The 72089-nt window shown below is 33.9% G+C and overlaps 4 protein-coding genes and 1 long non-coding RNA gene across 9 annotated transcripts; 4 read left to right on the top strand and 1 right to left on the bottom strand.

Moving 5' to 3' along the window:
* Positions 1 to 6182: 6182 nt before the first annotated feature.
* LOC124831573 (vascular-related unknown protein 1-like) lies at positions 6183 to 7657 on the top strand. 2 transcript variants are annotated; one of them, XM_047305609.2, is made up of 3 exons: positions 6183 to 6582; positions 6732 to 6796; positions 7251 to 7382. In XM_047305609.2, exons 1-2 carry the CDS (start codon positions 6256 to 6258, stop codon positions 6777 to 6779), a joined length of 375 nt encoding a protein of 124 aa, XP_047161565.1. In that variant the 5' UTR covers positions 6183 to 6255; the 3' UTR covers positions 6780 to 6796; positions 7251 to 7382. The 2 variants fall into 2 exon arrangements, with proteins under 2 accessions (XP_047161565.1, XP_047161560.1); XM_047305604.2 differs by lacking the exon at positions 6732 to 6796 and having other exon boundaries at positions 7251 to 7657.
* Positions 7658 to 31924: 24267 nt separating this feature from the next.
* On the top strand, positions 31925 to 42525 carry LOC124831642 (uncharacterized). 3 transcript variants are annotated; one of them, XM_088092832.1, is made up of 5 exons: positions 31932 to 32205; positions 32795 to 34100; positions 34846 to 35115; positions 35990 to 36145; positions 42228 to 42525. In XM_088092832.1, the coding sequence occupies exons 1-5, from the start codon at positions 32198 to 32200 to the stop codon at positions 42345 to 42347; spliced, it is 1860 nt and encodes a 619-aa protein (XP_087948958.1). In that variant the 5' UTR covers positions 31932 to 32197; the 3' UTR covers positions 42348 to 42525. The 3 variants fall into 3 exon arrangements, with proteins under 3 accessions (XP_047161672.1, XP_087948958.1, XP_087948959.1); XM_047305716.2 differs by lacking the exon at positions 42228 to 42525 and having other exon boundaries at positions 31925 to 32205; positions 35980 to 36133; XM_088092833.1 differs by lacking the exon at positions 31932 to 32205 and having other exon boundaries at positions 32787 to 34100.
* Positions 37600 to 42329, bottom strand: LOC148196963 (uncharacterized). Of its 2 annotated transcripts, none has more exons than XR_015780241.1 (2): positions 42200 to 42329; positions 37600 to 41165 (listed from the first exon to the last, which is right to left on the bottom strand). It is a non-coding gene; the product is annotated as an uncharacterized LOC148196963 (long non-coding RNA). The 2 variants fall into 2 exon arrangements; XR_015780240.1 differs by having other exon boundaries at positions 37600 to 42076; positions 42200 to 42246.
* A 9914-nt stretch (positions 42526 to 52439) lies between the features above and the next one.
* Positions 52440 to 53195, top strand: LOC124831612 (uncharacterized). The gene has a single exon (XM_047305662.1). The coding sequence runs from the start codon at positions 52440 to 52442 to the stop codon at positions 53193 to 53195; it is 756 nt and encodes a 251-aa protein (XP_047161618.1).
* Positions 53196 to 59938: 6743 nt separating this feature from the next.
* On the top strand, positions 59939 to 63109 carry LOC124831667 (uncharacterized). The gene is made up of 6 exons (XM_088093193.1): positions 59939 to 60261; positions 60612 to 60676; positions 60754 to 60786; positions 60892 to 61816; positions 62088 to 62362; positions 62840 to 63109. The coding sequence occupies exons 1-5, from the start codon at positions 60199 to 60201 to the stop codon at positions 62289 to 62291; spliced, it is 1290 nt and encodes a 429-aa protein (XP_087949319.1). The 5' UTR covers positions 59939 to 60198; the 3' UTR covers positions 62292 to 62362; positions 62840 to 63109.
* The last annotated feature ends 8980 nt before the right edge of the window (positions 63110 to 72089 follow it).

The raw sequence follows: 72089 nt of genomic DNA, 5'->3' as shown, positions 1-72089 counted from the left end.
ACTCTAATACTAAGTAACATTTGACTCTCAATTTATAGATTGTGAATAGTTCTATTGATCAATATTTTAGTACAAATATTTTCAGTGTTACTTCTTACTTACTTACAAATATTCATCAATATTTTAGTTCTTCCCTTTTATCCTCATGAGATAAATAGCACATCTTTTTTTTTTTCTAAAACTACTTCTGACTTTTTCAAGTATGCTTTAACTAATACTTTTGGTTACTACAAAAAGAGTTGTTTATGATACAACTAGAATAACTCTCTCATGATAATATATAAGGCAAGATAATTAATTCAAAGCATGAAGGTTTTTATAAATAATAACGTTCCATTATTTAGTAAGGCATTTCTATGATCTAATTCTTGAACATTTTGACATGATGCATACACAATACATTTGATATTTCACATAAAATTATTGCTTTACTATAATTTTTGTAATTATTATAAAATTTTACCAAAAGAAAATAAATTACCAACATATTTAGAGAAGAAGAAGAAAGAGGATGAGGAGAATAAGCCAAAAGTGACTATAATGACAATGGACATGCAACAAGGAGAAGAGGAGAAGGATAAAGAAAAAATGAAAGAAAGGACAAAGAAGAGAAAGAGAAAAAAGAGAAAAGAACCCAATTATGAGTTTTACTAACAGATTTTATCGACGGTCAAAATTCATGAATAGTTAATAATGAATATTTATTAAATATATTACTAATATATATGTGGTGGTTGATAATTATTAAAGAATAATCCGTCGGTTAAATTTATCAACAAACATGTTATCGATAGATTTATGGTTGTGAGTAATCTTTACTAAATTTGAATTACCAACAAGTTTTTGCTATTACGATGTCCAACTATAATGCACAATTTTCTTATTGTGTAGTAACTAAAAAAATTATTTTATTGCACTAATTTTGCTTTAAAAATATTATTTTCATTAAAATTTGATGTAAAAAAGGTGATTGAAAATTCAATCTTAAAAAATGAAGTTATTTCAATTATGGTAAATTAGTTTAAATTTATTTATAATTAAAATAAAAATATATCTTTTTATTTATATTAAAAATTGAAAGGAGTAAAAGCTAAACTAAAATGTGTGGTTTTTTTATTGTATAGGAATTGAAAAGGGTAATTTGAAAATTTGAAATTGATATACCAACTGAATATTAAATTAAAAGAATTTTATAAAACTATATAATAAGTGAAAAAAACATTGAAAATAAATATATAATTAGTTGGTTTATAATAAATTAAAATTTAGTGATATTATATTTGAAAATTATCACTTCTAATATTTAAATTCCTATTTCAAAGCAATTATGAATGATGCAATTTAAATTTATTAAATACAATTTTATTACAATACACTACGACTTTTATTATAATGTTATATATATATATATATATATATATATATATATATATATATATATATATATATATATATAATAGGATAAAAATTATAAAACTCAAACACTAATCTACATAATTTGTAGCAAAACAGAAAATATTATTTTTATTTGTTTAATTTTCATATAAATTTATTTATTAATAAAAATTATACAATTCAAATATTATCTTATGGTTGACTTACTCCTACTAAAGATCTTATATATTCATTTAACTATACTTGTTATACGATAATGAGAGGCTAGATTGAATATAATAATACATAGGGTTTAAATATGTTTTTCGTCCCTTAAGTATCACACGATTTTGGTTTTAGTCCCTACTCGAAATTTTGATGGTTTTTAGTTCTCATAGTTTTGAAACTCTTATTATTAACCTTTAAAATTGGACGGCGTTAACTTTTAGTAGATGTGGCAAACGACGAGGCCACGTTTTATGCTAGTCGCCCTCTTAACTTTTAGTAGATGACAGGGGCCTCGACGCGAGCACGACCTTTTGTGACTTTGCCCAATTAAGAACCCTAATTGTTAATCTGATTTCAATCAACAACACATGTCAATCACTTAATCTCATAAATAAAAAGAAAACCAACGTAGCAGAGAGTGAAGAGGGCAGTTAGCATAAAACGTGGCTTCGTCGTTTGCCGCATCTACTAAAAGTTAACGTCGTTTAAGGACTAATAGTAAGAGTTTCAAAACTATGAGGACTAAAAACCATCAAAGTTTCGAGTATGGACTAAAACCAAAATCGTATGATACTTAAGGGACGAAAAACATATTTAACCCTAATACATACAGTGATATAAAACATGAAATCAAGCTTGAATGCTACATGAACATATGATTGGAGTACAGTATAGAGTTTATTGAAAAATGACCTAAAAGTAGTGCAACTTTTAGAGGACTCAGAATTGTGTTTGGCAATCAAATGTTCCTGACACGATGCTTTTTGTCATTTGATAGTCACATGCTCATTATCTATGTTCATTGTCACCATTAAAAGCTTACACTAAGGAAGTGGGAGGATACATATCCACCCTATAAACTTCATCTATGAAAGGTATTTTTGAAAAAGACTATGCAAGATAGTGCTCGTGTTTTGTCCTACACAAAATGGTCACAAAGATTTAATTTTTAGAAATTTTCCATGTGTCCTATATGGTCCATATGTCTGTTTTGGTCGAGCCCCTTTACACTGTTCTTCTCGGAGTGATTAATAGTTGTTATATTAGATTATATGTATTATTTTGTTTCTCTTTTGAAGATAAATAATGTAGGTTAAAAGGAATATAACTCTGTGCATTTATTTAATACATAAAAGTCATAATTTGTAGCATGTGATAAGTTTTATCTAATAATATAGAATTGTTCTATAAACATGTATTTAGAGTGTGATTGTTTTGTGAAACAGTTTCGTAACCTTTGATTGCGTGCATGATATGTCCTACAATTTGGGTAAGAGTACTTTCATGTTGCCAGAAAGCATCTTTGCCAGTAGCCAACCTTAGCTGTGCTAAGTACTACTTACGAAAGTCATGTCCTTTCGACTTTGGTATATGAATATTCTTGTCTCAACTAGCTACTATTTCACAAATACATTAGTTTCTACAAGTTTCATACTGAATTCAAACGTGATTTTGAATTCCATGCACAAATCAACTCCAAAAAACATTTAAAAATTCATTATCTTAATATTTTAAGTTATTAGAATTTCAAGTCTCTTTAGATGTTAGGTATATCGAAATAAGTATTTAGTCAAAGACTAAAGGTTAGTTTTTAGAATGACCTTTTCATTTTAACATATAATAAAGGTTATTGACTAACAATTTCTTCAGCTTAAAACTTAAAAATTATATAAAACCTAAAATCTCACCACTAAAACTCTCTCTCTCTCTCTCTCTCTCTTTATATATATATATATATATATATATATATATATATATATATATATATATATATATATATATATATATATATCAAGGGGGTAAAAAATGGTTATGTCAAGAATTTGGGAAATAAAAAAGATAGTTAGTATTTATCTTGGTTCTGAAAGGATTGGAGAAAACTCAAGAAAAGGTTGAGAGAGAATAGAATATTTAATTCATATATTGAATTGTAAAGAAATCAGATTGAGTTGGTGATTATATCACTGTTATCACCTGCAAGTAGTTACAATATCTATGTATTAATTTTCATTACAGTAAAAGTAAAGATTGTTAATATTTACAAAAACATAATTATTACATTATATACGTGATCTTATCATTATCAAGAAAATGTTGACATGAAATCTTGGTTTGGTGAGACCTTCTGAAAAGATAAATATCCAAAGATATATGAATGAAAATTTTATGAAATAATCCGATCGAAGTATATTCTTAGTTAAGAAATAACGATCATCCATCGAAATGTGATAAAGTTTATTTGAGATATAATATTTCTTCGCAAATATATTTCATACATGCATATTTGAATATCAAAGGCATAACTATATGTTATTATATCATACCCATATTGACAAAAAATTAGAAATATGTATCTACTGAAATAGGTTGTGAGGATGACCTATATGGTAAGAGTTACAATATTTATAATCTTATTAAAAAAAATTGTTATAGCGTCTATTTATATTTATTATAGCTGTTTGTATGTTTCTTCCCTTATTGAAAATATTTTTCTGGCATTAAAATAATTTTAAAGCAACTCACCAAATAAATGGAGGATAAGATTATAACCGTTTTAATTATTTGACAAAAACTATTCATAATTTGTTATATTAATCGTTAATCAATGTTTGTAGCTTAAGTCAATCAACTAAAACTCTCAGTTCATCATTCCATTCAATGATGAACCCTTGTTACCAAATCAAAGGAAGAAAGAAACTTGAAGTGAGCGCACAAAAAAGCTGAAATAAACTTCATTTTTTATTCAATCAGCACATAGGATTGAATCTTCTAAAGTTATTTCTGTCCGCTGATTAGTTTAACTTTTATGATAAAAAGATTACTAGATTTAATTTAAAACTTTATAGTCTTTATATAAGAGCTTACCTCATGCATGCAACTAGATATTTTCCCTTCCTCATCACATTTAAGAAAACTAGAAAGGAAAAAAAAATATAAAAGATAGATAGATTACAAATAAAGTGAAAAACCTACGTAAGAAAGTAAATTTTTTTAAAGTAATTACCTACTAGAAAAGTTTCTAGAGAAGAACACTTACTGTGTATAAGTTATTTATATAAAATATTGATTTCAATGTTTGTAGGTTTGTTTATTTATTATATATCACTTAACTTTTTCATTTATATGATTTTCGACTTGTATTTGTTCTATATATCTATCTTAATAAAATTAGATTAACTTAGTTTCGATAGCACTTTTTGATAATCTTTTAAGAGATAGATTAAGAAGATTTAGCACTTTCTGAAATATGAGTTGTATATATAAAATATTTGATATTATTTTAAGTAAAATTTTAAGACTCAATGTTGTTGTTTTTTCATGCTAGTCAACTTTTTCATTTATACATAATTAAGATTTTAACTGATACTTAAATTTCTTTCAAAAACAAATATTTTAACTAAAAAGAGAAGGAAAATATTATTTTATAAAATGATTTAACTTAATGATAACATCCACCAATGATTTAATTAAAATACATTGACTGAAAGAACATTCCCAAACTTTCAGGGTAACTAAATGGCTAATTCAAACTTCTAGTTTAAAAGTCCACCATTGCCAAAACTATGTTGGAGGCTTACTCTCTCTCTCTAACCACTTAGGTCAACATAAACGCTCTTCTTTCTCTCTCATGGTTTTAACTCCCCTAACTTCTATGACCCACTTAAAGATTCCATATATAGTGGCCATACATATAACTAATCATTTATAATACCACATATTCTTTAAATATTCTAGTTGTTGGTTGAAAGATAGTTTTGCTACACGCTACAAACTGTATTATATTATATTATTATATACTAAGAAATTCTTAATTAAGTTACAATGTTTTCTATAACCATTTAAGTTATAGTTTGTAATCACAAAGCACTTCTTTGTTTACAGAAAACTCTAGGAATAACAAATCATATGACTCACATTTGTTTAAGTATTTAATCGTTTAAACCCATGCATTAATTGATATTAGGTTTTTTTGTTCTGTGTTTTGTTTTTGTTTTCTCTCAACCGAACTAGTTGAAGATTAATCTTGTTCGTGGTAGGTGTGACTATATTTAAACTCAAAAAAATTCAGACACAATAAAAATAGAACATTTTATTTTTCATTAAATAGAGTATTCTCATAATATATAATGTGTTAATCATTACATTTGTTTCAATAAATTAAGAGACTTTAATTTAAGTCTCTTATTAATATTTTTTTTTAAATTCCTCAAAATTTATTTTTTTAATATTTTTATCATAAAAACCAATATATTTTTATTATATGGTAATATGGGTAAATACATAAAATAGAAAGTACTTTATCTTAATCCCTACCTGACACTCAACATTAAGTTGTCATACATAAAACAATTTCATAGATACATGAATAACAAAATTATTAAGCATATATATATATAACAACAAAAAGAAGAAAAGTTTGTTTAGTACTCAATTTAAAAGAAAATTTTATTGAATATTGAAAATAAAACCTAAAAATTACGTATATATAATTATTAGTGTTTATGACAAAATGTCCCACCAAAGGATTTCAAGTATATAAATGCATTCCTTTGGGGACTTGCCTCTTTAGAGCTGGCCACCAAACCCCACTAACTACACCTTCTCATCTTCAACTTCTTGGCTTTTTGAAAGGAAAAAGCCATAACAGCTTCAATGAGTTCCATAACCAAAGCTCCTCCTTCCTCCAACGATGTTCTTTCCTCCGAGGAGAGTGGTTGGACAACATACTTTGACGATTTCTTCAACAACCATGTCGACAACAAATGTTCCATGCCTTTGTCTGGTCTTTCTTCTTCCTCCCTTGTCTCTGATGCAGCTTCTTTGGTCGAGAAAAAAGTGGCCAGTGCCATACAAGTTGAAGAGTTTTCAGTGAATAAAAAATCCAAAAGAACGAGTTTCAAGAAGAGAAAAGATGCCATAACGGCTTTCATTGATGACGCTTTGGAAGATACTGCAACTTCCTCTCTCAATAGTACCAAGGTTTTTCACTAATTTTTCTTTTAACCTTTTTTTCCTTTTTCCTACAATTTTTTCTTTTTGTAGTTGAAGCCTTTTGAGTTTATAATTAATATTTAGTTCCATATATAGTTGTATAAATAAATCAATTATTTTTATCCGTGGTATTTTAGGTTTTGTATGCGAACCAGCAGATTGACAAGGCAAACAGACAGAAGTAGTATAAACCTTTTCTCAGGTTCAATCGAATTCACATAAATATACCCTATATATAAACTTTTTTTTCTATTTTTACTTTTATTGTAAAATAAAAAAGGAAAAATGCATATATAATAATTCCTTAAACAAAGTTAGCATTTGATATTTTACAGAATGGAATGGAATATTCCACCTTTATGTAGTGCATTAAAATGTATTACTTTCTAAACTACATGTTCCCTTTTTTTTTCATTTTTTTATCTTAAAATGCATCAAATATAAAACAGAAACTTTTATGCTATAGTCCATCTCTTTCAAACCTCTACCAAACTATAACACACATCCAAAAAGACTATGACATCAACGCAAAACCATTCTCATTCTTTCCTTACAATTTTCCCATTTCTGAAAGAAAATCTTCATCCTCCATTCTGTGGTGTATTCTTTCACGCATGCATCAACTAACAAGTCGCCAATTTGTGCTGTTCATGTAGGAGAAAGGTAATATCTCAGGGCAACAAAATGAGCAAAATGAAAAGAGCTCCAAAGGGAGGAACAGTGATTGCACAGAGTCAAAGAAGATAGGTCTTTGCTTAATTTGTTCCTTTGTCAATGGTAGAGAACTTTCTATGTTAATTACTTAGTAGTATTATGTTAATTAAAGTTCAATCATAATCATTTTTGGCTATAAAAAAATATCTTAATGTACATATACTTGTACACATTTCTCTCTCTTCACTCTCTTTCTCTCTCTCTTTTCTGCTAGAGCACATAGAAAATCATGCTGCTACATATAATGAATCGACCCTTTTTCTACTGTTCCCAAATTCCTATGCAGTGGTGATATAAGTAGTGAAATCACTGTTCACTGGTTACACTGAAACATACCAGAGTCTATATATGTATAGGACATATTCTGCTGCAAAAAACAGATGAAACATGAGACACATAAAGCATAGAATAAATACAATGGTGGGAACTGGGAAGATTTGAAGTGATGAGTAGTAATAAGTATAAGGAGCATCATTTGTGTCTGACACAGAGAATCCAGAATGATCAGCATACACTGGGATTGCTGTGTCTCCTTAAAAAACTCTTGCAAATTAATTAACACAACCTTGTTAAGGGAATTTTTGTAACTTTTAACTGATCAATTTAATGCATTCGTTAGTATCATCATCTTCCAAGTAAAGTACTGTCTTTATTGGTGGAAATGCATGCTTCACGAATCGTTGGTCCAAAAATAATGCTAAGAGAGATTAAAAAAACATATAAAATATGTTATGTTTTAAATGTTTACCAGAGGTGTAGTTGAATTGCTTGAATATTAATGACATGTATGAACTGCTGTAAAGTACCAGGTTTAGTTCTTTATCAATGAAAAATGTTCTGAACGAACATATATGAATACAACAAATAAATAGTACTATAGTGTTTTGTAATGGATTAATTAATGATTTCTACCTAACAAGAACAGCTGCAAAACATTCATATCAAGGAGGAGGGAAAGAAGAAAAAGCAAGATGACAACATCACCAAAACTTAACCTCAAAGGACCGACACACTAAATAGATTGGCCATGTTAGATAATTGAATTTTCATCCATGTCTTTTGGATCTTCTACATTATTTAGATAGTAAAGGGAAAGAAAACATATTTTCCAGCTAACAATCTTCAATGAATACTGTTATATATCATGTCATTATCATCCTTCATATGCTTTATGTTCTTCATTTTTCATATTCAAGGCCAATAATACATAATTTTGCAATTAAATTATATTCGCATTATTTACCATGGTTATGCAAAATGGAAAAAGAAACAATTGCAATATCATAGTTAGTATGAATTGTTTGCCTTAACAAAACACTTCCATCTCTAACCAAATAATTCTTTATTTCATTATTCTATCAAGAAATAGTAAGATGAGTATTACTTTGAAGGTATTGTTTATCAATTAGGTGGGTTTTGCTTTACAATCATTGTTGTTTAAGAAATCGTAAGCGTACACTTCTAAAGCCATGCAAGTAATTATCGTAAAGATGTATTACTTTAGAATATTGTTTATTAATTAGGTGTGTTGGTTGCTTTCAATCATTGCTGTTTAACAAATCCTAAACGTTCATTGCTTTATAAATCCATGAAAAGACATATTATATCAAATTCTTCTTTTCTTCTTTCACTTATCGAATATTTAAATTATTCTATCTCATAGTTAAACTTTTGTAGTTAAAATTTTATTGAAAAGGTAATTTATCTCTAAAATCTAATGCAAGCTTAAGTTTATGCTGAAAATAAGTTATATAATGTTAAATTAATTAATAAATTTCATATATATATATATATATATATATGTGTGTGTGTGTGTGTATGTAGTAACACGTCATTCTCAATTAAAAGGAAAATAAGATTAAAATTGTGTACTTAATAATAATATCCATCTTTGTTATAAGAAATAGAGAAACAAACAATATCTTCTATCAAATAATTATGGGTTTTCAAACTTGATAAAAATAAACACAAAAATGAGAGTATAAGGACAGTTCAATGACCATTACTTGAGTGGTCCAATCCATCACAAGTCATTCAAGAAAAGGTCTGATTTTAAATTTATCAAATAGTCAAATGCTATGATTAAATTAATAATGTTATATTCATAATTGATATATTTAATAATTTAAAAAATTTATTATAAAATGTTAAACCACAGATAAATAACTGTCTTCTATTTGGATAGCATGGACCAATTATTAAAGTGTTATATCTTATCAAAACAATTATTAGAGTTACGAAACTGTTATAACTAGAATACCAATCGAAATCAAAGTACATAAATATTAATTTTAATAAAAATATAAACATTAACTCTCCAGAAGATAGTATCCTACTTGGATATCATACAAAATTATGGATAAGAATATATTAAACAAAACAAAATTGCCATCTCAACGGTTGATTGGTTCACATATCTAATTGATAGTGATTTATAAAATATATAATACAGATCCCATCAAAGTAAAAGAATAAAGTAAGTTTGTACTAACCCTAGATATTAAATTGTAACTGGCAAATTTTCCACCGACACAAGATGAAACATCACAAATTTGAACTATGTTGTTTTTATGATCAGTGCAAAAGTAATGGTCCATAACAAAATTTCAGTTTCATGGAGCAAAGAGGGAAATTTGATAGAGATATATTATAGAAATAAACAAAAAAGCACATACAATACTTTCTTTGAGATTTCGGCAAGAAAATTTGACTATTTTAGTGAATTTTTCTTACAAATTATGCAATATTTAAAACCTTATTTAAGTTTATCAATGTAAATTAATTCATTTATTGAACTTATTAAAGATCACTCACACAGATTATATATGATAAAAAAAATCATAATACATAAGTAAGACGCGAATCTCGTATACTTAGAAGTAAAGTATTGAAAGTCTCTAAGTTTAGGTTTTAATATGTTTCTTTGTACTATATATAGGTATATATAGGTTGGATTTATATTTATAATTTTTTACATAAAATATAAATTTTATTTTATAATTGATTTTGTGAGATTAAATTAAACATAAATAAATTAAATTTATAAAATTAAGTTAAACATAAATTTACTTACTAAAATAATATCTAAATCGTTTACTTAAGTTCATGAGAGTACTTCACTTTCCAATATTTTATTTTACCTACAAGATATCATTTTTCCATAAAAAAAAGTATATTAAAAATCATATATCTATTAGACATGTAAGATTAAGTTAGATATTAATACACTTACTAAACAATTAACGTTTGGCCACTCTCTTAAATAATAAATAAGAGATCCATGCAAAAGACTTGGAGAATAAAGCATGAGAATTGGAAAGAAACAATATATATATATATATATATATATATATATATATATATATATAGAGAGAGAGAGAGAGAGAGAGAGAGAGATTTATATACACAAACTATAGCACGGTGGATCGGTAGGTAACATGGTGAGATACGAAGGTAATTATTTCAAACCAAGCAAGACGAAGTAGGAGCAATGGAAGGCAACACATTAAAGGCAATTGGCCAAACTATTCTGATTATGATGCATTTGTAACTAACTTTTTTAGGTGTGGGTAGCAAGTTTAGTAACTTTAAAAATGATTAGAAACTTTAAGGAAAATTTGGCATCATATGAGAGTATCATCATAGTCTTCCCTAGCCCTCTTTTATCTATGCCTAGCTTCCTCCATGGCTAAACTAAGCCTAGAGTGAGGCCAATATTAAAAATGTGCCATGCACCTAACACAATAATTTTCTTTTGGATTGATTTGAACATTTAAACGACTGGATAGACAAAAAATAAAATAATACATTATATTTTTTCTAATAATGAAATACTTATGAATATTTTCTATTTTGTTTCTAGAAAAATTAGTTAAATATACAATATGATTATATAGTACACAAAAAATAACAGCATCTCAATCTCTAAAAAAGGATAAAAGAAATAAATAAATACAATTTCTTCAAAAAGTAAAAATGTAAATTATTTTAAATAATTCAACTACAAAATAAATATACAACATTTTTTGTTGCATTAGGAAAAAATTTCATGATCCTGTTGTGCTGGAAAAAAATGATTGAAAACTCATAAAATTGTAATTTTAAATAGTTTCTGCATGTAGAATCAATTGAGTACTAGATCTTTTAAATTATTGGATCGGTCTTCTTCTATCTTTATCCTTAATTTCTTTAGTGTTTTATCTCTCTTGTTCATCTAAAACTGTTTGGATGATATCGATAGAAGATATTCTCATGTTTAAACCAAAAAAAAATATAATTATATAAATATTAAATGCAACATTAATGTGTTCAACTATTATAAATTTCCTATTTATACAAATCAAAGTGTTTATTTAGGGTGGCTTAATCACAATCTAATCATATTTTAATAATGATAATTAAATTGGTTTACCTTAATTTCATTATTGAATTAATTGATCTTAGAGCTGACAACAGATCAATCAGTTACATTCTTTATCTATCAATCTGCTGTTAGATAGAGGTATGTTCTTCGTATAGCTAGGTCTTTTAGTCCTGTGATTACCATACATTACAAAAATTGATTAAGTTGAATTTATAAAAATAAAAAATATTCCTACCGATCAACAATAGATTAAACTGGACTTTGACAACAGACAGTAATAAGAATGAAATTTGAAGAGGTTCATAGCAAAATTCCGACGTTTCGTTTTAAGTTATTGCAGACCTAAAAAGAAAACAAGTGATTACCTTAATTTTCTTTTTCTTTTTTAAACTAACTTAACTTAATTAGTTACATAGTTCCAGATCATCTACTTTGACACCTATAATAAAGTTAATTACGTACCTAATTTGCTTCGTCAAACCAATGTACTAGTCACATGTAATTATTGTCACGATGTGCTTTGCGACAAGAGATAACTAATTTTTTTTAAAATTAGGTGGAAATTGGAAAAAAGACCATTTAGTTTGAAAAATAGACAGGTCCTAAAACATATGAGATCATAAACGTACACCTAGCGCAACATCATGACATAACATTTCTTATTTGTATATTTCATTATAAATTAAAATTTTAAGTGAAATTATAGTACACAAGAAACTATAAAACTTATTTTATAATTAGTATAAAATTGAGTTAGGTATTAATAATATTAGAATCATTCAAAATTTATTTTTATTAAATTTATTGAAATTATTATGTCATTCTAATTTGACAACTATATCTAGTCTTTTTATTTTAAATGTTTACTATTTAGCATGGAAGATATGTTGAAAATTTAATATTGATTATAAATGAATGAGTTTAGTTGTGGTGTGTAAGTTGATTTTATGATATTGAATTAAATATAAATTTAATTATTTAAATATTATATATTTTTGGTGTGAGTTTAATTGAATTTTTTTATTGTATCTTAATTATGTTTAGGAAGTAGAAAACGCATAAATTTGGAAGATTTTGGAGTTCAGTGTGCGCTCTCACCGTAGAAAAGAAACCTCTCCTTTGCTTTCTTCAGTGCTGGTAACTTGTGGACTGGAATAACTCTTATATAACTTATGTAGATTCTTTTATTGTTATATGATATTTGTTTTTATATTTTTTTTAATATCAATATATATGTACGGTGGTGTATGATCATGATACCTTCTCTAATACTGGTAATGAGGTGTTTTCTGATGAGAAAAAATTGGCAGTCATATGTTGTCTGGTTTCAATGATTTTGATATAGGTGCTTTGGTTTAAAAAGGGTGATTAACATTTAGGTATGTATAATTTTCACTTTATAATCTTTTTAGAATATGGATCCAACGGTCAAATTGATTTGATTAGTCAGACGGTAAATCCTTTATAATGATTGAATATTAAGGTAAACAGGGATTAATTTGGAAAATCATTCTAAGACTAATCATGATTAGTCATGATTGTACTATAATTAATTTGATTCTAATCGAAAGCTTAATATAAAAACTATAAATAAAGGTAACACATAAGTGAGTATTAATTACACATTTATTATTTTTATTCTTGAAATTAAACTAAATTTGACATCGAAAAACTTGACAGGTACAACCCAAGTGACATTGATGAACAGGAACAAAACTTGAAGATAAGTGGAAAATCGTTCGTTGGAAAGAATACTCGACCCCATATACTGAAACATATTGACATCCATTGTGGGACGAGTGAGCAGTTATAGTAATCCTATGGTGACCACATGGAACATGACGAGCAACATCATTGTAGAAGTGTCTAACAATCAGCCAAATCCTATGGACATGATGAGGAACTTGCAGAAATAAATGGATTAGATGCAACATAAGTATTAGAAAAAATTGAGACGCCTTCGTGTTGAAAATAAGGCAATGCACCAAGGGTAGAGTGCTAAGAATCCTATCCCTTCCACACCAACTCTACCAGTACCTACGAAGCACGTGAGGAGCTCGATCGAACGACCTAGGAAGGCAACTCGGGAGCTAGTGAGGATCACTCGCCAGTCGCAACAATGTGTTAAGACAAAATCGTCGATATACACCTAAATGCTTTCATGTTTTGAAGTTTAACCAAATAACATTAAATGGTATAATAATCTTGAAAAACCATAGGAAGAAACATAAGACTTTAGAACCAAAATCCCCAACATAGAAAAACCTTAGGAAAACACTTAGGATTTTAGAAAACAGAAAACACAACTAAGTCAAAACACCTAGACGAAATACTAAATGACTGTTAAGTCAAAAGTTCTAAGAAAGTTGATGTTAAACACGTAAAGTTTATCATACTCAATGAGTATTCAGTTTAACTCTTGGGAAAACGAGACAATGTCGTTGATAAAAACACTCTAAAAGACTAAAACTTAAAACACTAAAGAAAACACAAACAATGTTAAACGTAATTGCTCTAAAAAGGAAAAATAATAAAAAGCGTTTACATAAGTCTAAATGATACCATGAGCTAAACTATTACTTTATCCAAACGATGAAGACTTTACTCAACGCTAGGTATCTTTAGAAGAAAAACTTAATTGTTACCTCAACGGTAGGAATTAAAAAAGTACTTTGTTGTTCTGAGCAAGCATTAAATGATCAATGATTAAAAGCACAAAACGTGATATGGGAAAAGACAAATCTAATGCATGCACAATGTACTTTGTTCTTTGCAGATGAGCTTCTTTATAAGCATCCACAAGCTTCAAATTAAAATATCATAAGTGAACGTTAGAGATAAAAGAGATATTCACAGAATATTCTTCACTTGAAGCGATGTCTAAAAGAAAGTACAACCTACTTCAAGCAAAGTACTAAAAAAACATGTATGCTCTGACAAGTTGATTTTAACCAACAATTATTGTACATGAAGAAAGAAAAGACACAATAATCAAAGCCCAGAGCTTAGTCTAATGGACACTTATCCAAATGCCTTTAAATAGAAGATCATTCAAATGAAGAATCAACGATAATATGCATCCTTTGAGAAGCATTCAAAAGAAAAGCACAGAAAGAGCTCAAGAAAAAAAAGGAATATCTGAGTAGAAAAAGAGAAGAAGAGAAAAGAAGAAAAGCAACATTCTCAAGCTTCATTGTAATATTGTTTACTGATTGTAAGAAAGAGAGAAAGAGAAAAGAGAGAAACATCTGCGAGTGTTTCGACTGCATTGTATTGAAAATTATAGTGGAACCATCTGCGGAAGAGATTAGACGTAACTCAGTTCGAGTAAACTAAAATAAAATCATTTGTGCATTTGTTACTTTTCTCTTGACTAAACGTTTCTCTTTTAAAACCTGCTGCTGCACCTTTATCTCTACATGAAAGAACATTCTTCACCAAACATTTATTATTTAACAAAGGAAGTTCTTACAAACACTGTAGTGTACACTTTGAATAGCACGTTAAGAGAAACTATCTTTTACTATCATTTACTAAGTTGACCGTTTAGGCACTTGTTTGACAAATCCAAAACTCGACTAACGTGTTATATCAGAAGGGTTGCAAAAAGAACTTTTCCATTAACACTATTCAACACCTCCCTTCCTCTAGTATTTTTTAGGTACTTCACAATGACTACAGGTGGATGCTTCCATTCATGGCAGGAATGATGGAGGTTCCTTTCCCACACAACTAGAGGATGCTCATCTTTGATAACTACAATGGCTCTACTGACCATGATGAGCATCTTAAAATATTCATGAACCAAATGACACTTTATACCATAAGTGATATTGTCTAGTATAAAGTCTTTTCCATCTCACTGAAAGGATAAGCCTTGGCCTTTTTTACCACTGAACTCCATAAACAATTTTTGTACCAACTGCTCGAAGTTTTAGAGCATAGTTTTCCACTAGCCGACCACATCACTTAACTTTAGTTACCTTGGCAAATGTTAGGCAACAAAAGGACGACAATAAAAGGACAACAACAAAAGGACGAGTCTCTCTTAGCATTTATAAAGCAGTTTGGTAAGGTTGCGAGGAAAATAGGAATCTCGGTCTAGAAGTGGCTATGCACTATATGATTACGGCCTTGTGGCCAGGACCATCAGTGGATAACTTGTGCATGCAACCTACAAAGAACTTAGACGAACATAGGCAAAGAGAAGTCGTGTTCATGTAGGTGGAATAAATGTGAGACTTTAGAAAAGAGATGTGATCAAAGGCCTCGTCAAGTGACAAAAAAGGTTTAAGAGAAACCACGTGAAAAATGACATTATTTAAGATCCAAAGAACTGGCTAAAGGGTTGCATTTCCACTAGTACACACCTTTGGACGTTCCTTGACTGAAAATTTTGGAAGAAGCACTCAGTGTGGATCTGATGCCCGCACCTAGGAGGAAACAAACCCCTCCAAATGCGGATGGAAACAAACATTGCTTATATGATCGCATTCTTGGACACACAACTAAAGAATGCACCTCCCTACATGACAAGATTAAAGAGTTGATTCGAGCAAGACATATGAAAAATTTTCTTAAAATTGAGTGGGTGGAGAGGAGTCCTCGCATGCATAGTCCAGCTCGAAGTCCTCGATGACGTTGAGGACTGACCGTTGTAGAGAATCATCCCGGCGAAGGACCAAGAGTCGTAGCATAGAGCGTTCACTAAGAGGTGTGATCAATATCATCTTTGAAGGGTTTACCGGAGGATGAGCTTTAGTAGTGACACATAAAAGGCAAATCTAGACACTTAAGGTTATGCATTTGGTTGAAAAAAGGATCAAAACCATGACTTCAATTATCTTCACTGACAAAAACTTGAAGACCCCTGATCGTGATCAAGATGATCCCATGGTTATAATGGTCAAGATCACAAATTATGGCATTTTCAAAGTACTAATTGACCATGGAAGCTTGATCAATATTCTTTACTGAAAAACATTCCAAAAGATGGACATATCCAAAGACCTCATTGTACCTTACAAGGAGAAGAAAGTACGTTTTTCTAGCAAACAACACTAGTGGAAAAATGACTTTTTATAACGTATAAAAATGATCTTTTATAACGTAGTTACTGGGACATAGTTCTAGGCGATATAGTAAGTCTGTGCATTTTATAACGTAGTAGAAATTTACGTTATAATATGTTCTAACATATTATAACGTAGTTTCTGAAGAACGTTATAATATGTGTAGTTTATTATGATAAATTTTCATTTGTTTGTTATAATAGAGTGGAAGGTATTATAACGTAGAAGTTTTTGTACGTTATAATATGTTATATATTATTACGTATATATTATTGTACGTTATAATATGTGATCAACGTACCATAACGTACATTGCTTAGTATATTATAATATATGTTTTTTTTTAAAAAAAATTGATTATTAAATTTGAGATCCAATGAAATCATAATATCATCTCATCCAATCAATTTATAATCAATAGAGCTTTAAATAAACAAATTTAATGAAACTAACAAAATAGAATTCATTTCAAATATTAAATAGTCTAATATTTAATACATCATTTATACATGAAACTATATATTAAATCCAAATATTACATTAATGTACATACACTATTTAATTGTAGCCAAGTTTCTACTAACACTTAAAATAAAAGAAGCCCAGTTCTTTCTAATGTCTTCAATGTTTGCAGCTTCCATGGGAGATGAATCATTAAAGATCTACAAATAAAATAATAGAGGTAAAACAATATTGTAATGAATAACTGGATAAGTATTTAGTTAGTATTTTAATACCTTATTCCATGATTCAGTAATGTTTGTACAAATAATGGTATGCATGTGTTTCATTACATAATACCCATACTCTTAGCTGCCCAATTGACGTCGACACTGCAAAATTAAATACAAATAATGAAGACTTATTCAAACCAAAGACACAAAAATATCAGATTATACTCTAGCTAGCCTTTGCACCATGTAGCTCTGTATATTTTGCTAAACCAAATTTCACAAAACCAACAACACAGTCAATTCCTCATAAAAATAACAATCACAAAACACAAAACAAAGGAAGGTCAACTTCTCTTACATTAGGTGTGATTATTTGCATCTTCTTCCTAGAAATAGATGGAATACCCCGCAACCTTGAATGAGCTTCCAAAGACCTATACAAAAGTTAGACATCCATTACATCATAACAATAATATAGGAAGGAATCAAAATAGAAAGGAAAACTTACGCCTCTAATATATTTTTGATGGACAATGTGTTAGCTTTCTTATATGCTTAAAAGATGTTATCATTTTTAAAAGGCATATTATTTTCTCTTGAGATTGTAAGTGTTTGCAAATGGATGTTAAAAGGCATCATTTTTAAATAAGTGGTTGAAGAGTATCTTTCCAGCCCGACAATGAAATCAAAGTGTTTCATAACTGGTTCAGAAATCAGTATTTGGAAGCTATAACTATTAGCTTCTAAATAAACATAAAAAAAATCACATCTTAGATGTGGAACCGTATAACCAAGCATAAGAATTTAGCATCAAGATCGAGAGTTAAAGACTCATGTTGAACATTACTCAGAACACCAAAATTCTCAGACAAAACATTCCTAGTAGCATGCTATTTCAAGATGAGAGCCATCTATAGAATTTTCTGCTTCTGTTATATGAGTTATTAGTTGTTCTTATTTTTTGTATTCTGTTATTTGAATTTGAAAGAATGTAGATCTAAAATAATAGAGTGAATTACAGGCTGAAAGATACACAAACCCTGAAGAAAACCCCTTCTTCCCTGAAAATTTCCCTGAAAACACCACTGCTCTGCTACTTTTTCTCTGCCACTTTCATATGCACAAGGACTAAAGTGAATAACACTTTCCAACACTTTCCAGCATCAATAATTCAGACAGAAAAGTTTTTTTAATTAAAAATAGTCTATGATTACACTGGTTTATTTGTAGAAATATAACCCTAAATCCAGAATTAAATTTGAAGCAGATTCTCGTGCACGAGACTTAAAACACGATATTTTTGTTCTTCAAGAATCAATGAAAACTAAAATAACAGGATAAAGAGAGGGGAAAAATGTTACAGAGAAGAATGTGAACTATAACTACCTTCAAAATTCTCCAATCATCGCTGTGGATTCGGCATTGAAGGCTCCCTCCTCCTCCTATCTCTCGTGCTAATGCCGCTAATTTCTCCACCAATCCAAACACAATCCCCACCCACCTAGGAGAAATTAGTGAAATTAATAGAAGAAAAACATAACAAATTAGGAAAAAACAAATAGTAGAATGTGAACTATGAATCATAAAACCTACTGGTCAGACTTTGGAGATTTCGGGGAAGAGGCAACGGAACCAGAAGTAGTCTTGCGGAGGAAGGAGTGTTCTCGGAGCCGAGAAGAACACAGGCGCGAAGGAGTGATGAGAAATGCGAGTGAGGAGTGCCAAGAAATGCGAGTGAGAGGGATGAGACGAAGAGCGGAAGAGAGGAATGAGAGTGAGAGGGAACGTGAAATGAAATCTAGCGAGAGGGATATGGGAAATGAGAGAGGAAGAGATATTATAACTGATTTCTAAAACTCTGTTATAATACATCAATAATAGGTTTTGAACTTATTTAAAAGTTTGTCATCATTTTTCATATTATAACTGATTTTTAAAACTACGTTATAATATGTCTTAAACTTATTTACAAGTTTGTCATCGTGTTTCATATTATAACTAATTTTCAAAACTACGTTATAATATGTCTTAAACTTATTTACAAGTTTGCCACCGTGTTTCATATTATAACTGATTTAAAAAACTACATTATAATATCTCCCTATTATGATGGATAATTTTTATTCGTCATAATAGGTTCATTATAAAAGATCATTTTTTCACTAGTGTAGGTAGATAATAGAGGATATCTTGACTTGTGAACGAGAATCAAATCTGGTCACATCAGATATCTCTTAGTCGAGGCCAACATATTTTATAATGTGTTAATTAGTCGATATGCATAACTACCTTTGAAGCTATAATGTCTACACCTTACTTAGTTATGAAGTTCCTTTCAAACAAGGGCACAATTTGCACTATATATGTTGATTAAAAGATTGTTTGGGAATGTTACACAACTGCACTTAAAATGACACCATACGTCCCTCCTTAAAAAGTTTGTTAGTCTCATATGGCCATACCAAACCTTGATCCTCAAACCCATATGAAAGACTGATTACAACCACAATGTGAAATCAAAGAGCTTATACTAGGTAAGCTTGACGGTCAAAACACCAAGTTGGGAAGTGAGTTAAATTTAGAACAGAGTGAGTTGGGGAAAAACTGATAATCAGAACTTAATTGCATGGACTATGGTTGATATGTTGGACATTCATTCGGGTGTAATATCTCACAAGTTGCCAATATTCAAATAAGCTAGATCGATCGCTCAGAAAATGAGCTAAGTGAAGAGGAAAGATGCCAAGCCACTAAGGCAAAGGTGAGAAAGTATACCACGTTGTTGGAAAAAGTTGTCATGGTTAAGAAGTCGAGCGATCAGTAGCGGATGTGCATAGACTTCACAGATCTAAACAAAACATGCCTCAAAGATGCATACCCACTTTCCAGTATCGTTCGGTTTGTAGATGACACATTAGTTCATCAAGTTCTCGGTGTTTTGGACGCATACTCTGAATACAATCAGATACCCATGTAAAATCATGATAAGAAAAAATTGTCTTCATTACCGAACACATCAATTACTTCAACGAAGCTATGTTGTTCGGTCTCAAGAATGCAAGGGCGACCTATCAATGACTCATGGACAAGATTTTTCGTAACCAAATAGGGAAATGCATTGAGGTATATGTCGACAACATGGTCATCAAGTGTAATCACTAAGCATGTGGAAGATCTCAAAGAGGTGTTTGGCTAGATATGACGATACAATATGTGGCTAAACCTTTCCAAGTGCACCTCTAGGATATGAGCAAGCAAATATTTAGGCTTTATGTTAACGACAAGGGGTATAGAGGCCAACCTAGATCAGTGCACTACCATCTTGAGCATTGGAAGCTCACATAACTTGAAATAAGTGTAATGGTTAGCCGGTAAACTGACCTCCCTTTCAAGATTTATTCTCGGCTAGTAGAGAAGATCAAACCGATCTTATAGATTGTGGAGATACAAGACTCAAAAAAATGGGACGAACAATGTGAAATAGCCTTCACCGAAGTTAAGAACATATTGGCCAACCCCACTATAATGACTAGACCAATCATTGGTCATGAACTGCATTTATACTTGGCAATAACAAAAGAAGTCATAAGCGCAATGCTAATTTAGGAGGGTTTCGTACAAAAACTTGTACATTTCATTAGTAAAGTCTTGTAGGACGATGATACTCGATATTAAGAGATTGAAAAGGTGGTGTTAACACTTTTAACAAAAGCAAGACGACTAAGGCCTTATTTTCAAAGCTATCAAGTAGTTGTTTGAACAAATCATCCTATTGCAAAAATCTTGAGAAAGCTAAATTTAACCTTCGCTTTGAACCGCATGGATTTGTCAAGGGTTAACACTTGGTGGAATTCGCTATAGAATTGCCAGGACAATGTGGCCCTTCAAATAAGCCATGGAAGTTATATGTTGATGCGTTGTCTGATAAGAAAGGTAAAGGAGTAGGAATAGTGTGAGAAGGGTCGAACGACATTACGATCGAGCATTACGTAGTGTTAAAATTTAGTATATCGAACAATCAAATAGGGTATAAGGCCTTGATAGTCGGGCTAGCCTTAGCTAAGGAAGTAAAAGCAACTAGGGTCGACTGTAAAACCGATTTTCAACTTGTTGTTAGATAAATAAATGAAACTTTTCAAGTTAAGGATGATCAGATTCATCAACACAACCATAGAACCACCTAATTGATAAAAGGCTTTGAAGTAGTCAACATAGAGCACATTCCTTGAATGGGGAACACTAGGGCCGACATATTGTTTAAGCTAGCCAATGGCAAAGTAAAAGGACAATTGAGCACAATGATAAAACAAGTGTTAATAAAGCCTACCATTGAATGCATGTTCGTATAGTTAACCGATGAGGAAAATTGGAAGGAGAAAATTAAAGATCTTATGAATGACCAAGATGAAGGTGTAAGACCTAGGAAAAGTATTTACATGAGATAAAATAGATAATAGATAGTAATATGTATTTAAATTATTATTAACATATTAAAATATTGTGGTAGATTGTATGGTTAGAAGCCTTGTGTTGGAGGATGAGTTCTAGGGTTTAAATATTACCTAATGTTTTGATTTATGTTTATTTCCTTAGTTATGTGTAGAAACGTGGATAGTAGTATTAAATCCTATAAAAATGGAATGGTAAGTAGGATAAAGAGATGTGGTAGTTTAGATGGTAGTAGCTTGTGATGATAGGAAGGTTATGGGTTCAATTTTTAGTGAGGAGATTTATGCAAGGTATTGTATGAGAACTTTTTGAAAGCACTTTGGAACCCTAATTTGATGAGTCGCGTGGAGAGTGGACTCTAAGACGTCACATGCTAATCAAAACTAGAAATTTAAAATGGGACAAGAGAAAGGTAAAATCGTGAGTAAAAGAGGAAGGAAAGTACAAGAAAAATCGTGAGTGATGGAGACAAAATCAAGATAAGGAGAGCTAACTAGTTTTTTTTTTCTTATGAGACATTTTTTTAGAATTTTATTTAGATAAAATTATATATTTGTGTTTAGATTGGATAATGGTAATCATTTTCTGGGTGATATTTTTTTTATGTGCATGTTAAAATGGAACGAAACATAAAATAATTTTTTTTATGTGCGTGGAGAGTGTCTATTTATTTGTTAAAGATAAATAATATATACGCATTCGTATGTTATTATGAAATTATTTTAGTGGTTGTTTTGTTTTGTTCAATTTGAATAATAATATGAATTTTGTACAGTAATTTTTAGTTTATTTGTGGTTTGTAGTTTTATTAAAAAATATTATAAAATAGTTAATGTATAAAGATAATTACGAATGATAAAATTTGGAAAAAATTTGTATATATTTAGTGTTTCAGTGTAAATATTTTCCGGTGTGTCTTTGTTGCTTCTAAATGTCTGGGGCGCTCTCTTCTCCTCCATTGTTGTCGTTCGCGCTCCTTCAGCTCGTACCGCTCGTCTGCTTTCGCCACGGGAGGGGGAGGTACCTGCGAAGATACTCCGACGCTCAAGTCAGATGTGAGTTATGGAGCTTCAGCTCTCAAGAAAGTTATTATATTATCATTGTAGAATATTATCTAGAGTTCCTCTGGCATAAGTGGAACGTAAAGGGAACGTACCTGGACTTTTGCCCTGTCATTGTATTTATAGGCCAATAAAAATAACCTTACCTAAAAATGTGGTTAGTTACTCATAAATATCTTAACCGCTTAAAATATCTAAGATATTTTATCCAATAAATATCTTACTATACATAATGTCCCCCAAGTCCGAGTTAACCGTTCTGTTTTATGTACGGGTAACTATAGGACTTATGAGTTTGAGGAGGCTGTATTCGTTGTGTTAGGGAGCGTGTTTCCGGTCGTTGCTCATTTGTGGACTGAACGGCGGGTTTTTATGGGTTTTCTCTTTGCCCTAGGTCAAGCAGTTGAACGTTTTAACACCTGAGGCCAAGGATGGCCGAGCGGTGAGGGCCGAGTGCTGGAATGCTTGTGGTCATGGATGGCCGAACGGTAGAGGCTGTGTGGCCGACCGTCAGTGAGGCCGAATGCTGGAAAGGTTGAGGCCATGGATGGCCGGGCGGTAGAGGCCGGGTGGCTGAATGTCAGTGAAGCTGAAGCGTCCAACATTGAGGCCCGAAGGGTTGAGGCCAAGCGGCCGAACGTCAGTGAGACCTAATAATCGAACGATTGAGGCAAAAGAGGACAAACGTCATTGAGGCCAAATGGCCGAACATCAGTGGGGCCGATTGGCCGAATGATTGAGCGCTCGTGGCCATGGATGGTCGAGCGGTTAAAACAAAAGGGCGAATACCTTTGAGGCCGAACGGCAGAATGCTTGAACGCTCGTGGCCGTGAAGGGTCGAGCGGATGAAACCAAAGGGCAAATACCTTTGAGGCCGAACGGCCGAATGCTTGAACGCTTGTGCCCATGAATGGTCGAGCGGTTGAAACCAAAGGGCGAATACCTTTGAGGCCGAACGACACAATACTTGAACGCTCGTGGGCATGGATGGTCGAGCGGTTAAAACCAAAGGGCGAATACCTTTGAGGCCGAACGACAGAATGCTTGAACGCTCGTGGCCGTGAATGGTCGAGCGGATGAAACCAAAGGGCGAATACCTTTGGGGCCGAACGGCCGAATGCTTGAACACTCGTGGCCATGAATGGTCGAGCGGTTGAAATCAAAGGGCGAATACCTTCGAGGCCGAACGACCGAACACTTAAAAATTTGATGTTCTGGTGTTCTAGGGCGAACATCTACCAGTGGGAGTGTAGCCCTTTATTCAATGCACCTGGGTGTTCTAAGGCGAACATCTACCAGGTCTAGGAGTGTTTCCCCCATTTTTAGTGCTTCAGCATGAACGACTTTCTGGTGTTCGCCTTTATATACAAGATATGCTTATCTGCACTGTAGAACGAGAAAAAGAGTAGCTAAACAAATTAATGCATTTACAGGATTTAGAAAATTAGCATAGAAAATAGATTGTTATATGGCCGATCGGTTTAGATAGTAAGATCGCTCAGTCGATCGAGATTTAATCCGAGCTGCCGAACGTCAGTGACGTCGAATGGCCGAAAATCATTGTGGTCGAACGACCGAAATCCTGAGCGCTCGTTGCCATGAATGGTCGGGCGATTGAACGTTAGTGAGGCCAAATGCTTGAATACTTGAAGCCAAGGATGACCAAGCGGTAGAGGCCGAGTGACCGAATGTCAGTGAGATGTAGTGGCCGAACGTCAGTGAGATCGAGTGGCCGAACGTCAGTGAGGCCGAATTGCCGAATATTGGAAAGCATGAGTCAACGGGTGGCCGAGCGATAGAGGTCGAAGGACCAAAAACATATGAGGCTGAACGGACGAGTGGTGGAAATCTTATGGTCAGGGATTGGCGAACGGTGGAGACCGAGTGGCCGAACGTCAGGGAGGACGAGTGGTTGAACGTTTTAACACCTGATGCCAAAGATGGTGGAGGCCGAGTGGCCGATTGTCAGTGAGGCCACGGAAAGCCGAACGATTGAGGCCGAAGGGGTTGAGGCCTAGCGGCCGAACGTCAGTGAGAGCGAAAAGCCGAACGGTTAAGGCCAAGCTGCCGAACGTCCATGAGACTGAGTGGCCACGCTTGAGGCTGAAAATTAACGAACGACAATGAGACCGATTGGTCGAACGGTTGAATGTTTGAACACGTGAGACCATCCATGGCCGAGCGCTAGAGACTGAACGTGAATGAGGCAGAATGCTGGAACGCTTGAGGGCACGGATGACCGAGCGGTAGAGGCCGAGTGGCCGAATGTCAGTGAGGCCGAATGCTGGACGCTTGAGGCCACGGAAATCCAAACGATTGAGGTCGAAGGACCGACAAAATGTGAGGCCGAACGGCCGAGTGCTTGAACGCATGTGGTCATGGATGGCCGAGCGGTTGAAGCCAAAGGGCGAATACCTCGAAGGGCCAAATACTTGAACACTTGAGGCCCCTAGGCCGAATGATTGAGGACGAACGACCGAACACGTACGAGGCCGAACGGTCGAGTGCTGGAACGCTTGTTGTCACTGATGGCCTAGTGGTAGAGGCCGAGTTGTCGAACGTCAGCGAGGCCGAACGTCAGCGAGGCCGAATGGCTGAACATCAATGGTGCCGAATTCTGGAACACGTGATGCCATGTATGGTCGAGCGGTACAGGCTGTGTGGCCGAACGTCAGTGAGACCGAATGCTGGATACTTGAGGCCACGGAAAGCCGAACGATTGATTCCCAGCGGTCGAACGTCAGTGAGACCAAATGGCCGAACGGTTGAGGCCGAACTGTTGAGGCCAAGTGGTCGAACGTCAGCGAGGCCGAATGGCCGAACATCAGTGGCGTCGAATAGCCGAATGTTGGAGCGCTCGTGGCCATGGATGGTCGCGAATGGCGAAAAGCTAGAGTTTGAGGCCGCAAAAGGCCGAACGATTGAGGACGAAGGACCGACAACATGTGAGGCCGAACGACCGAGTGCTGGGACGCTTGTGGTCAGGGATGACCGAGCGGTAGAGGCAGAGTGGCCGAATGAAGGAACGCTTGATGTTACGGATGTCGAACGACAATGAGACCGAATGGCCGAACGGTTGAGGCCAAGCTGCCGAATGGCCGAACTGTTGAGGCCAAGCTGCCGAATGGCCGAACGGTTGAGGCCAAGCGGTCGAACGTCAGTGAGGCCGAATGGCCGAACATCAGTGGGGCCGAATGGCCGAATGCTTGAGTGCTCGTGGCCATGGATGGTCGAGCGGTTAAAACAAAAGGGCGAATAGCTTTGAGGCCGAACGACAGAATGCTTGAACGCTCGTGGCCGTGAATGGTCGAGCGGATGAAACCAAAGGGCGAATACCTTTGAGGCCGAATTGCCGAATGCTTGAACGTTTGTGGCCATGAATGGTCGAGCGGTTGAAACCAAAGGGCGAATACCTTTGAGCCGAACGGTTGAATGTTTGAACACGTGAGACCATGCATGACCGAGCGCTATAGACCGAACGTCAATTATGCAGAATGCTGGAACGCTTGAGGCCACGGATGGCCGAGCGTCAATGAGGCCGAAAGGCCGTGAGGCTTAGTGGCTGAATGCGGGAGCGCTTGAGGCCACGGGTGGCCAAGCGGTAGAGGCCGAGTAGCTGCCAGGTTCCACGATAGGGAGACTGACTCTATGTTTGCGTGCTCTAGGTGTTCTTTCGGCGAACGTAACCTAGACTAAGGGATGATCCCCTAGATTTAATTTTTTGGGTGGCTCCGACCTTGCCAGTGGTGTGCGCGATTGGGTTAATTGTTGGCGAAGACGCAGACCTGGGCGCGGGGGATGACACGAAGAATGTACTGGACGGTGCTGGAGGGTGACGTGAGGCTGGATCGGATGAAAAACCTCCACAACAGAGAAGTAAACATCTGTTCAGAGATTCACTCGCCAACACTAAGTTGTCCATCATGTTGGTGATTAAGCCGTGGTGTCTGGAGTTTGACGTTTTGGGGAATAAAAGTTGGATTGGATGACGTGGAGGCAGAACCGAACGGCACGTGGATGCCGTGGGTACTGCGGAAGACGCGGAAGATGGGTCGGACAATGCGGCGGACCTGGAGGCGCCGAAAGGGTTTGTCTCTGGGTGACAACCGTCTTCTCCATAAGCAATGGGGATGCGACTGATAAGGGCATCCAGGGTATCTCCTTATGAGCTCTGTTTTGGTCACCGAGGAGGTACCAAGGTGACTTGAAATGCTGAGAAGCATCATGAACTTGCTGATGAAACTTCATGTAGAGATGATGACTTTTTTGCTGTAGTTTTTGCCTTGCTGTAGATTCTTGATGTTGATCCGAAATAATGATGTAGAGACCGAGCACTTGTCTTGACTCCTTGCGGTATCAATGGGATGACGCTCGGCCCCACGGTGGGCGCCAAAATGTTTCAGTGTAAATATTTTCCGGTGTGTCTTTGTTGCTTCTAAATGTCTGGGGCGCTCTCTTCTCCTCCATTGTTGTCGTTCGCGCTCCTTTAGCTCGTACCGCTCGTCTGCTTTCGCCACGGGATGGGGAGGTACCTGCGAAGATACTCCGACGCTTAAGTCAGATGTGAGTTATGGAGCTTCAGCTCTCAAGAAAGTTATTATATTATCACTGTAGAATATTATCTAGAGTTCCTCTGGCATAAGTGGAACGTAAAGGGAACGTACCTGGACTTTTGCCCTGTCATTGTATTTATAGGCCAATAAAAATAACCTTACCTAAAAATGTGGTTAGTTACTCATAAATATCTTAACCGCTTAAAATATCTAAGATATTTTATCCAATAAATATCTTACTATACATTTAGTTTATTATACATAAATTTAGAGTAAAATTTTTTATTATATGGTTAGATGATACATCACACATGTGAATCGGTTTGATTATATAATTAACATACAATGCAACATAATAATGTTTTAATGTATATTACAAATGAAGATTTATGTGCGTGTTAATTATTATTTTATTTTCAAAAAGATATTATGAAATTTGTGTATTCTAAAATTTAACAAGTTTGGAAGTTGGAGCTTTATTTTTCTATTATATATGCAATTAAGGATTTAAGGTTAATATAATATTTTTTTGTATAAATAATCACAATTTTGATTATTTTATTTGTGTTAAAAAATTGTAGTTTGACAATTAATATTTCATAATGATATCTAGGAGTTTGGATTTAGTAGGTTATATTGTGTTGAAGAAAAAATGTAGATTTGAGTGATTGAAATATATGTAGAGGGGTTTATGGAAATGAAATTTAAACGATGAAGCTTTGATGTAATCTATGTTGTAGATGGTTGTTCAAATGCACAACAGTGAGGAGCTTCATGATAATTTTGGAAATGCATTTTTTTTATTTCAGGATGTATTTTGGATAAATTTTAATTATTGAATATTTTTAAATGTTTTTTTTGTTATTTTAAATAAATGTTAGAGTAGAATATTTATCAGATAAAATAAATGAACGTTTTAATTTTATTTTATGATGTAATATTAATGCGTTTAGAATATGCATGAAAAATTTGTAAGTTTTTCGTAGCATCCTAAAGGGGTGTTACAGAACGCAAGAAAATAATCGCAGTGGATGCTTTCGAATTGCACAATTCGTCATCATCAGGGAAGACTTGTACAAAAAGGGGATTTTCTACATCCTTGCTAAAATGTCTCTCCAACAAAGAAGCCCATTATGCTTTGGACAAGTTGCACAATGGTGTTTGTCGCCTTCACATCGGATGGAGAACTCTGAAAGGTTGAGCCTTGTGAGTTGGATATTATTGGCTGACTCTAGAAGTCGATTTCAAAACTTTTTTTGAGAAGTGTAAGTGTCAAGAACATGGTAATGACGTTAGGATGCCCCAATCAGAGCTATATAGCATATCCTCCTCTTGTCGTTTATCCAATACGAAATGGACATTGTTAGACCTTTTGAGGTCAGTCGTGCTTAGAAGAATTTCATGTTGGTGGCTATAGATTATTTTTCGAAGTGGATACAGGCAAAAACTTTATCAACTATCACCACCTAAAAAGTGCAAGCATTTGTGTGAAAAAAAATATAGTATCCACTTTGGTCTCTCGCACACGATCATCACTCACAACGATCAACAATTTATTGACAAGAAGCTAGGGGATTTCTACAAAAACTTGAGCATAAAACACGTCACTAGTTATGTAGAGCACCCTCAGATAAATGGTCAAGTGGTTGAGCTCAAACAACACTTAGGAAAAGCAAAGAGAGCTTGCTGGATGAACTACCTGAAGTTTTATGGGTCTGTCGTTGTTCACCACACAGGACTAGGAGAGACTCCTTTCAAACAAACATATGACATAAATACAATGCTGCTAGTATAAGAGGGTGTACCCTTTCTCAAGAGACAAGGGCAAGACATGAACCTCAATTGTGAACACTTAAGAGTAGAGTTGTATTGTGCAGACAAATGAATACAGGTGGTAACCATTCGGGCAGAGGCGTGCAAGCGAATAATGGCGCACAAATATAATACTAAAGTCAGGATAAAAAGCTTCAAGGAATGAGATTTAATTTGGAGGAAACCTAATGATGCACATAAAAGAAACCTGCATATGTAACAATCCGATTTAGGATGTCATTATTTGATTAAGATAAATACAAGTCTGATATCATCACAATATAATGAAAAATTTAAAAACCTCATTATGTTGTCGTAAAATTAATTAAAACTCGTGGAAATAATAAACAATCTCAATATCGTATTAAAACTCTTTAACATAATTTATTAAAAGAAATAACGTTTGAAAACCCTAAAAATAATCCTCCATTCGTCTCTCGATCTATACAACATCAATATCATCAACAATTTCCTCAACAATATCCTCTATAACATCATGTACTCCCATATAACTACGATCATCGTAGGTGAAAACTAGTACGACAAGCTAACAACATCAACATCAAAACAATCATATAATAATACAATTATCTACTAATGTATAAACTCATAACATCAACCATTTCAAAAAACAAAATACATTGTTAATCCAAACTCTTATCCAGATAAATCATGTCACTACCACCAATCACTATCGCTATATGTCATCTTTTGTACTCCAGTAGACACAAACAGTTCACCAAAACCAGACCCAATGTAGGGCTTTTTCGTTCACCAAAATGGAACTCACACACCAATTCCACCAAAACAAGGCTTATGCACCAACACATAACTTTCATGTTTACCATAACAGGACCTGCTCACCAAAGCAAGGATTTTCTCATATCATGACTAAAAAGTACGTAAGACGACATACAATCCACTATCTTAAACACAATCAACACAACAACATGGTTTATCATACAATAATAAAAAAAATCAATTCAACCAACACTACAAACACTCCAATACACATATTACTAATCATAGTCGTCATATGGCTTCTTCCGTACTCCAACACACATGACCTGTTTACACAAACTGGGCCTATGCACCAACGTAGGACTTCTCCGTTCACCAAAACAGGCCCAACACACCAACGCGAGTCTTACTTGTTCACCAAAATAGGGTCAATGCACCAATGCAGGACTTGTTTGTTCATTAAAATAGAGTTTGCTCACAAAAGCAAAGTTGTTTTCTTTTCTTCCCTTTGCTAATAACACAAAAGTTGCAAAGAAAGTCAACCCTATGTACTTTACACTAACAATCTCAAATAAAAGAAACCTATACGTGTTGGGTTTATACATGTTATACATCAAGAATACTAACTGCTTACACTAACTTGTGAGGTAATGCCAAACTTATTTATGTGAATATATCTGTAACACTTTAACAACATCCTTAATTGTTGTATTTAAGCTCTTGATATGCATACCTGACATTAAACAATTACTTTATCATGGTCACATTGTTATCATTGTTTCCTTATCAAAGTAGGTAAAATGTTTGCAAACTTCACTAAACTCTTAGTTGAGTTAACCATCATAAAATGCTCATTAGATTTTAATTTTTTAATATATATATATATATATATATATATATATATATATATATATATATATGACTTACTAATGTATTAGTCAACTCATGATTATGATTCTCCCACATTACTTTATAGTCCTCCATCTTTTATTACGTATTCCCACCTTAAAACTTAAATGAACAATCACATTTTCTTATTCTAGAAATAATGAGGTAGAAATCTTTTTTTTTATCTCCCATATCATCTCTTCCACGTCCTAATAACATATATGTCTTGTTTTCCTAGTTGTTCATTCACTATATTAGACAACCCAATATCACAATTATAAATCTAAACTTTATTATCATGAACCCATTAAAACAAATCATCTTACATCCAAATTCATATATATATATATATATATATATATATATATATATATATATATATATATATATATATATATATATATTACAACATAAACATAAGTTTATTATCACATTTTTGAAATAAACAATAACATATTTACTTACTTCATCGATTAAAAAAACTTCAATATGTAATTCTCTTTAGATAATTCATCTTTCGTTGCCTCAAATTTCACAATATTAAACATTTTATCCATTTGAGATAACATATCAACTTTATATAATATTTTAGTCCAAAAATCACTTCATACAATATTTTAGTTCAAAATCATAAACGAAAATTCAACATTAATTCCAAAAAAATTGGCTTCCAGAGTGTAGAGTCTTCAAAATTGTATTTGGATTAAATAGTCCGAAACTTCAATTGTATATTATTCAATTCAAAATGTAAAAACAATATTTTAGATTATATACATTGAAATACTATATTCAATTTTTAGATTATACAATTTGAAAGAATACAATTATTTCACCTTTACTCATACACATGGTACTATCCATAGTATAATCCAAAAATAGTTTAACCAAAAAAAGCCTAGGTGTGCGAAAACTAAACCCTCGTTATGCTTACACAAATAACTATCCACCTTAGCTTCAATATATTGGTCTTCAAATGGTTATACCGAAATCTTGATCTCAAATTTGGAACAACTCCTTATAGATCCGGTTAGAAAGGAAATACTTCATAGAAGCCATGAACCCTAATCGTCATTTAAACAATAAAGGGTAAAGTGGGAATTTTAAAATTTACAGCGCGGTGCAAAAGGAAATACCCTTCAAAGATTCCCCAAGTTGGATCAAACTTTTCCGGTCTCTGAACAAACACATGCCGCCATACGCCGCTTAAGGCTCACCGTTCGAGGACGAGGATGTTGTGTGCACCGTTGCACCTTACTCTTCAGAAACCCTCGTCACCATGTCAAGGTTCATCACCTTTTACCTTTCAATAACGCTCTCTCTTTGAGTTTTCAACATTTATATGCTTTCATTTAACGTATAAAATTCATAATATTCTCAGTAGTGCCACCGCTTTATCTTATCTGTTTCCTTCGAAAGATATCAATGCTCATAGGCATGTTCTTGTTTGATGTTTCAGTTTGTTTTATTTTACTGTACTTCTTCATTCGTAGTGGTAACACCGTAACTTCAAAGTGGGGTATCTTTCTTTCAGTGGTGCTATAAGGCACCCTTCTTTTAATGCTTGTTTGCATGGATCTATATTGAAAGGTTCCAGAGAAACAGATAAACTCTGCTTTAGAAGTTTCCCATTTTTACTAAAGCTAATTTACTTCGAAATGTAATAATCTTCCTTTTCTTTTAGAATTTTAAAACCTGATGATTTCCGAGTTTTGATTGTTCACTTGCTTTATAGATACAATTGTTTTTGTGCAAAGCTGGTGGGCACGTCCAGTGAGAGGTTCAGAGAATTAATCTTGAATATAAGCATATGAATGGCTAAATTATTTTAATTAGTTTGATAATGTGAATGATATCTATGCAATGCAATGTGCAGATTTCTTGCTTGTCGAAATGTTAGACGGTTTACACGTGCTATTCACAAGACAACCTGCTTCGAAGTGTTTCATCCAATGGGGTCCCCTTACTCAAAATACAATTTTTTCTCGCACTATAGACATGTTCACTCAAGACAATCTGTTTTCGTGTTATTTAAATCGAAGGTTAATATATTTATGAGTAGCAAGGCTAGGAACTTGTATACCCTCCCTGCAAATAATGCAAAATACCATCATTGTCAAGTTGTTTGGAACAGGATGTGTTTCCATCAAGGGCCAGCTCTGCCACCAATAGGTCAAATTGCCCGTGTGATAAGTTTGGCTATGGTCAAATCAAATTTTGTTGTTCATGGTTTGATTGCCTTCATAATAGGAGAGCTTGCTTGGACACAAGGAAAATGGGCAGAAGCAGAATTCTTTCCAACAAGAGATTTGTTTTATGTGCATGCGCAAGATGGACGTGTATATTTAACCACAGCTCTCTTTGCGGCCATTGAGGTTTTCATCTTGTTTCTCAGGGCTGTCTATTTGGTGATTTTGTTCTCTCCTTGCATAGCTATGGCTCCTTTTGTTGACTCTTTTGGCACTCAGTTTAGAAAAACATGGATTCATGTTGTTCGTGTTACACTTGAAAAAGCTGGCCCCGCGTTCATCAAGTGGGGTCAATGGGCTGCAAGCAGACCTGACCTCTTTCCAAGGGATCTCTGTGATGAACTTGCAGAATTTCAAACGAAAGCACCGTCACATAAATTTAGCTATAGCAGAAAATGTATTGAAAATGCATTTGGCCGCAAATTATATCAAATATTTGAAAAGTTTGAGGAGGAACCAGTAGCTTCAGGTAGCATTGCTCAAGTTCATCGAGCTACACTAAGATACAAATTCCCTGGTCAGCAAATCAAGCCTGTTGATGTAGCAGTGAAGGTCCGACATCCAGGGGTTTCTGAAGCAATTAGGAGGGATTTTGTCCTTATTAATCTTGTTGCCAAAATTTCGTCTTTTGTACCAAATTTAAAGTGGCTGAGATTAGACGAAAGCATACAGCAATTTGCCGTCTTTATGATGTCTCAAGTTGATCTTTCAAGGGAAGCCGCCCATCTTAGTCGGTTTATCTATAATTTCCGGAGATGGAAAGATGTTTCATTCCCATTGCCTCTGTATCCCCTCGTGCACCCTTCTGTTTTGGTTGAAACCTTTGAACAGGGTGAAAGTGTTTTGAACTACGTTGACCATCTTGAAGGACACGAACATTTCAAAAGTGCCCTTGCTCATATTGGTACACATGCTCTTTTGAAGATGCTTTTGGTAAAATATTTGGAATTCCCCTTGCAATTTCTTTCTTTTTATTTTCCTCAATAACTTCATGACCAATTTTGTTTCAGATTTAGTTCTTTGTTGATAGTTCATGAAATTATAGAATGATACTATGTTTTAGTGCCTAACATTTATTCTAGTTGATTTTGGTATTGTCTGAGTTTGAGAATGTAAAATTTGAACGAGAGGGTGGTAATCAATAATTTGATATTTGATCTTTCCACTAGAGAGAAGAGCATTATGTCTTCAGGAACAGCTCCATCTATCAGTGACCACAATAGTGCTGGTAACCAATTACCACCATTTAGTTTTACTTTTAGATTACGTTGATCTGATAAGTATAATATGAATATGTTTTTCATCAAAATAAAAATAAATGAAGGGGAAGATCAAGATATAAAGGAAGCAAACATCGCTGCAACATTCTGAAATTCATTGTTGTAATATGCTTGGAATTTTTAAGACTATAAATGAAGTTGTCAAGGAATACATGATGGATTCTTTGAGGATTTTGCTAGAGAAGATTCTTGATCTTCATTTGAATGAATGTTTTGTTGACATTTTTTTTCTTTAAGGCATTTGGGTAAAGGCATTTGAGCATCACAGAGATCCATAATGATTCTCCATTTTCCTTACTGTTATATGTTGTATTTGATAATTTATTATCTTACAGATATAGATGATCATTTGAATGAAATTATGAATTGTCTTCACTTAGATACATCTCTTCTTTCAGATGGATAATTTTATCCATGCAGACATGCATCCTGGAAATATTCTTGTCCGAGAAGGAAAAAGTAAATTGTCACCTATATCACTCTTGAAGTCAAGGCCTCATGTAATTTTCCTTGATGTGGGCATGATTACTGAACTTTCGAAGAGGGAAAGAGAATATTTACTGGAATTCTTTAAGGCTGTTGCACTCCAAGATGGACGTGCAGCTGCAGAGTGCACACTTAGATTATCCAAACAACAAAATTGCCCAGACCCAAAATCTTTTGTTGAGGTAAGAATATTGATTTACATTAACATCTTGATAAATTGTTACCACATAACCTGATGAAGATTGGTTTGTTTTACATTTACATTTGTGACAAATTTTATACTTCATTTGCCATCCTATGTCTGAAACAAGGCCATTAGTTAACCTCTGATCACCAGTTGCATATTAAACCCTGTAGTTGATTGATGCTTTGAAGTTGTGGACATTTGTGTTTCCCAAAGGTCTAATAAGTAATTAGGCTCAGGAGTTATGAATATCATCAGAAAAAATAGCCTTGCTATATGTAACCTGTTTCCTTTTTGTGAGGATTGCATAATACTTGAGAAAAATACATGTTAATTGCACTCCTTGTATGAGTCTGCAAGTACGTCTCAAAAACATTTGTTTACACACTGTTTTATGCATAATCTTCAAGAATATGATGAAAGAGATTGTATTTTTTAAATAAGTCTATGTTAGGTTCCTAACTATTGAACCTAACTGAACTCACTCACAAACTCACAGAACAACCAGAAAATGAATGAAACAACAATATTATTGATCAAGAATGGGTCTGTACAAAGAATAGACTGGGAGCATAACCTCCCTCACAAGGTTCACTCTGAACCTGTTCTTTACATCAATGGTCAACAACCCTTCCTCTGTTAAACAAAGGCTATTTATACAACCTTTTCCTGCCCCCTCTCATAACTGTTAAGACAGTTATATTATTACACTTTTTCCCTCCTTCTGTAAACTAACCAGAGCCTATCAGTCTATGTATAGTCTATTATCTTGCATCTCCTTAATTGTTGTACAGTTGACTACTGATGTTTATACATACTTCAACAGAAGCCTTTACTTTTCGTTTCTGAATAAAATCTTTAGAATTTAACAGGAGGTGGATAGATCATTTAAACTTTGGAGGTCTCCCGAAGGTGAATCTATCCGCACAGCTGATCGCATGGAACAATTGCTTGAGCATGTTAGACGCTGTAAAGTTAATATAGATGGAAATGTTTGTGCTGTGATAGTGACCACATTGGTTCTGGAGGTAAGTTTGGTCTCTGAATCAACTATTCTACGAAGTATTCTTGACAACTTTATAAATGAAATGAATAACGAAAACCTGAGTAATGTAGATTTTGTGCAGCTTTTGGTATATGGTTCAAATTTATCTCACTTATTTTATAACTGATTATTTGATTTTCTGGAGCATATGGTGGAATATTTGTTTAGAAATACAAAACTTTTCATCATCAGGTGTAAACTATTATTTTGCGTGTCCATCTTTTTTGATGTTCTGTAGTGTCCATCTTTTTTGATGTTCCGTAGTGGAGATGGTCTGTTGATTATCTTTAAACATGAGATCGAAGCTTACTTTTTTGCCATTTTAGCATGACATGGTTAGAATGCTTTACGTTTCTTAGAATAATTTTTGCAAAAAATGAAAACTGAAACATAAAACCTAAAGAACTTGGCAACTATCTATGTAGGCTAGAGAACAAAAGCAGTTAGGTTTTCAATTTTGGGATATCGCCACAGCCATACCATATTCAGCCCCATGGATGAATGATGTCACTTGACTCTTAAAAATAAAGATTCATTAAAGACATTGGTAGTAATATAAATGAGAATGTTCAGATGGATGTGTGACCACAAGAAAATGCAGGATACCCAATGATTGAATTAAATACTTTTGTATCAGAGAAAGTCGTCAAGAGGGATCTCATGGCACATAATATCTTTGTAACTTTGGTAATTAATCCAATCAAATGACTTTGGGTTGGATAATCCATGTAGCTTACCTCCACTTCATCTGTTTAGATTGAAATTACTTTCATTTGATTCTCGTCTTTCATTGAAGCCTCTATAGGCTTGGTTTTTAATCTCAAGTGTTAACATGTAAACTTTCAAAAGTTTCTGTTTTGGGTGACACAACAAACCGACTTGACCATTGTTAGAATAATTATTAAATCTATGTATGTTAGAGTAATCATTAAGCCTAAAGTAAGAAGTGTGTTGGGAACCTCTTCCAACTGTACCTAGTTTTGTGCTTAGTACTCTAGGATAGTCTTTTAATCTTTCATCTTCCCATTATATCAGATGTCTATCATTATAAATAGAAGATCATAAGAGGGGACTTTTAAGCACCCAAAAAATCTATTTTTTCCTTGTTTTTAATCTTAAGTTGGTATTAGAGCGGGTCAATCCCACTCTACCTATCTCAAACATCTTCGGCACAATCTTCACCTCTGCTGCTTGGTGCCGGCCACCACCGGATTTGGAGCACCTTTTCGAGTGGTTGCCAACACCCTCGGTACCGGAAGCTAGATGTCCTCCACGTGTTACCATGTACTTAACCTAAGTTTGTTGCAGTTAGGTGCATGACACCCTCGTGCTGCCTTTCACTAGCCGAAACTCAGTCACGTTGCTGTCTCTAGTCTTGTTAGAACTCACTATCTCCGTTTTGGCTATAAAATTTCATTCTGACATGGTTCATAGTCATCCTTGTTAGAAGTCACCCTAGGGTTTTTGTTTGTCCTTGTTGTGTTTCTTCTCCCCTGGTCAGAGTTGTCTACTAGAATTGTGGTTTCATATTCTTGAAATCCCTCCATTACTTTGGAGAAGTTAAATGGAAACAATTATTTGTTTTGGTTTGCATCGGTTGAAATGTGGTTTGTTGGTCAAGGTCATCATGACCACCTTGAGCAAGGTGGAAGCCATGTGCTTCCTAGAAGCAAGTTGATTTCCAGTTGTATGCCCTATTGTGGCAATTTTTGTTTTCCCTTATAGCTTTTAAAACCTGTCACTCTCTTTAGAAGAAAGCTCAGAATATTTATTCAAATGATATCCTATATCTCTATGACTCTTAAAACAGGCTTGCATCCCTTAAATAGATTAAGAATTGTTGGAAGTCCCACTTCGACTAGAAATAAGACCAATTTAGAGTATATAAGTGAGGTGAAAACCTCACCTTATAAGCCGGTTTTGTGGGGTTGAGTTAAGCTTAAAGTCTACTTCTTAATAACATGGTATCAGAGCCAAGTTAGAGCCTATCCTAGCGATATTTGTTGTTTGTGAGCATGTTGTTCCACTTGCTATCGGGCTGTTATCGGATCACCCATTAATGTTTAGTCTCACGCTCAAGATGTATATACCTCGGCGTGAAGGGGGTGTGATGGAAGTCCCACATCGACTAGAGATAAGTCCAGTTTATAGTATATAAGTGGGGTGCAAACCTCACCTTATAAGTCGGTTTTGTGGGGTTGAGTTAGGCTTAAAGTCTTTCACAACCGAAACTCAATTTGTAGTTGAAGAACTAAAGATGTTCTTGGTAGTAGAGTCTTTGGGACAAAAAGGAACAAAAAGGACAAATTTGAGATTAGGGAAGGAGAAAAGGTAACTTGACTGACTCCCTTTGAGAAAATTTTAGAGTCATTTGCCAAGGTTATGACTTGATCGTTTTTTTTAAACAAAGAGATGAGAGCAAATAGGTATTACCATAGATGTGATTAGAAGCACCTTAGTCAATTATCCATGAATTTATTTTGACCTTCCATGGATTGAGAAATGCAAGTTGTTGATGTATTGGGAGTCGTAGATGATTGCAGAAAGCTATTAGATTTTAACCTCATACTCTTGATATTCTTCATCAGGAAATTTGGAGTCGGCAGTTTCAGCCTTAGAGACATTGGAGGTCTAGTTAGGAAAGCTATGCATGGCAAAGCAGTTTTCTTGGTGTGACCCATCCTTTTACAATTTTTTTTTATCTTTTTTATTTTTATTTTTTATCGACTAATGTTAGTTATTAGTATTTTGTTAGTAGGGGGAGTTGAAGTCACAACCTCTCTCACCCTTCCTTCCAAACCCATCAAGCCAACCTTATAACTCCCAAGTGTTAGTGGGGGAGTTGAACCCACAACCTCTCTCATCCTTTTATAGTATGTGTACGTCCTCAACCTCCATGTCCTCCTCTAGTATTTTGTCTTCCTCTTCCTCTTGTGGAAACCATTACAGAAGGTTCCACAGGTTCATGAACTTCCTTGCTTTGAGGCATTGGAACTCAAAGGAGTTGTATGGTCAGGCTTTAATGGTGTTTATGATCAACTGCTTGCATTTCTGCAATTATCAAATGCATGCTCTTAGTTTGAAAATTGATCTATCTTACTATTACAAGACTTGACCTATCTTTTGCGGTTAGAGTAGTTAGTTTATGCAAGCTCCATGTATTGGCCATTGGAATGTTATCATTTGCATTCTGAGGTAGCTAAAAAATGCTCCAAGGCAAGGTTTGTTATATGAAGATAAAGGAAGCATTCAGGTCTCTCGATATTGTGATGCTAATCAGTCAGGTTCTCTTATTGATAGATGCTCAACAACTGGAAATTGTGTTTTCCTTAGAGGAAATATTATCTCCTAGAAAAGTAAGAAACAAAATGTAGTGGCTTGATTGACGGTTGAAGCTGAATATAAGGCAATGACATCACTAACTTATGAACTTATATGGGTGAAACAATTCCTTCAAGAGCTTAACTTATGTAAAATCCAAACGATGGAGATATATTGTGATAATAAAGATGCTCTCCACATTACATCAAATCCAGTGTTTCAAAAGAGAACAAAACACAGAAATTGATTGTCAATTTATTTGGAAAAAAATAATGACAAAAGAAATATGCACAGAGTTTGTTTGATCAAATGACCAACTAGCATATGTATTGACCAAATCTTTAAGGGGATCTCAGATTGACCCAAGATTCTCATGACTTCTTGCAAGTCTTTCCTAATTGCTGCCGAATCTTGGCGCAACGCCTCTGTCTTGACCTTCATTCCATCCACAGCTAGTTCCACCGCTTCTATATGACCCTCCATTTTGTCCCTAATTTGGATCCGGTAGTTTCTTGCTTACTTCTTGATCCTTCATCCCCCACTTCGAAATGACAGGTCGGACCAATTTGTTAGGTTCTTGGGTTTGAAACCTAACTAAGAACACTACCAGTAGGTAGAAACTGTAATGAAAGAATGTGTTTTCTATTATTCACAGTAAAAGAACAAAACCTCCCTCTGCATGCTAAAATCCTGTCTTTACAACAAATTCACTCAATGCTCTCTACAGAGTTACGAGAGCTTTATTTATAGCAGCTCTGACTCCCTCTTTTACAACTGACACCCCCACATCCTAACACCTTGTTTAATCTTGAAGTGTCTTTTAAGGAAGCAGTCAAGGTTTGTTGTAGAGAAGTGGCTAATTCCATGACACGAGAATCCATTCTTTTTGAGAGTCTTTCTTCCATGTCTTTCATGACATGAGCAGAACACAGCCTCTGCCATTCCTAGCTAAGTACTGGACTGGCCAAGCTGATACCAATTGTTGTATAAAAACCAGTCTAGGGTAATAAAGAGTTACTGAAGAACAAGGAACAATAGAACCAAGAACGAGATGCGCACACCGAGGTACTGAAGTAAAAACAGAGGAGAAAGAAACTGTACGTGTATATTGAACACAAAGAATGTAGTTTTACAACAGTTATTTTCGTTTATATAGCATGTGCACTGACCGCTGAAAAGTCAATCACTGCTTAACCGACAACCCTCTAAAAAAACACTAATTTTATAGCAAATATTCTAATTGTTGGACATTTTGAGGTTGATTAGGCAGGGTCACTAAGTGATAGACCCTTCACTTCAAGTTATTGTATTCTTACTGGAGGTAATTTCATATCGTGGAAAAGTAAGAAACAATGCTGTGGTAAGAGCAAGTGTAAAAGCAAATTACATGATAATGGCATAAGTCACTTGCGAGCTTTTATGGCCAACGCAACTCCTCAAAGACCTTAAAGTTGAAGAAAATTCTCAAATGTACCTTGTATGTGACAACCACGCAGCATTACAAACCCATCTTTCATGAAAGGATGAAATGTATTGGGGCAGATTCTCATTTCATTAGAGAAAAGCAGTAGTTTGGAGTCATCAACACTATATTTGTCAACCCTAATGAAGAGTTGGTAGACACATTCACGAAGTCTCTGAGACGACCAAGGAAGTTTGAGCACATACCCTGTATACTCCAACTTGAAGAGGAGTGTTATGAGTATAGAAATAAAGCACAACCTCTGTTTATAATTTGGAATATCTTTAATGTTTTAAAATCAAGAATGTCTAGATTATAAATGTATAGTTAGGAAAATTTCTATTTATTATTAGAAGATACAACATCTCTATTTATTGTATTAATTTCATTTTCTCAATATACATAAAACACATGTACTGTCTGTGGAACACATGGTTTCAACTTAAATGTTGTTTTGACTTAATCCCTTTCTGTTATAGTTTAACACAGACTATGAACATAAAAGTAGAATTTGGTTAACAAGTTGCTTATATTTTTAATACGAGCATCATTTCCTTCAAATATATTTGAAAATATGGAGTTTGTAAAGATATGTGATATGATTTAGATATGTGGAGTTGGTTATAAACCTCTTATCATATCTTCGTGAGATCAGGGAGAACTTTTGAAACAAGTAATGACTTGAACCAATGCAATGCTTCAAGAATTTAGATGGTGGAAAAGATTAGTTGTTCAATAATGTCTAATGGATGAACAAATACGTAAAGCTGTTCAATTTGCAACTTTTCAGTTAATAGCCCTAAAAGCACATTATTTCTCTATTCAATGGATACTTATGACATCTGTAAAACAACTGAAAAAGGTTTTAGGAGTCTGAATGATGATGCAACATCTGTGGGGAGAGAAACACGTGGTTATAGATAATACTGCAAAATTACAAAGGGAGGATACACTTAATGCGAAAATGGTGAATGAAAGTGTATTGGAGCCTATGTGCTTTATTATTACAAATCTTCAGGCACTCTACAAGTTTATATAAACTCCCGAAGTTACTTACCATCTATGTCTGGAGATCGTTTTGCTGTTGAGCAAACCATCTTATGATTGATGATGATCTAAAGTAATGTGCATCTATATTGCATGTTAGATAGATGTTCAATGACAATGGTTAAAATTTAAACAATGTAGAGGACTGTGCATCTATATTATCTTGAAAGCTTAGAGCTCTAAGCTAAAACATGAATTATTTTTTACCTGCATCTTGTTCCTGTCTCCTCCTTAGGGTTGGCAGCGAAGACTTGATCCAGAATATGATGTGCTGAATGCTTTGCAAACACTGTTATTTAAAGCTGACTTGGCAGAGTCTCTATCCAATGCAATTGAGGGATTGGTGGCTCCGTGAATGGAAGGTGTTAATGGTAATTGCTTAGCTACAGCTGATCATCCTCCAATTTTTCAAAGGTTTTTCTTTTCCTTCCTGCTGTGGAGGTTCTTGAAATAATATCTGATTCTGATGTAATTCATGATGTAAAAAAAGAAAATTGGATAAATTAAATAAAATCACAATCAAATTCAAATCATGGATAAAACTCAATAGTGTAACCGGTTTCTATCAATTAGCAAATTGGTTTGTTTTCCAATTATAAAAGGTTACTGATCATACACTAATTTAATATTTAAACAGGTTTTGAAACTAATTCTTAAGTAAAACTGGTTTTGAACCGAGTTTTCTTTTCGCGATCTTCATTTTTAAAATTATATTTAATGTGGTTGAACTATTTTAAAAAAAAAAAAATCTCAGTTTTGTAGACTTATTTTGAATTAAAAAGGATTAACGTAATCCGACTTAAATCCAAATTCGGTTACATTTAAAAAAAAAAAAGAAAAAACTCTTACACCGGTAAGAGTTTTCTAAAACTGAGCTGGAAGCACTTTTTTCTCCTTAATGTTTTGGCTTTGCAGCTGTTGAAGTCCTCAAATTAAAGATCTGTTCATTAGGTGCTTTAAGATGAAATATAAAACACTCCACAAATATTTTCTCCTAAGAATATTCTCATGTTATATAAATAACTACAGATCTATTTTGTCAAATGTTCGAAATATTTTAATATCATTGGTTAAGGCAACTATACTAATACAATTTAATGGCGTCTAAATTCAAGTTATGTTACTACACTCAAATAAATATACTTTTTTTCACTGATAGTTGTCAAGGAAAGAAAGAGCGATGTTGCTGTAAGAAAAATAAGACAATCTGTACATGAGAAAATTAATGTATAAAACATTCACCAATTTTAATCTGACTTCCTAGACTAATCTTTGGTTAATCCATTGTTATTTGAATTCCTAAACATGTAATTTTTAGATGATTGAATTGTAAAAGTCCAAAATGCTTCAATCAAGCCTCTCAGAACACGAACAGAGAAGACATCAATCTCCATATGTAAAACCTAACGAGGACTTTTTGTCATCCACATTAAATGCCCAATCAGCATCACACATGGAGGTAATGGAGAAAAGAGTGGAGGAAGAAGTTGCACGTAGAGAGAGCATAGGAAGTAGTGCCTTTAAGATATGGAAGAATGCACTTGACTGTTGTCCAATGAGATTCCAATGAACTGAGACTATGTCGACAAGAAAAAGAAGCAGAAGCAATCTTGGAGAGTTTGTAGGTAGATGCCATAAGAGGCAGGATGAGCATCAATCATCTACGTTTTCGCAAAAGGTCACGAGAACCACTAAATGAGGGGAAGAATTAATAATTTATCTCTATGCCTAAGAAATAGTCAAGCGTCCAAGTTCTTTTTGAGAAAAATTGGCATTCAATTGATGAGTAAGTTGCTCAAAAAGATAAGTGCATGTTGTAACATCCCGCTCAAATGTCACAAACAAATCATTTTCATTGCAAGAAAATATAAAATTAAATTAAATCGTAAATAAAAGTAAAGTTTAATACCCAATTTTGTCCTCAGTTTGGTTCGGAAATCTCAATTTAGTCCCTCATTTTAAAAGTGTTTGAAATGAGTCTTCTCTTTTAAAATTTCGAGTCAAATTAGTCCCTTCCGTTAAATATAACCAAACGGCGTTAATAGGGTGATGATCTGGCATCAGTTACTGGTTACGTGTTATAATTTGCTTGTGTGCGTCCTGACGTGTTCTGAAGATAGGGTTTTATTAAAAATTTAGATTTTTTTAATTGGTCCTCAAAACTCTCGAATAATTCAAAACAACCAGAACCACTGTCTCAATCTCACAGAAATAGGTTTGATTATGTGCTTCAGCTTCCCATCCCATCCTTCTTTTGAGCTGGACGATTTCGCTACAGGGAAGGCAGAGATGACGGTAAGGGTTACCGAGAGTTTGAGTAAGTCGAAGCGGTTGTGGTTTGGGGTTTTGTGGTTGTCGTCTTTGTTGGATTTTGTGGTGGGAATTCAGGAGAAGACGGAAGGGTAATAAGGGGATTTTGGAGGGCTTCTGAATTTGGGGTTTAGGAATTTGAGTTCGTCTTCTCGTAGGAAGATCCAGAAACAAACCACAAAATCGCAGAAAGGATTTTATTCAGAAATGATTTTTTAATTGGGGAAGAAAGGATTTTATTCAGAAATTGGCTGCGGGCAACAATCCGGTCGAAGAGCTCACCCCCCTCGCAGAGCTCCATAACGAGGTGAACGACATTGTCGTCCTCACAGGCTTCGCGGAGTGGCACGATTCTGGGACTCTCGGGAAGGTGGCGCATGATGGCAACCTCGCGGCGGACATCCTCGACATCGACAGCCGTCCTGAGCTTCCGCTTGGAGATGCTTTTGCAAGCGAGCAGCTCGCGCGTGTCACGGTCGATGCAGAGGTAAGTCACGCCGAGCTCGCGGTCCACGAGGTAGCAGTCCTCGATGTTCTCCTTGGGCACGCCAGCGAGGACCGTGATCGGCGCCTTCTGTTTGACAGCCTCAGCCCCGGAACCGCGCTTGCCATGGTGGTCTGCATTGGAGAAGCTCGATTTGACATCCTCGCGGGCCACGGCGGCCGGGATCTGCAGCAGTTTCCCATGGTAGGAGGAGCGGAGATCGCGGCGAAGGGGAGGGTTTCAGAGGAGATGGTGGACGAGGCGTGCTATCGCTTCACATCATAATGCGGAAACCCTAACCCTAGAATGTGATTTTGAAAAAGAAGGTGTGATTGAAACGAAGGTGACGAAGACGAGACGAAGAAGAAGAGTAAGAGAGTGAGAATGAGTGTGAGTGAGTAGCGAGTGAGGTGAAGGTGGATGTGTGAGGGTGTTTTCGCCATTTCATATATAAATTTAAGGTTTAATACCACGTAAGCACGCAGACAGTTGTGTTTTGACACCTAATCACTAATTACTGCCAGATCATCATTCCATTAACTCCGTCTGCTTATATTTAACGGAAGGGACTAATTTGACTCGAAATTTTAAAAGAGAAGACTCATTTCAAACACTTTTAAAATGAGGGATTAAATTGAGATTTCCGAACCAAACTGAGGACAAAATTGGGTATTAAACCTAAAAGTAAACTGTCACAAACGAAAATTTGAAACAATCGTTTATGACCGAATTAAAAACAGTAAACTGTTCAACATATAATAAAAGTCAACAACATTCAAAATAACCTAAGAGAAATAAAACCCCACTCTTTTCGTAATCTCTTCTCTTTAAGTATTTATTGGATTATTTGTAACATCATCTACTCTTATATAATAACACGAGTTATACGATCATCGCACAAACACAAACAAACAAGGCTAAGCTAACAATATAAACATCAAAACACTAATACAATATCTATAAGTGAGTTTTTAAGTTATTACTACAATTCTATCAATTCAAATATCATTAGTACATACTAAGACTATAATAATCGATATGATACCAAACCATACATTCCCTTAGATGGAGTCATTATTAACCCATTAGCTTTACACCACTTACCAATTAAAGGCACACCTACCATTTCTATAAATGTATGTGTTCTTCTACACTTCACCGCACCAATCTTGTTTATCATAACACAACGATTCGAGTGGTTCTCCATCCTAGTTTCAAACTTATCTCCTCTGCTCCTCAAAGCTTATGAATAAAAACTGCAAGCTGCTTCCATCTACACTAACCTCAGCATGAACCAGAACCCTATGGACGAAACATTCCTACCTCTCTACCCCATCACAAGAGGAAACAACAACACTTAAATCTCAGTCTCTTCTACCACCCCTCATGGATGAAGAGACACATCTCTTCCATCGTCTCTTAAAGACGAAGAGATTCATCTCTTCCACCACCTCTTAAAGACCAAGATATTCACCTTTCTATCCTCTCGCAAGAGGAAATGTACAAACTCGACTTAAAGAAGTATAAACAAAGGACATACTCAATGATAATAATCATAAAAAATATCACCGAAGTACAAAGTCAACCATACACTTAAATAAGTCAATTTAGTACTTATGAATCACACCCTTCTTTTACAACAAACACCAAAACATGATGGCATCTCATGTCAATTCCAAAGTGGACCCCACGTGGGTCCACCACTTTACTATGGTTTTCTCCTTTCACATTTGAACATGCATGTCTTCATACACTTTTATTCACACTTGGCCCATACTTAACCAAAATAAATATACCACATTATACCCCTTTGGCATAGCCACCAACCCTTTTTCCCATTCATTTTCAAAGTGATCCCCCAAATCACCTTCCTAAGCACCCTTCTCTCCGAAAGAGATCGCAACCTCAAGACACCACGCTCATCGAGAAACAAGACCACAAATCCCTGGACGACCCAGACTCACACTTGTCTTGTTGTATCCAAGTTTTCACCTAAACCCACACGAAAATAGTTGTTGGAACCTAAACATAATTCAACTAACACACCTAAATCGAATCTAACATGCACCAACACACTAGAACTGATACCAATTATCATTCATGCAATAATACGCCAAAGTTTGAGGAATATATATCACTCTAACATGAGCAGGATGCACTATTGAATGCATAGAACTCCCCTTACCTTCAATCCCACAAAAGAACTTTGTCCCTTCAAGTTTCCTTTTCATTGTTGTCTTGAAAGGCCTCCTCCTCTCTACTCATGTTTGCCTTCCAACTATTATTCTGTGAGAGTTCAACAACCCTCCCTAATCGAGGCCGTATCCAAATCAAATTTAATGTTCAATTAAATGCAGTATAACTAGGAGAATGACCCCTAGGTCGTCTCTTAAGGACCAAACTATTGTTCAAGCAATAGGTCGAACACATGGTGGGGGGTGCTTATGTGGATAGTTTCGAATTGAAAATTGACACAACATTTAGCACAAATTAAAAACGAATTATAGACAAGTTGGTGTCAGTTTGATTGCAAAGCTTCCAATCCGCGGTTAACTATAATTAATCCCTCTTCTCACCGCTAATCCACATGAATTAATCCAACTAAGCGGAGGATTAAACAGTTTCATAAACGACACACATACAATCAACTATGCGCTATCACGGATTAAGCAACTATGACCCTAATCAACTAAGCAAAGATTAAGCACAATTTAGGACACTAAGCATGCCTTAATTGCAGCACAAACAAATTCAACATTGTGCAGGAATAATAGAATGATGCAGCAATAATCTCAGAGAAGCAATGCAATCTCCCTAATCACCAACCCATAAATTTAAGCTTCCATTAAACAAAACTCTAATTATTGTAGAATGCAAAAACGAGAAATAACCAGGAAACACACCACAGAAACGAATCCAAAAACGCACACTACATCAAACACTAATTTAGCAAAACTAAACAAAATGCAATGCAAAAACCTAAAACGAAATTCCTAAACAGAAGCAAAATGCAAATGCAAGGAGGAAAACGAAATGGAAATTGGAATTGGAAGAGCAAAACGAAATGCAGTTACAAGATGAAAACAAAAATGAGCAAGATAATAGAGAAGGAAATCAAAAACGGGATTACATTTAATTAGAAAACGAGTTTAATACAAAGAGAAGAAAGAAAACGAAAAACCTCGGATGAGGAGCTCTCTAAGAACCCTAAAAACGCAAAAATGTTGAATGAGGAGAGTTAGGAGGTCTCCCCCCCTCTTGGCACATTAAACTAGGTCAGAAATTAGAATTGGGTCACTCCCAAAAATGGCCAAAAACAGCCCAAACGCTAATTCTGCCAGAAAGTGCTTTAAAAATGAAACTACAATCTAATTAATCTAAAACACCTATGTCAAGAGTATTTGTTGACGTGACAGCCCTTTAATGTCCAAAAATATACTTCCAAAAATTTACCTACAATTCATAATGACAATAATTAGCCTTAGATAATTCAAATTAATTAAAATAAGAATTATTGAGCAAATTAAGCACAAATAGCAAAATTGGGGAAATAACGAACATTCTTGCACAATTCTCTAATTAAATGTAGTACAATAAGCTAAGTGAAGTAAGGAAAATATTGACTCATCACTCCCTCATGGCTTTCTACCCCTTTCTCTTATAGAATTAAACCCTAAGATATCTTCTCCTATCTTTTTAACCCCCAAATCATTATTTGAAACCCTTGGAGATATATTTTTTTCTATTATTATTATGTTTGTTTTTTTTTTCTTCCATATAGCCTAAACTCCCCGTTTATACAATCCTTAATGTGCACTATTTTCCTTTAAACCTATACCCCCACCTTGGGCCCACGCCACTTTTGCCTCCTCTAAAATCTATTTGCACACAAAATGAAATCATTTACGTCATTTTTTTTTTCAATTGAAACATCCCCTTTGTCTTCTTCTTCAAATGGGTTTGGATCTTTTAAGATGCTTACTACCTCATCTTCTTTGTCCTTTTCTTCTTTTTCATCTGTGGCAATCAATGCGTCCCACATATCCTTGACACTTTTATATTGTTGTATCTCTTCATAGACATCTTCACACACACGATAGTATATTTTTGGCTTTGAAGTTCAGGAGATACCTTGCTTTTTTATCGTCTGACAAAAAATTTTGGGTAAGGGCATTCCTTCTCTATTTAGAGGTATAAAGTTTCATTTTTTTCCATAATATTCCATATGTCAATATGACATAATTCAAAGAATGTAATTATTCTTTGTTTTCAAAGATTGAACTTTTCTCCCCTTAATAGAAGAGGATGACTGATGGCATATCCTTTACTTTCAATTATGATATAGATCATTTCCTCAAGTTCTGTTAAGAACTAACCCCTAAGGTTAGCTTTGATATCAACTGAAATCACAAAAAACACTAGCGGGGTGAATAGTCTTTTTAAAACTTTTTGTAAGACCCTGGTAGTAGACGCCTTTAAACAAATGAGTTGTATGAGAGTCTTGTTTGTTTATAATTAAATTATAAAAGTACTATAATGTTTAATTAGCCAAAGCTTAGTGTAGTGGGATAAATGTCTCATGTACATGTTAATTACAGGTGAAATAATTAATTGTTGGAATTAAAATGGGAAAAATATGAAATAGGTAAAACAAAATGACTTAAATGAATATTAAATAGTTGATATACAAGCAAATTGAGCTTGGCCTAGTGGTATGTGTTGTGTGATGTTTGTGTCGATGGCTTACAATCAGAACCATTAAATTCCCCAACTTAGTGGGATCCAAGTGTGCTCTGCAAGTATCAGGGTCATTAAATTCCCCAACATAGTGGAAACCATGTGTCCATAAAAGGGAAAATGAATCTCAGGAAGTGGAAGACAGGTGGCTGCAAGAGAGTGGACCAATCGATTTGTACAGAGGGTATTTAAGTTGAAATTTTGAAATTTGGTCCCACTTTCTGCATGCACCCTTCTTCTCCAAACTGCTGAACCTCATTTTTCTCCTCCTTCTCTCTAGATTCCTCCATCTTCTCTCTAAGAATTCTCGTCTTTTCCTTCTCCTGATCAACAATCCGATCACGTTTGAACTCTCCCAACATCAAGGGCTTTCATTTAAATCGATCAAGTTGAGGTTTTAATCTGTTCAGTTACTTTCTCCTTAGAACGTTTGTTTTCTTTCACATTCAAACCCAGATTTCTTGTTGCATGAGTGGATCATCTTATTCTGAGTATTTATAGTCTTCATTTTGATTTAGTTTCTTAAAGCGTGACTGTAGAACGCTAAGGTTCTGGTAGTGGTGAGCTATATTCGGCTACGTAAGAGGTAAGGGAAGCTTGTAATTTAATTAAGTTTCTTGTTTGATGATTGTTTATGGCTGGAATGGTGTTATGATTGATGATTTGGTTGATGTTGAAATATTGCATATGTGTTTGGAAGTATTGATAATTGATGAAAGCCATGAAATGAGTAGGAATATAGTCTGAGAGTGATTCTGTAATAATCTACAGAATTATGTAAACTGCAACCGAGAGTCATTCGTGACCGTTCGGTTTTCCTTTGGTGTGTTCGGTCTTAACTGGATTCTCCTTCTAAAGAGAATTTAAGTTAATGACCGTTCGGTCTCCTGTTGGTAGGTTGTTATACTAAAATACTTAGCTATGTTTAGTTTTCTATATCCACTTAGTCAGAATATTCAAATGAGTTAAGTAAATCAATATGATAGTCGTTTTCAGTATGAGAATAGATGTTAGGTTGTTTCCATGGTCGGTTATATATATATATATATATATATATATATATATATAGCTAGAGTGTTCGGTCTCTACAGTACGAGATCTGAGAATAGCACTCGGTCTCTTTAGTGTTCGGTCTTAGACTAAAACTAATTATTATTGTTAATACTCGGTATTGTATTAGTTCTCGGTTCTTTATGGGATTCTGTATTCTTCGGATATTCTGCGTTAAACAGTATTCGGTCTCAGTAGTGATCGGTCATAAACCAAGTGCTCAGTTTCAATGGTGTTCAGTCTTATAATATTTCTTAATATATTTGCATTAGGTTTTAAGAGTGTTCGGCTAAACTCCAAAGCGTTCGGTCCAAGTTGATAGTGTTCGGCAAAAGTTTGGAGGGTTTAGTTTAAATTCTCAGGTTCCACCAAAAGTTATTATAATTTTTGTTAAGTCTAAAATCATAGTTATTCTTTAGTATTTGTTACCTTCTTAGGTTTTCTGTCCAGTGAATTACTGTTCTGTAGTAACTGTTGAGTTACAAGTAAACGTCCAAATATTATCAAGAGTGTTCGGCTGATTATGACCCTTATCTCACATGGACCGTTCGGTCCTATTTTGTGTACAAGTGGAAGACCGCTTGGTCTTACCCTAAGTGTGCTGTTAGATTAGTTTTAAAGGTGGTCGTTCATTCGGTCTTGTTTTGGAAATGGGTTATGTCTTAATTCAGTTTGAATGTGTTAATGTTAAAGTATGATGATAATGGAAATGTGATATGAATGGAATGGTATGGATGTAAAAGAGAATTCCAAGGAGGAATATCTCATGAATGGTATTGGAATGGTAAAGTATGAATGTGGACAAAGCTTAGCTGGCGTTTATCCTGATATTCCGTGATTACTCGTTCTCACGTAGAGAAGGGTAACTCATGTGTGGGAATGACAGGAGGTCCTAGACCATAAGGTGAATTTGGGCGAAACGGACTAACCTCGGGTGACAGTTGTTGAGGATATCTCAGTTATTACATCACTCGGGTGCAAAAACGTCGTAGCTACACATAATTCATACAGTTCGGACAGTCAGAGTAACGTGGTCGGTCATTGCATGCATTGAGATATGATTTTGGTTGGAAGTGTATGATTTGATGATTTCATGATTAATTATTTGATTGTATATCAAATTTATGTGAAATGCATGTTTTATAGAATTAATTAAATTACATAAGCTTACCCTGTACTTTTCCTGTCTGGTCTGTTTTGTCCATTCGGTTGTATTGTCCTGTTGCAATGATCATCCTGTGGATGTGAGCAGAAGGAGAAGAGTTGCTGAAAGAAGCTCTGGTAGAAGTGGAAGTGAAGGCCGAACCTTAGAACCGTTCGGTTAGTATTGCTGCTTCTATTTTGTAGAACTGTTCGGTACAGGTGATCTTGGAAACCGTTCGGTTTAGACTGTAGATCTGTAAAGTTTAAATCCTGTAGTATTTTGGTAAGGTCGTTCGGCCAGAACTGTACTTCTTAATCTCAGAACTGAACTGTAATATTGTTAAAATGTGAATATTCTGGATATGGCTTATGCTGTATTTTTGGGATGTTACATTTAATGGTATTAGAACAGTTTTATTCCTTAAGAATACTGTAGGGTATGAGTATATTATGCTTTTGCTGTGTACTCAGTGTTCGGTTAGTGAGTGTTTTGGACTCTTTTGAATAAAACTGATGGTTATTTTTCTTTGTTAATCAGAGAAGATGGCACCTAGACCTCCTCCTCAACCTACCGATAGGGATACACCTGACAACATCAGATTGTTAGAGTCAGTGATAGAAGCTCTGCAGCAACAGAACACTGCCCTAGTACAATAGAATGTAGCAGCGTTACAAAGTTTGGAGGCTGCCAGAGCAAACTCAGAGGCGACTCAAAGGCAAGTCATGGAGATCATATCCACCACTAGGAATACAATTGGAACGTCCTCTTCCTCTGCTACTCATCAGACCGAATGGAGTTTAGAGAGCTTTCTTCAACATCATCTGGCTAAATTTAATGGGAAGTGCCTACCAGATGAGGTCAATCAGTGGTTACGTGATATGGAGAGGATTTACAATGCAAAGAGGTGTCTAGATGACAATAGGCTGGCGTTTACCGAGTATCTATTGACTGGGGAAGCCAGTCATTGGTGGAATAGCATGAAGCTAATATTAGAAGGAATTCATATTCCCATCTCTTGGGAGATATTCAAGAGTAGGTTTTATGAAGAGTACTTTCCTAATAGCGTTCGGTTCGCTAAAGAGGTAGAATTTCTTCAACTGGTTCAAGGAGGAATGTCTGTATCTGAGTATATAGATAAGTTCAAACATTTAGTGAGGTTTAATACTATGGCTACCAATGAAGAGTGGCAGTGTCGAAAGTTCGAAAATGGGTTGAGAAGTGACATTAAACTGCTGATCTCAAGTCTATGTATTAAGTCTTTTCCTCCAATGGTGGAGAGGGCCAAGGTGTTAGAGAAGAATATACTTGAGGTAGAACAACAGAAGAAGCAACAACAACAGATTGTTAGAGGACCGATCTCTTCCAGAAACGGTACGGGTCCGAAGAAAACTCCCTATACTCGCCCTCCATCTTCTCAGCTATCAGGTCTGGTCAGTCAGTCTGGACAGCAAGGAACAATGGCATGTTTTAATTGCTGAGGGCCTCACTACAAATCGTCATGTCCTCGGTTGGTTGGAGGAAAATTTTGCACTCGGTGTAGAAAGAATGGTCATATAGAGAGTGAGTGTAACATGGGAAGGAGAGCAGTTTTGAGACCACCAAACGCTGGAAGATTTCAACAAGGAAGGGGTGGCCGAGCACAAGCGGCCGGTCGAGTTTATGCTATCATTGGTGTTGAAGCAGCAAGTTCAGGTAACCTCATTATTAGTACTTGTTTGTTGTTTGGTGTATCTTGTTGTGTGTTATTTGATTCGGGGGCAACACATTCCTTCATCTCGAAGGCATGTGTTGAGAAATTGGGATTGACCGAGAGTGAGATGCAGTTGGACTTGGTGGTGTCTACCCTAGCAGTTGGTGAGGTTAAGACGTCTACTGTTTGCATTAGATGTCCTATTGAGGTTGATGGGCATAGATTTAAGGTGAACCTTATTTACTTACCTCTCCAAGGTTTAAAGGTAATTCTAGGAATGAATTGGTTGACTGCCAATCACATCCTTATTGATTGTGGAGAGAAAAAGCTAATTTTCCCTAGTGAAGAGGAGAAGTTGTCGTTGTCGATCGGTCAACTGAGGGTAGACTTAATGGAAGGCGCTAGTTGCTTCTTGATATTGTCCCATTTGGAAGTGATTGAAGGAGAGCCAAGTTCAAACCGTTCGGTACATGATGGACAGAGTGAAAATCGTTCAGTTGTGATGGAATTCATGGATGTTTTTCCTGAAGAGGTGTCAGGATTACCTCCTCCGAGAGAAGTGGAATTCTCTATTGACCTGGTGTCTGGAGCTGGGCTGGTATCAATTGCACCATACCGAATGGCTCCAGCAGAGTTGGCCGAGCTCAAGAAACAAATTGAAGATTTAATGGACAAGCAGTTCATTCGGCCAAGTGCATCACCGTGGGGTGCTCCTATGCTACTTTTTAAGAAGAAGGATGACAACTCTCGGCTTTATGTGGATTATAGGCAATTGAACAAGCTGACCATAAAAAACAAGTACCCTTGCCAAAGATTGATGATTTGTTAGATCAATTGAATGAGACTACTGTATTTTCAAAGATAGATCTCAGGTCAGGATATCATCAAGTATTGGTTAAGGAAGAAGACATCTAGAAGACTGCATTCAGGTCTCGGTATGGTCACTTCGAATATGTAGTGATGCCGTTCGGTGTTACAAATGCCCCGGCCATATTCATGCATTACATGAATCGTATTTTCCGACCATTCCTTGATAAGTTCGTGGTCGTTTTCATAGATGATATCATTATCTACTCCAAGAACCAAGCAGAACATGAAGAACATCTGAGGATAGTTCTAGGTCTGCTAAGAGAAAATCAGTTATATGCGAAGCTATCCAAGTGTGAATTCTGGATGAAAGAAGTACAATTTTTAGGACATGTGATATCAGCTGGAGTTATCTTGGTGGATCCGGCTAAAGTGGAAGTTGTACTTCAATGGGAAATACCCCGTTCGGTCACTGAAGTTAGAAGTTTCTTGGGATTAGCGGGCTACTATAGGCAGTTTATTGAAGGTTTCTCTAAGATAGTAACGTCGTTGACTTAGCTGACCATAAAAGATCAACCTTTTGTATGGACCGATCGGTGTGAATCCAGTTTTCAAGAACTAAAACAGAAATTGACGAGTGCTTCAGTCTTGGCTATTCCTGAAACGGACAAACCGTTCGAAGTCTAATGTGATGCTTCTCATCAAGGATTGGGATGTGTACTTATGCAAGAGAGGAAGACAGTTGCTTATGGTTCTCGGCAGTTGAAGACTCATGAGAAGAATTACCCTACACATGAAAACAATCGTTTCAACCTAGGTATTATAGGCAAGTACTACATCACCTTAGCAAGTATACTATCATTACCTTCATCACCATTGTTTCTTGTAAATTTTCTTTTTAAACCATGATAAACCACATGTTAGACACAACTTTAGTGAAGCAAACTCCTTTATGTACAAAACACAATCATTAGGACAAACATGTATCTTTTGATATTCCAGACCCATTGCACATAAAAAATTTTTTGTCTCGTAATTATGGAAAGGTAAAGTGCTATTTTCTGGAAGCATCTTCTTCAATAACTCCAACAACTCTGAAACTTTTATCGGTCCATCAATTTCTTGCTTTTAAACTAAACAACTTCAAAGTTGTAAACAAACGTGTAAATTTGAAGCATCCTGGATACAACTCTTGCTCTAAATCATTCTTAAGACAATCATAAAAATTAGCTCTTTCAAAATTTTCTTCACCAACATCACGTATCATGTCCTCTAAATGATCACTCAACCATTCTTCCACATAATTTGTTCGTTGTGACATTGTAGGCTTGTCTAGTACTTCTCCATGCCAAGTCTAAACGGTATAAGTTCTCATTGTACCGAACATGAATAGATAGTCACACATATTGCCTAAGTTTGAAGTATTTAATTAAGACAACAAACACAAAGACAAAAATATGTCTCATTCATAGAGTTTGCATTTTGTTAAACATATTGCAAGAACTCTCAAACTCCTTTTTCATATTCTTGATTGATGTGACATTTATTCATCCAGCTTCGATCCATATTATGTTCGTAACAAATTTAATCAGTCTCAAATTTTTAACTCTCACAAGGTTAGGCCCTACCCATTCGGAAAAATGATTTTTCATAATTTCTAGTATAACACGATAAATTTGATAAGATTTCGGCAACATTTCGTATTCGTCTCTGAAATACACAAAATGAAAATGGTCACGAATGATCACAAACAAATATGCATATGAAGAACAATACAAATAATATCAATCGAAATTTTATAAAACTTATCCATAAACTCTAATGTACATGTTATAACAAATTATGAAAAATAATTTTTCCAAACTGTCCGATTGGACAATTCAAAATTTAATACAAACAATTAAAAGTTTAATCGTTTGTGTTAAATCCCAAATGGGAACTAAGTTTCACTCAATAATTTCATACTACAAAATTTAATCAACAATATATTGCAAAAATTCAATCTAAAATGTTTAACATCAAAATCATAATTAACACATCAAACTTAATCAATCATGCATACTCAAGAGACAATGTGTAACAAAAAACTAAAAATCACATCACAAATAACCAATATCCAATAACTAAAAATCATATCTTCAATAACCAATCACATACATATCCAATAACTAATAAGCAATAAGAAATAACCAATTACATATCCAATAACTAATAACCAATAACCAACTAAAATTCTAACCTTCTTGAAGGGTTGAAAATGGATATCATTGAAAGAGTGGGAAGAAACTGTTTTGAAGCAATGCAAAATGGACACAAGCAATGGAGAGGGAAAGTGTTGCCACCGAGGACTGTCAACTCGAGCACAAAAAACTACACCATAAGCCAATGAAAACGAAATTTAGTCGGTGCAAATGAAATATAATGGGTCTAAATGAAATTTAATTGGTGCAAAATGATTTTAAACGGTGCAAAGTTGAAGAATACATATCTGCACTTTAATGGCAAACACGAATGTAAGAGGAAGAAGATAAGCAACAACGAGAGAAAACACGTAAGTGATGCTCACGTTATGGAGTTGGTGAAAAATAGGGGATTTGACGTCAGACACCCCCACCCCACAATGTCTAAATGCTATAAGACGTCAGCCCCCCTCCCCAGTCAACGTTTAATTCATAAAAAGAAGTATATTGGCGCTTCTTTTGGGATTTTCGTACCTTTTTTTCGTACCCGTCAATAAAATAGTGATTTTTCAGTTGTCTTGGCAAAGAATTTAACGGTTGACCTGAGGGACTGACATCTAATACATATTTGATATCGAAAACCCCTATAGTTGACGTTTATAATTACATTTTATTTACAAAACTATCACCGTTTATTTTTTTACGTTGATTATTCATTCATTGAACGTTAAACACTTGATAATATATGCTATTTTTATACTAATATTTTTAAATAAACCTATTTCCTAAATGATCTTATACTTGTGTATTCTTCTAAACTAACTCCAATACAAAACTATAAAATTTTTTTTACAAAAACTTAAAACTAAACAATAAGTCTTCTAACATCTGCATATTCGGAATTTTTGGACTTTACTTTTTATCATCATTAAAATATTCTTATCTTCCGTTATTATCTTTTTCTTAACATTAATGATTTTGTAAGTAACTTTATTAAAAATAGTTATTTTTAGCATGAAATGTATACTGACTGAGATAGTTTTATATGTCTAAAGTTTTGTAATCATGACTTCATCTTCGGCAATACAAGACAGAAGTGTCGACCGAAGCAAATGCAAGATCACTATTTTAATATATTTAGTAAAAATACATTCCCTAATGTGAAAATTTTATTAAAGATAGTGCATTCGTTCTTTTGATGAGTTTTTATTCTTCATACAATTCATTCTTGATCCTTTTTTTTTTCAATTCATTTTAATGAATCAGTGTTTTTAAATCTACTCTAGATAAATTTCTAGAATTTATTACTAATGAGTTTATTTTCTTTCTTTGAGTTTATTCTTGATGGGTTTCTTGACTTATTGATAATGAGTATATGTTTTTTTCTCTCCATTATTTATTCTTGAGTTTATGTTCTGGATGAATATGTTTTTTTTTATTCTAGACAAGTTGTTGTTCTTTTTTAAATCAAATATTGATTAGTTTCTATTTTTTGCTTGAATTCATTAATAAGTTTATGTTATATTTTTTTTATTTTATTACAAGTTTCACATTTTTTAAATTTATTTTTATGAGTCTTTTTCGTTTATCTACCATTTTACTACATTAAAATATAAATATTTTTATTATTTTTAGGAATAATTAATTAAAAATAAAAAATAATATAATTTATATATATATTTATATATTTTCTAATTTTCTAAAAATAATATTTAGAGAAATTATATAATCATTATGTTTTAAAAGCGAAATTACTTAAATATTTTAAAATAAAAAAGTTATTCAATTATTTATTGTAAGGTAAAATTGTTTAATTAAAAATTAAAAATAGCATATATATGTCCTCTTTATATATTACTATTGGAAATGCATGGTGTATGTGTGTTTGCTATTAAAAATTTGAAAAAATAATAAAATTATTATTATTGAATTATAAAATTAAATGTGAATAGTTTTTATAATTTCATTGAAGATAATGTTTATTTATTTTGTAAGTAATTTTTGTATTATATATACTCATTTTGATTTAAAATAGTAATTAAATTTAAAAGAAAACACTCAAATGAAAATAATAATAATAATAATAATTAAATCCAATGAGTTTATGAAAAAACTATAAATATATATATATATATAGGTTGAGTTGATTTAGTTCATTGATTAACAATTGTGATTGTATCAAATTAAAATATGTTTGATTCCATTCACAAAGGATTAGTTCTAAGAAAAAGTTTTAAGTAGCATATGAGATTAAGGAGTAAACAAAAAAATTATGTCTCAAAATACACAAAGGACAATAACTTCAATAAACAATGGGTTTATGGTCATTCCTTTCATTAATGTTAGCCAAACTTAGGACAAACAAAAATTTCAAAATATCTCATTAATGGAAACTATGAATAATCCATATGGGCCAATTATGAGCACAAGAATAGAACATGTATTGGTAACTTTAATGAAATAGGATCATCCAGAATCTCAAATGAATGATATCAATGAGGTATGTACAAATCACCAAGTTCTAATTGGATGAACACTAAAGACCCATTTATGGTGAGAAATAGTGTAGAGTATGAAACTATAAGAATAAGACTATCGAACACATATTTGGATATCATAAGACAACAAATCCATGATAGTGTAAATATGGAAGGTTGAATGTTTTATCAAGTCAAATAAGAGCTCTTTTGAATCCCTTAGTTCAAACAACAATTGATAATTTTCAAAAATTAATAGTCTAGATCCATCTCTCAAAATGAAAATCTCGAGATTCCTCAAATAAATAACAATAATGCTAATTGACAAGAAAATGTTAATTTTGAAATTCAAGATAACATATGAGCAATTTTAATCCGAATTTAATAAAAATATTTAAATGATTAGGAGAGGTCAAAATGCTGACCATTTCTTAAATATAAGACCAAAAAAAAAGGAATTTAGAGTATATGAGAAATTATTTTAGGTACAATCACGACACAAAAAAATGTCCAAATTAATTATGAAAATCATATTACTAATGAAGGCATAGAGATTTGACTGTATAACCAACTTTACTTTTTACCTCCATTTCTGAACTTTGTACTTTAAACTAAATTTCTTTGAGGTTATAAAATATCTAAGTTCTTCAAATTACATCATATTTAAGTAATTGGTAATTCATATATATGTAATAGAAAATTTAAACAATATAATTTTATCCTTATATCTTTTTATGTATATAAAATTTTATTTTAAATTAATTTATTTATATGTATATTTGTATTGAAAAATAATTTATTAAATTAATGACATTTCAAACATATTTTTAGGTTAATATTAAAATAAAAATATTACAAACAATATAAATAATTTAAATATTATTATTAAACACATTTAAAACATTAAATAAAATTAACAAAATTTCATTAAAAAAAATTAAATTCGTTTATTCATAAAATGAAGGCTAACTTTGAAAAACAAACTAATTTCAACTTTCCCTTAAAAAAAATTAAATACAAAAACATATATAACTCTTCAACTTTTACTACAATATTATTTCCCAACTCTCAAGCTCCAACATTTTGAATGGTACCAACGGTCAAATATTCCGAACCCTCTTTACATCGAAACATCGTTCCCATCATCCAACGGTTCATAACGCGAATCAGTCAGAAATCCAAACCCACACTTCGTCGTTTTGCACCCCTTTTTCTCCGAACTTAGTTTTCGCCCATCATGTATTCCCACACTCTCTGCAGTTCCTTATATTCGCAACAACTACAAAACTCACAATGAAAGCGTTTTTCGCCGTTCTTCTTGAAAACAATGGAAGCTTCTAAGAAGAAAGGGGTTGCGATGAAGAAGACCAACGATCACTGGGCTTTTCTGGTAATTTCGCGTTCCCTCATTGTGCTTAGTTTTGTCGTTTTATTGCAATGCGCTTGATCATTCCGAAGAAAGATAATTTATGTTTGTGAAACACTATAAATTTCAATTTTGAAATCCATAATTTTGCATTTTAATTATTGTCGTTATTATTGATTATTATTATTATTATTATTATTATTATTATTATTATTAAGGTATCATGTTACATTCATGATGTTGATTCAGTTACCATTGTGTTTTTCCAATCTATATCTCTCTTTCGTAAGTGTTAGTTCTGTTGTGGTATTCAGAGTTTTCTATTGTTAATTTGTGATTGTCTTTTTTGTGTGTTGCAAATGTATGAGATACAGGAGCATATTGAAGCACCTATGTGGGTAGATTTGACTGTTGAAGCTGTATCTGGTGGTGTAGACACGTGAGTTTTCTATTAGATTGAGTTTTTGGTATCAATTTATGTTTGTTGTTTTGATTTTTAATTTTGTTATGCTGCAGAGATGGTGATGATTGGTTCAACAAAAGTCATCCGTAAGGAATCTTTTGGAATTTTCTTTTTGGCGGTTTCGTCGATTTGATATCGACCTTGGGATTGTTTTGTAAACTGTGTGTGTACTTTCTACAAATCACTTTCAGGTTCCACCAAATGTCTGCTCGAGAGTTAAAATCCAAATTTTCTCAGGGTGAGGAGATATTGGCACCAGGAATTGATCTGCAAGGAGTAAATTCGCCTGAGCTTCCTTCTTCGGTCTCGAGATCTAGAGGCAAACACTACAACAACAAGAAGTGGGAAGGTATTAATCTGAATACTTTGTTAGATAAACAGACGAGTAGGAGAGGCTTACAACAATATTCCAGCTTTGGTAAAGTGAAACCCAGATTAAAATCAAATGTGATCAGGCCAAAAAGAGCATTGAGTGGGAAGTTTGGATTGACTTTTGAACCGCAAGCCAGAGGAAAAACTGTGTCAAAGGTTAGTTGTAGCAAAACAGTGGGTAGTTCTAGTTCAGATCGCAAGACTGGTGGAAGCTCTCCAAGAAGCACAATTACATCTGATAACACTCAGAAGTATACGGAGGTATCTAGCAAACCATGTGATCAGAAAAGAAGTTCATCAATTAGGAGGGTTAGTGTTGGGAAATGTTATGTTACAAGAAAAGCCTCAGACATTCAGCCACAAAAGAAATGTTTGGGGGTAAGTAGTCAACCATGTGATCAGAAAAGTAGAAGTTCATCCGTTATTAGCGTTAGGAGAAGTTATGTTTCAGTAAAGACTTCAAAAGTGGAGATAGGTGATAATAGCACGCAATCAAGGGGTAGTAAATCATCTTCTGGGAAGTCTAGTGTTGGGTCATGTTCAGACACAAGTATTGAAGTTAAGTTTGTATCAAGGCAGCACAGAGAGAAAATCACAGATCAGACAGGTGGGGTGACAATTAAGCGTGGAATTAAGAATAGTTGCAAGCCAGGTGAAACATCGAAGGCAACAAAGTCTGGTAACAGAATGGGAAATAACATCAATTTTCCGAAGCCAGCATACCATCGAACAGCAAAGTCATTGGTGAGAAGATGCACTGTCCTTTGGTCATGCATTTCTATTTTGTTACACAAATTATTTTGAATGATGTAGCTATGAGTCCTACATAAAGCTCATACTAATTGAATATTAAGAATTGATTTCAGCAAATGATTGCAAAATGCGTCCCTTTTCTTAAAGTTACGGTGCTATAGCTACTTATCGCAATATTTTCTTTTGTAGCTATAGTCAAACTTCTTACAATTTTTTACTATTTAGTTTATGTTTAACTAGGGTGGTGGATTTACGTTTGCAGGTCCAGTATCCGTCTACAAGTTCAAAGGCATTGTTACAACACATAGTGAATAAAAAAGACAGCTGTATGGATGGTGCCAAGGAGAAACGAAGAACTACCATGATTAATAGTTTGACAGCCAAGGGAAAAGAGAATATAACAAAGAATGTGCCAGTGAATCGGAAATGCATTGCAAGAGGTGTTTCTGCAGGGGGGGCGTGTTAGAAGTCATTGAGCTACTGAACACAACCTACAAAAGGGTGACGAAGCAGGATCGACTGCTTTGACAAATAGAGGTATTGTCAATTGATTTGGTTGACAATTCTTTATTGTTTCTATAAAAAAAACTTAGAGTCAGACTTCTAATATCTCATGCTTAATCAAAGAATCTCATCGGATGTGGTGGAAATATTAAAAGTATCTTTAGTCTTTTCCATTTTTTTCATCTCGGTATGTACAGTATCCTTTTGTTAAAAGGACCGATTTTCATAGAAACTTGAGCAGTAATTTAAGAGCTTTCTAACCAAATATCAATTTGTTTACTAGTTCATCCTTTTGGAGGCGCGAAATTTTATAATTATTGCCACTGACATGTACTCATGTTGTCATCCTATATTTTTCACCTTGGAATTATAATTTCCATCTTGCGATTGAACTGCACTACAATTTTGTAACTTGATTGCAAATGCTTGTTTTGTTCTCCTTTTTTTTGCATTTTAGTTTAAGTGCAATTTAGCAAACCTTCCAAGTCTTATGCAAGTTCATTAATGCAGGAGAGAGCACCAATCAACGTGAGGCAGAGAACCCGGTTAATCTGGCCATGAGGAGTTACCCACGTTAGATGAGTACAACATTCTTTCTTTCAAGTATAAAAATTAGGGAAAAAAATTATGACCCTTTTCAAAATCTGGCTAAGTCACGTGCTCAGTGAAGCCTTATAGCGTAAATTCTACTATGGCTATGGCCCCTCCCTGCAATGTTGGTGATATATTTTAGTTGCTTTTTCTAGCTTTTGTCGTTATCAAATGATCTTATTTGGTAAATTCACTTTCACCTATTTTCACTTACGCAAATCGATACAAGGAAACATACTGTTGCATATACAAACCAAAATCCTACCAACACATGGGAGTTATTGACCGATCGTGGAACCACGGTCAATTTCTTTTAATGGTCCAAATAAGATCCACATCAGTTTTGGTAGAAATATCTTTACTAACACATACTGCAATGTAGTTATTTATCATCGATACCATTGGGTGACCATAAAATTTAGCATACCAGGATCCCTATTACCTAGCAATTGCTTTTTTTTCCCTCTCTCAATACCCCTATTCAAATCTCACATAGTTAACGTCTCGCAAACTTGCATAATAAGAGTGCTATATTCTTGCTAATTTGGAATATCTCCTTAATGTTTTAATGTTGATCTTATTCAAAGATAGATTTTGAACATAGAATGATAGAATGAATTTGAGTGATTTTAATCATAAGTTTCTAATGTTTCTTTTAAAGGGTTTTGAAACGAAAGTACTATATTTATAAATAAAGTTTATACATAATTTAATCGATAAAAAATAATTAATAGATAATAGAAAAGGAAGATTACAAAATTATCTTTATTACTAAAAGTAATATAAAATGATTTTTGGGTTAGTTGAAATTAATTTTTAAAGATGTTGATGAATAGTTTTGAAAAATAGAACTAATAATTATAATAAATAAATAATATAATGTATTTGGTATAAAATTAAATGTTAAATATTTAGATATTAAATCTGATTGTGATTATTATTTTATTGACATGTTGTATAAATTTTCATTTAATAGTAATTGTAAAAGCTCTCTATCTGATTATTATTATTATTATTATTAATGATTATAAGTATTATGTGAATGTATATATTTGATCAAATTATAATTAATATTAAATGAAAGTAATAAATTTAAAGATAAAGTTTGTGAATAATTTCATAGATAAAAAAATTTAATAAATAATAGAAAAGAAAGATTACAGAATTATCTTTATTATTAAAAGTAATATAAAATGATTTTTGGATTAGTTAAAATTAATTTTTAAAGATGCTAATGAATAGTTTTGAAAAATAAAACTAATAATTATAATAAATAAATAATACAATGTATTTGGTATAAAAATAAATGTTAAATATTTAGATATTAAATATAACTGTGATTATTATTTTATTGGCATGTTGTATTAATTTTCATTTAATAGTAATTGTAAAAGCTCTATATTTGATTATTATTATTATTATTAATGTTTATAAGTATTATGTATTTGATTATTATTATTATTATTAATGTTTATAAGTATTATGTGAATGTATATATTTTATCAAATTATAATTAATTGAAACTGGACATAATGAAATAACAACATTTGGAATGAGATACTAAAATAGAATATATTCCACTAGACTTATAAAATGTAGTAACAAAGAATATTTCTTGTGAAGAAATAAAGTTTATTTTTTGCATCACATAATTGTTAAAGTGAATTGAAAATATAAAAAATGTATAATAAAAGACATAATATGATTTAAGATAGATTAAAATAAACTTTTTATTCATATATTCATATAAACAAGTAACTTATTCCAACAATATTATGTAGGTATGCTTATAACACGTTTTATATGTGATCGATGTGAGTAAAAGAAACTGTAATATTATGTGAATAAGTTGTCATCTTGAATGTTCATTATAAATAACAACTTGGAAATATGTATTATTGTATATTGAAATGAAGGATTTCCACGAATTAGGTTGTTTGTCTCAATAAGGAGATTATTTCTTCTTTGAATTGTTGCAAGTTCATGGTTAACAATGGAAAACATTATTGGGTTAAATATGTTTTTAGTCCCTAAACTATTATGCCGATTTTAGTTTTCATCCCTCTCCGAAACTTTGATACATTTTCATCTCTCTCCTTTTAAAAAGTGTCATATTTAGTTCTCCATGACTAATGACATTAGTTTTTTTTTTTTCTGATGTGACTAATGATATGTCACGTGTAAGGCTAATTTGAATTTTGTTTTCTGATTGTAATTAAAATTTAAAAAAAAATATATTAAATTGTAAGGTCAAAATTAGAAACCCTTTTCTTCTTCGTGGGTTCATCCTAATGAGGGCACTCTTCCCTCTCTATCTACAACGCAGCCATGGCTAACATCAGGTCCAATAGTCATGACCGGATCGAGATCCTGCAGCTGCCCTACGTCTTGAAGGACGAGGACGAGAGAAGTGAGATCTCCTTCACGAGATGGAGGTCCACAACATCGAGGTAGTGCGAGAGCTTCTCCTGCAGCGCGAGGTTCTTGGCAACGTTGTCAAAGGGGCAGGCGGCATAGAACGTAGCTCCGTTCTCAAGGTAGAAGTCCTCCTTGAAGTGTAGTGCGGGTACCTCGGAGGCGACGATGACATTGGCGAGGTCGTTGATTTGTTCCTTGGAGGTGTGGTTACAGATGTCCTCGAAGCGATGGTAGGCTTCGACGATAGGGACGACGTAGTTGTGGAAGTCCAATTTGGAAACCTCTCGGATGCAGCCTTGGCAACAATAATGGGAGCAAACTCGGGCGGGACGATTGCGGTGGCAAAGGACCACCAGGCACCCTAGGATGCGACATCAGAGGCGTGGGGAATATTGAGGATGGATGAAAGGCTTTGAATGGAATCGGAATTTGATTTCGAAAGAGAAGCAAATGAAGCAGAGTGTCATCTTCTGGACTAAATTTCCCAAATTTTAGTTTTCCTTATCCTAATTTCATGGTGGAAGTTTGTCATGTTGAAGAAGTGCTTCTACACAAGACGCCCCAAATTCTTTTTGAACAGACCACTCCATTGCTTGAACCCACCTTGAATTCCCTACCCAATTCACAGACACATTAATTGTTTGTAATCGCATCACGTTTCCAGAATCACATTCAACAATCAACTGAAGTGATTTTAGATAAATATCTGTTCATACTTTTCATTCTAGATTCGTAATTTAGTTTTGAGGTGAAATAATTTTTTTATAATTATTATGTTGGGCAAAACAAGTATACTGAATTTTACCATGAATTAGTAATAGAAACATTCAAATATAAATTTTTGAAATCAGTTTTGTAAATGTTCATTAATTAGTCTAAGAATTATATTTGTTGTGATGTAAGCATGCATGGTGTGATGCGTCAAAAAAACCATGCAGGTTTGAGCTTTGCTGATGAGGTGTGAGCTTTGCTGATGGGGTCTTTGAGGTCTTTGGAGGAAGAGGTTGAACCCTCTTATGAGTTTTCTGTCGGTGTGAGCTTTGTTGATGTTGGCCATGGCTGCGTTGAAGATGGAGAGGGAAGAGTGTCCCCATAAGGATGAACCCGTGAATGAAGAAGAAAATGTTTCCAATTTTGACCTTACAATTTAATATTTTTTCTTTTAATTTTAATTACAATCAGAAACAAAATTCAAATTAGCCTTACAATTGGCAAACCGTTAGCCACTTCAGAAAAAAGCTAACGCCGTTATTCATGGAAGTCTAAATATGACACTTTTTAAAAGGAGATGGATGAAAGTGTATCAAAGTTTCGGAGAGGGACGAAAACTAGAATCGCATGATAGTTTAGGGACCAAAAACATGAGTTAAAGACACAAAAGTGAAAATTTTAATAATAAATGTAAAGAAATACTATATAACTGAATTAAATTAAGGTTTAATTGCTTCCTTTGTCCCCAGTTTGGTTGAATTATGTCAAATTCATCCTCATTTTTAAAAAAGTTTCATTGTCGTCCTCACGTGGTATAAAAGTGTCAATTGAATCCAAACATAGAAAAAATTTGTGTCAAAGTAGTCATTTTTCCTATATATCTGTGTCTTCCTTTCATATGTCACTTCTCTAGAGCTATGAAAAGCCTTAAATTGGATAAGGTAAAATGAATATCTGTACTTGATTGTATGAAAGGAAGACACAGAGATATAGGAAAAATGACTACTTTGACACAAATTTTTTCTATGTTTGGATTCAATTGACACTTTTACACCACGTGAGGACGACAATGAAACTTTTACACCACGTGAGGACGACAATGAAACTTTTTTAAAAATGAGGATGAATTTGACACAATTCAACCAAACTGGGGACAAAGGAAGCAATTAAACCTTAAATTAAAGTCGTTGAAATATAATGAAGCAAAGAGTAGAAGGATACAATTCGGTCAATAGATTCATAAACTTTGTCTAGTATTTCAAAAACTTGATTGACATCGAAATTCAGTTGGTAAAAATGTTGGTTTATATTGAGGGTCAAATTTGATAAATTGTCTTTCATTTGCTACATTCAAATTTGCATGTCTTACACCTCACCCCATATTTGAGTTAGAATTTCAGAAAGTGAATGGAAGGGTCCTTGTTGAAAATTGTCACAAGAATGATGGGTACATGTTATAGTGTCTTCATGCAAAGGACCTTGTGGTTGTGGCTATGATTCATTATCATCATATTTGACCGAACATGTTGTCGGACACCATTCACATTAACCATATTGAGCTTTATCAAAGAACTTATAGAAAAATGGTGTCTCAATCCTATAATGGTGTGTGCCTTGGTACAAAGTTCAACTCTGCCATATTGCATGGTTCAAGTGATCAAAGTATCGTATGGACAAGAAACATCACTAGTCTTGCATTTAAGCATATTTTGCATAATATGATGAGGTCAATAAATAGAAATATTATTTTTTGTTAGTACCAGCAATCAGTATCGTCGAGTTGTGCATCGAAATAAAATAGCGTAAAGCGTGTTCGGTCAATTTAAAAAAAAAATGGTTCCTTTAATTTTCTTATAAACGTTTTATCAAACAGTTGATGTGCAGAAAATGTAAAGAGTATAGGGAGTAGAAAACTCACATAAATAAATTTTATCCTGGTTCAAATCAAAAGATTCTACGTCTAGTCGTTAATCATTATGAATAGTGATTAACCTTTTTCACTAAAAACAGTTTCACAATTTGTACAGATTACAAGATAATGAATGGAGATTAAGAAATGAGAACACCTTTCGTTCGACAAACGAACGGAACAATCTTCCTTCGACAAATGAACTGGAAGAAGCTTCCTTCGACAAACGAACGGGAAGCACGAACACTCAGCCAACTTCAAGAGAACAACTCCGACCTTTGACACACAAAGCGCGAGCTTCTCCTATTCACAAGACTTGACAAGAGCAAGAACTAGCACTTGAGAACTTCCTCAGACAAACTGTATTCTCAAATTCGCAAAGTTCCCTTTTCACTCTTAGAGAACTTCCCTTAGGCACACAACTCTAATACTCTCAAATGAAAAGTTACATGCTAAGAAATCTGAAGACCTTTATTTATAAGCCCATGTTCACGTAGTGTTAGAAATTGAAAAGCCATATTACAACTGTCACTTGATTCCTTAACGCTTTTCACCTTTCGGCTTTAGCCCTTACAACTTTCACCGTTCGACCTCGACTCCTTACAACTTTCCACTGTTCGGCCTCGGTCATGCCTCTACTTAGTTTCCAAGACTCAATCCTTCCTACCATTGTTTCACCGTCCAACCGCTCAGTCATATTTATGTCCTTCTTGGTCTTGGTCATGCCTTTCACTGCTCGGTCTTGGTCACACCTCCCTTGGTCTTGGTCATGCCTTCCACCGCTCGGTCCTAACCTATTCTTCTCTCTCTCTCCTTCCAACTCTTAACATTTTATTTTACAGGAATGGTTTGACTAAATATTGTTCGGCTTATGTTCAATGTCGTTCGGTCTTTAACTGCGTTCAACCTTGATCTGTTAGTGACCGTTCGGTCTTGTGCATGTGTTGTGTTTATCTATTTTTTTTCGGCTTTCAATTGTTATACGTCGTTTGGCCTTTTAGCTATTGTGTTCGGTTTTCTTTTTCTCTATTTTACATTTGGGCTCTTGTTCCCTTTCCTCGCGGGCCAACATACAGGAATGCTTTTAAACTTAATACAACAAGGGTCTTCATATTCTTCACTTTTTAACATCATCAAAATCATTATCTTAAAGACACCAATGCTCCTCATTGGTAACAATCTCCTCCTTTTTTATGATGATAAAAAATTGCCTGTTTAAAATCATTTTTTTGAATATCTACTCAAAATTCAAACTTACAAACAAGTTAGTAGTAACTGCACTAGAAGTTGTTCTCCCCCTTTTTTATCATAAGAAAAAAGAAAATATACTCCCCCTCAAAATGTTCTCCCCTTTAAGTGTTGCTCTCCCTCAACAAAAGAACAGATGCAATCCAAATATTATAAAATTGTTGAGTCCCAGATACAATTCAAATATTATAAGGGGAAAAGAGTAATTGATCTTAGAATAGAGATAAATAATAACATATGAAATAGGGGGAGAACATTTTGGTCTTTTTAATTCAAACAAACTCATATATCTCCGCCTCAAATAAGTACTAATTATCACAAAATAATCACATAAGATAAAACAATTCTTCCAGTTTGATAAAAAAAAATCATCTAATCTTAATGCTTTCCCTAAATTAGCTAAATAAAAAATAATTTTGGTCCTTTTAATTCATTAAAAATTACTCCCCTTAAAGTAATATTCCCCTTAAAATCAAAAAAAGATTCCAAAAAAAAATTTTAAAAAGAGTTTTATTTTTATTTTTATTTTATATTTTTTTATTTTTACGTTTTAACTTAAGATAATCGATTATCACTTTAAATAATCGATTATTTGTGAGCCAAATTTGTACGTTAGAGTGAAAATGACCTTGATAATCAATTATCATCCCTTGGTAATCGATTATTTACGTCAATTTCCAAAAAAATGCAAATTTAGGCGAAATTTTCAACCTAAGACACATTTAGCATTCATAAATTATTTTCAAAGCTCTTAAAAACTACCAGGATACCATAGAACCTTCTTTTCCTTTTGAAAAATTAACCTGCAAAACAAAACAATCGAGTTTCGGTCCCCATAATCTCATTTGGATCCTTTGAGGTTAGAGACATATTACTTGATAATAGGAATCCAAGCATATTTTCCATTTGGAACATCAAAATGTTTAATTCTACATTTGTTAGAAGTGTGCCCATTTTTCATACAGTAAAAACATGTGATATCATTTGGGTTTCTATAACACATAGTTCATTTTTCAACCCATACTCTACGGACTCTTCTAAATTGATTCTTCTTTTTATGCACACTTTTGTTTTTATAAACCTTTTTAACAAGTATAGGCATTTCAACATTATTCTTTGTAGTAGCCACTTCAAGAAGATTTTCAAGGATATTAATATCAAGCATGTGACTCGTACATGAAAGACATTCAACAAGATGTTCAATATTTGAAGACTCTTTCATTTCTAAATTGCAGATTTTATTCCTTAAAATAAATTCTTCATCTAATGCCTTCTCATATTTAATTTTCTAATCCTTAAACTCATTTTCAAATTTTTATGAGCAACATCCAATTTTTCAAATTCATTTAGCAATTCAAGAAAGACTTTTTGCAAGTCAAACTCAGAAGTTTCAAAACTAGAACAACTTGGCTTGCAGAGTCATCAATATTAGCTGTCAAACACAAGTTTTCTTCTTCAATAGAATCACTTATGCTACTTCGGTCATTATAATTCCAAGCAATGTAGACCTTCTTCTTTTTGTGACTTTTCTTTTCCTTTCTTTTTTCATTTCTCTTGTTGTTTGACCAATCGACTTTTATATGGCCTCTTTCACCACATCGATAACATTTGAAGGTTGATGAGGAGCCTTGATTGTCCTTCTTTTTTTTCAAGTGTTGGCTTCGAGATGATTCATTGTTGGCCATCAAGCATAGATTTTCTTGGTCATCTGAATCGCTTGAGCTTGAGCACTTTAATGTAGAGCTTGAATTAGATAACATCAACTTAACCACATTTGTGACTTTATCATGAGTAACTCTTAAGAATTCCCACATTTCCTGAGCACTTTCATAAATAGAAACTTTGAAGAAATCATCAAGGGTTAATGCAGATAAAACTATATTCCTAGCCCTAACATCATATTGTGCCATTCTGTTTTCATCCATAGTCCACTATAAAAATGATTTTTCTACCTACATATCATTTACAAAAATAGTGGGAAAAATTGGTTCATTCAAAACAGCTTCCTAAATACCCTTGTCAATTGACTCTAAAATTATTTGCATTTTTATTTTCCAAAAAGCATAATTTCCCCTATAAACAAAGGAGGTATATCAGTAGAAGCACCCTCAGCATACACTTCGTAATGACCGTCCATTTTTGAAAAATTTGAAAAACTATCAAAGCAAGCTCTGATACTAATTGGTGGTACCAGCAATCGGTATCATCGAGTCGCGCAGCGAAATAAAATGGCGTAAAACGTGTTCTGTCAATTTTAAAAAATGGTTTTGTTTAATTTTCTTATAAACGTTTTATCAAACAGTTGATGTGCAGAAAATGTAAAGAGTATAGGAATTAGAAAAATTACACAAATGATTTTTATCATGGTTCGAATAAAAAGATTCTACGTCCAATCGTTAGTCACTATGAATAGTGATTAACCTTTTTCACTAAAAACAGTTTCACAGTTTGTACATATTACAAGATAGTGAATGAAGATTAACAAACGAGAACACCTTTTGTTCGACAAATGAACAGAATAATCTTCGTTCCACAAACGAACCAGAAGCAGCTTCCTTCGACAAACGAATCGAAAGCTGGAACACTCAGCCAACTTGAAGAGAACAGCTCCGACCTTTGACACACAAAGCACGAGCTTCTCCAATGCATAAGACTTGACAAGAGAAAGAACTAGCACTTGAGAACTTCCTCAGACAAACTATATTATCAAATTCGGAAAGTTCCCTTTTCACTCTCAGAGAGCTTCCTTTAGGCACACAACTCTAATACTCTCAAATGAAAAATTACATGCTAAGAGCTGTGAAGACCTCTATTTATAAGCCCATGTTGTTGCAGTGTCAGAAACTGAAAGGCCATATTACAATTGTCGCTTGATTTCTTAAC

Source organism: Vigna umbellata, chromosome 6 (genome assembly GCF_029865625.1).
Source record: "Vigna umbellata cultivar VRB3 chromosome 6, Vumbellata_1.0, whole genome shotgun sequence".
Lineage (NCBI taxonomy): Eukaryota > Viridiplantae > Streptophyta > Magnoliopsida > Fabales > Fabaceae > Vigna > Vigna umbellata.
This window is presented reverse-complemented; position numbering and strand designations above follow the sequence as displayed.

Excerpts from the sequence above, each read along its gene's own strand:
- LOC124831573 (XM_047305604.2), top strand. The coding sequence starts at position 6,256 with ATGAGTTCCATAACCAAAGCTCCTCCTTCCTCCAACGATGTTCTTTCC. Across the intron at positions 6,583-7,250 it reads CCTCTCTCAATAGTACCAAG|GAGAAAGGTAATATCTCAGG; the intron begins GTTTTTCACTAA and ends CTGTTCATGTAG.
- LOC124831642 (XM_088092832.1), top strand. Across the intron at positions 34,101-34,845 it reads CTCTTTTGAAGATGCTTTTG|ATGGATAATTTTATCCATGC; the intron begins GTAAAATATTTG and ends CTCTTCTTTCAG. Across the intron at positions 35,116-35,989 it reads ACCCAAAATCTTTTGTTGAG|GAGGTGGATAGATCATTTAA; the intron begins GTAAGAATATTG and ends AGAATTTAACAG.
- LOC124831612 (XM_047305662.1), top strand. The coding sequence starts at position 52,440 with ATGGAGATCATATCCACCACTAGGAATACAATTGGAACGTCCTCTTCC.
- LOC124831667 (XM_088093193.1), top strand. The coding sequence starts at position 60,199 with ATGGAAGCTTCTAAGAAGAAAGGGGTTGCGATGAAGAAGACCAACGAT. Across the intron at positions 60,262-60,611 it reads ACGATCACTGGGCTTTTCTG|GAGCATATTGAAGCACCTAT; the intron begins GTAATTTCGCGT and ends TATGAGATACAG. Across the intron at positions 60,677-60,753 it reads GTATCTGGTGGTGTAGACAC|AGATGGTGATGATTGGTTCA; the intron begins GTGAGTTTTCTA and ends GTTATGCTGCAG.